General features: G+C 37.6%; 1 protein-coding gene across 2 annotated transcripts; it reads left to right on the top strand.

Moving 5' to 3' along the window:
• Positions 1-17,043: 17,043 nt before the first annotated feature.
• On the top strand, positions 17,044-50,292 carry SYP31 (syntaxin of plants 31). 2 transcript variants are annotated; one of them, XR_016171570.1, is made up of 7 exons: positions 17,044-17,470; positions 18,420-18,670; positions 18,769-18,920; positions 23,214-23,252; positions 32,883-33,080; positions 41,480-41,833; positions 50,275-50,292. XR_016171570.1 is itself a non-coding variant. In XM_089144333.1 (6 exons), the coding sequence occupies exons 1-6, from the start codon at positions 17,239-17,241 to the stop codon at positions 41,637-41,639; spliced, it is 1,032 nt and encodes a 343-aa protein (XP_089000459.1). In that variant the 5' UTR covers positions 17,044-17,238; the 3' UTR covers positions 41,640-42,151. The 2 variants fall into 2 exon arrangements, 1 of the variants encoding a protein (XP_089000459.1); XM_089144333.1 differs by lacking the exon at positions 50,275-50,292 and having other exon boundaries at positions 41,480-42,151.
• The last annotated feature ends 21,797 nt before the right edge of the window (positions 50,293-72,089 follow it).

The raw sequence follows: 72,089 nt of genomic DNA, 5'->3' as shown, positions 1-72,089 counted from the left end.
TTCAATAACTGATATACATTATATAATCCCATAACAATAGCAGAAGTTGCACCTCAGTAATCTTCAAATGTGCAAGGAGTACAAAAGAACTTAGACATATATATTGGTTATAAACAGGGTAGCTTGTCCTCTGCACTTGATAATTCTGTTGTTGTTCCAATATAATTTGTTTTGGATGCTTAACAAATCTTAATCATTATGAGTAGAAGTGTTTAGCCCACATAATTCAATCAAAAAGTTGTAACTCATTATTATAAGCTAGCTAGCTTGAAATTAATCATTAGGGGGGAAAAAACAAAGAGAGTAGAGACTAGACAATATCAAAAGATGCTTCATATTTATTTCCTCTCCCAAACCCTGAACCCCAAATCACCCCACCCCACCCCAAAAAAGGAAATCCTCACTTCTTTGATAGCTAGATGATTTAGAAGCAGATAGTGACAGCCAAAAACAAAGAGCTTTCACTTTTGAACAACGCTTAATGAGCTATATAACAAACTCAAGCAAACAACGACTCTCAAACCATATGAAGGTATCCAACTCACTACATTACCCTTTAGACCACAAGTATACAGTTTAGCATCATGCAAGAATCTAATCCTAGTGAAGTTACTCAGACCTCCCACCAGAACATTATCTACTCATAACGCAACCAAGAAGGCAAGAAGCTACCAAATAATTACCCTTATATAATCCACAGATGAAATTCATACTAACATAAGGAATCACATGCCAACTTTAAATAGATACCAGGGTGGGGGGGGGGGACCTCAAAACAAAATGATCAAGTATCATTCTATAAAGTTTTAGTATTCCATATGAAGGTAGCATTACTTGCCCAACCAAATGCAAGATGAGTGGACCAACCTCCTATTCTCGGTCTTTAGATTCTAAGACACAGTTGACCACGACATCACCTTCCATTCTCTAGTAACTTCTTTGACCATTTCCTTCTTTTCATAATTACTAGAATCTACCTGGACATAAAATTGAGTTTCTAAGGTCCTGATGTCCATCTGTGGTGCAAGATCACAAGCCCATTCACCACAATTATTCTGTTATTCCTACTAAGAGTGTTGTTGTCCTCACCCAAGAGTAATGACCTAAATCCCTACGAAAAACCACTTTAATGAGAACCATAATACCACCTTTTGATCATGTTAATATTACACCTTGAATTAAAGAAAAAAAATGATGAACACTCTAAATGGTTAGGGAAGCAACCATAGAATGACTACTAAGGTATCACTAACCTCAAGTTATTTATGAAACTAAACTTACAATGGCCAAGTATTGGCTGAAAACTCCTCCTATGTGATATCCTAAAGACCATCAATTGAGCTCTCTTCCCTCTCCCCCTTCAGAAAAATCTTAGGGAGTAGCAGATATATACTAAGTTGACTACCGCTCTCATCCTTGATTAGCCAATTTCAAATTATACATGTAGCTCAATCTTGACGGTGTTTCAGAGTAGGTATTAACAAGCAGTTGAGCTGCATATACTATTTTAATAGGCCCCCAATCTAGACTTTCTGTTATCATCAAAATGTAACGATTGATAAGATGCAAAGATATCATAAATCAATTTGACAAGTTATAGAACAAAACAAGATAAAGCAAATAATAGAAAACGCAGAGTAGATGATCAACACTGAAGGAAACAACAAGCATGGTGCGGATAACCCAAACCTTACGCCGATTGACACCTTGCTCAGCCTTCTTGTATAGAAGAAAACCAGAGTTCTTTGTTCTTAGGAGCGCCTCTCGGTTTTGGAAAGAGGAAAACCAGAGTCTCTTCGACTTCCCGCTAAGAACACAAATGAAAATCGTTTAACTAACGTTCAATCTAGATTTTGCTTTGGAGCAATTAAACAGAGAAGAGGATTTTTAATATTTGGTTTGGTTTGAACGGAGTTGATTCAGGTTAAAGCAATTAAACTGAGTCAGTACCACTTAAAAAGATTTTTGTTGCACATGCTGATAATCCACGGTGAGAATTTAATCAAAAATCCAACTTTTAATTCTGACCTTTTGCTATTTGGAGTAGTGCCAACGTGGCACTGCTGCCAAGCAAAATCCCTACTGTCCTTACTAATATGGTTCACAACATTATCATCCACCCATTGCCTTATGTAGCCACATATATGTCTATAAAAATAGTCAATTCTTCATCTATTTTATTTTCAGACTTCTCACTAATAAACACAAACAAATAAAAATCCTTCACAAAAAAGGTCTTCCCTCTTCCCTTTCCAAATGTGATAATTATAACCATTCAAAGTCATCATTCTACCTATGTTTGTCTCAATTGTTCAACTCAAGCAAACACTATGACAACCAACCAGGAAACTCTGATACCACTATGATGGAGAATGAATGGATAACTTAACCACAATGTTGACAGTAACAGCATAAACAAATCAATTCTTCCCCTTCTTGAGTGAACCTATTAGGAAACAAACAAATAAAGATTATCTAGACAATTTATCAAATAGATTGTAAATAATATATTTTCCTCACAACTTGGTTGCTAATTGTATCACAACCATGTTCACAAACACATCTATAAATATGTCCACAAAATAATACATAACACAAGAATTTTAACTTGTAAAATCTCTCTGTTGGGATTTATTAATTATTATTATAATTATATGTCCAAGGGCAAAATTGAAAATTCACTTTTGGGCGTTTACAAAATATAGGGTTATATATTTTCGTAACCACCGAATCACTTAGGAGAGATCACATTATTTGTACGTAAGATTTCCTGAAAGGCGGCTCCCTCTATCTCTCTCCCTCTCTCCAAGAAACGTAGGAAAGAGAAATTATTCAAGGATCTTCTTCTCCTTGCTTTGGATCTCAATCTTGTACCATCCACCTACAAAGCATTTGGGTTGTGGAATACATTCATTTTCCTCGTGATTGTGGAATCAAACCGGTGAAGCTTTCGTGGAGGAACAAAGACGTGGAATCCAAATTAACTTTCGCTGCGGTAATTCTTTATTGGGAAAGTGAATCCAGGTAAGGATCTTTCTCCCTTCAATTATCAAATTGAGATATATAGAGGTTTTACCAACATTGGTATCAGAGCCACGATTCCCACGATTCTTTGTTCCTCTCAATTGTTTGTGCTTTATTGAATGGATCCAATGGAATGATCAATGGTTTATAGAAACCCGCGGTGAATCCAAGATTTAATGGAGATCCATGGAGAATTTAGAGGGTTTTAAGAAACCTTAATTTTTTGTTCAGATCAAAGTGGGAGGATCCTTTTTTTCTTTCTTTCCCTTATGTAAAAATTGCATGAATTGATGATCCATGATGAATGCTTTTGTTTAATGTTTATTGGATTTCTTTTATGCATATTTCTGGATGAATTTTTTGGAGAAAATTTGTTTTTTTTCCGTTCTGTGGAACTGAAATTCGTTTAAAAGGAAAAGAAATCCGTCTGGGCAGACAGAATCTCAGACAGCGAACCGTCTCAGAATCCGTCCGAGAGTCAGTTCAGTTTAGAATGTGTTTCTAATTTACTGGACACTAGAAGCCCGACACTCTGAGTGATGTTTGGGCATTGAAGGCCTAATGGGGCCTAGTGGGAGTTAGTGAGGTAGAAGCGTTCGGTGTTAACCACCTCATAACATAAACATGATTGGGTGTGTTATTTTATTAAAACTATTTTGATTATAGGTCTTTTAATCATGTTTCTAGTACATAATATAACTAGTATATAAGTCTATGTGGGTTTGCATGAGAATTTGATTAAATGTTTATTAGCATCTTTTTTGGTTTAAATGCTTATCCCGTAGGTTGACTATACTAGTGTGAATTGTTGTTGCTTATTGTGTTTTATGCTAGAATAATTGAACTCATCCTTGTATATATTGTCTCTAGTTTAATGGCGGCTACCAAGAGCATAGATGCTAACCTCGCGAAAGGAGATAAATTGAATGAGAGGAATTTATGACTTCTGGCACCACTAAAAGGTGCAGTGTCTCCAGGAAGAATAGGACATGCTGAAAACCATAAACCAGACCATGTCCCCACCTGAGGAATGTACCAATGCACAGCATCGCAGGAACCTTGAGCTTTACAATGCTTGGAAGAGGAAAGACTGGGTAGCTAGATTACTATCCTAAGCTTCATGAGGGATGACTTGATGCTTCGTTTTGAGAAGCATAGGATTGTAAAGTCTTTGTGGGAGGCTGTGAAATTCCAATATTGAGTGACTTCCACCACAAGAGGCCGTCAGCTTGGACTCACTTTTGATGGTTACAAGATGCACTAGGGTCACACCATGAGGCAGCATATAACCATCATGTCCAACATGATTAGTGAATTGAGTGCATGTGGGCACCAAAAGATTGATGAAGAGCACGTCTCTGCAGTCATCAGTTCATTGCCTAAGACTTGGGAGCATATGAAGATCTTCTTGACTCATGCTGATGATGTCAAGACTTTTGATCGAGCTGCCAAGCACCTTGAGCTGGAGGAGGATCGAATGTTGGCTGATGCTCCTGACACTGAAGTACTTGCCGTTGAAGCTAGCACTAGTAGGGGTGCAGGCTTTAAGCACAAGAAGGAAAAAGCTCAACCTCAGCGTTCCGGGCAAAGTAATAGAGGTGGGAACAGAAACAAGAGTGGCCCCAAGTGTTCAAGGGGGACCAATGCTAGCAAGAAGAAATCACCTTTGATTTGCTTCAACTACCGAAAGCCTCATCATTTTGCTCGTGATTGCATTGAGCAGGAGGTATGTACTATGTATTATACCTCATCTTGTTATGTAACAAGTTCTACTATGCTTGTTGAACTAAATCCTTTATGGATTGTTAATTCAGGTGCAACAAAACACATAACAAGGGAACGCTTGAGCTTTGTGGAATACCGTTGTGTTCCAAGAGGAAGCAGGAGAATAACGATGGAGAACAACTCAGTGTGGAGGTTCATGGCGTTGGCATGTGCAAATTAGTTTTGCGAGGTGGCCGGATGCTGTTACTCCATGACATGTTGTATGCTCAAGATATTAGGAGAAATCTTGTTTCAGTTAGTTTTTTATAAGACATGGTTTTAGAGTTGTATTTGAGAACAATTCTTTGGTTTTGTATCTAGATGATACAATTTACGGTTATAGTTTTATTGTATTGGATACAATTGATAATTTATCTAATTCTAGTAATGCATTTGTTTGCCAAAATACTGTGTGTATTGATTATAATATGTGGCATGCTAGACTAGGACATATTGGCTTAGATAGGATGAACAGGTTGGCAAGAGAATGTCTCTTGAGCCAAGGTTCACTATATGATTTTCCAACTTGTGAGTCATGTCTAGCAGGAAAAACAACTAGAAAACCCTTTAAAAAGGCTTTGAGAGCCTCTCATCCTCTAGAACTTATTCATTTACATGTATGTGGACTCATGAATGTGCATACTAGAAAAGGATAGGCTTATTCCATCATATTCATATATGACTATACACGGTATGGTCATATTTATCTAATTTCTCATAAGTCAGAAACTCTAGAATGTTTTAAGAAATTCATGAGCTTAGTTAAGAATCAGTTAGATAAAAGGAGTAATACTCTTAGAACAGATAGAGGTAGAGAGTATCTCTACGATAGGTTCAAAAGGTTGTGTGATGAAAATGGGATATCTAGGCAACTTACTATTCCAGGGACTCCACAACAAAATGAGATTGCTGAGAGGAAGAATAGAACCTTGCTAGACATGGTGAGATTCATGATGGCACAAGCAAACCTACCCATCTCTTATTGGGGAGATGTTTTGTTGACTGCAGCCTATATCCTCAACAGAGTTCCAACCAAATAGGTTCCTTCCACACCATATGAGTTTTGGACCAGAAGGAAGCCAGATTTAAGTTACATGCACACATGGGGATGTGCAGCATATAATCACTCTACGTCTCACCAATATGGGAAGCTTGGACCTAGAGGAAGAAAGTGTATCTTTGTAAGATATTCCGAACTCTCAAAGGGCCATGTCTTCATTGGGCTAGATGAGAGTAAGAGGAGAACGGAACTTGAGTCTAGGGATGCAACATTCTTGGAAAATGATTTTCCATCTCTTTCAGGAGTTGACAAAGAATCATCGGAATTCTTTGAGATACAAGATAGTGATCTTGTCACTCCAGGGATTCAGATTCTGGATAATGAACTTGGGGTTTATCCAAAAGATCCTTGTGGGATTGGGAGTGTAGATGTGACAGCCACCTCAAAGGGTGAGCAATCTAACATGCATTTGCGCCGTAGTGGGCGGGGGCTAGTTCCTTGTCGACGTTTTGACATAGAGGATGAAGCCTACATGGTAACTCTTGAAGAGACTAACTGTGAGATGACTTTAGTCGATAAGCATGAACTAAAGAGCGTGCAGGAAGCTCTTGTCGGGACAAGCTCAAAGGAATGGTTGAAAGCGATAGAAGAAGAGTTGGAGTCAATGAAAGTTAATCATGTATGGGACTTGGTTGACTTACCACCGGGCCGAAAGGCAATTGGGAACAAGTGGGTTCTCAAGATTAAGAGAAAGGCGGATGGATCTAATGAGATATTCAAGGCTCGTTTAGTGGCTAAGGGCTACACCCAACGAGAGGGCGTTGATTATAAAGAAAAATTTCCCCTGTGGTTAAGTTTGCCTCCATCCGTCTCATATTAGCCATTGTTGCTCAGTTGGACTTCGAGCTTTATCAAATGAATATAAAGACTCTTTTTTCTCAATGAAGAACTTGAGGAAGAGATCTATATGGATCAACCTCAAGGCTTTGAAGCTAATGGACTTAAGCGCAAAGTGTGCAAGCTCAAGAAGTCCATATATGGCTTAAAGCAAGCATCTTTTTTTTTTTTGTACAAAGGGGCTTTATTAAGCCGGGGGATGTGATATTAATATGCCTCAGCGAGAGTCACCCACGACCTCTTCACTAAGAGGTGTTGGTCTCAACCACTAGAATAGCTCTGCGTTAGCACTTAAAGCAAGCATCTAGACAATGGAATATGCGCTTCCACCAAGCTATGATGGAAAATGGTTTTTCCATGCTCGAGGAAGGCCACTGTGTTTACACCAAGAGATCTGATGGTAATTTTGTCATTCTGACACTGTACGTAGATGACATACTCATGGCTAGCAATAACAAGAAGCTATTAGAACCATTAAGAAATGATTGCCCTCCGTATTTGATATGAAGGACATGGGTGAAGCAAGCTATGTGCTTGGTATCAAGATTGTCAGAAATAGGCAAAAGAGATTACTGGGTTTATCTCAAGAGACTTATATTGACAATGTCTTGAATAGATACTAGATGCACAACTGCAAACCAATTGAGATACTCTAGTGGAGAAGGGTTTGCATTTGAGCCTTGATATGGGTCCTAAGACTCCAGAGGAGAAAATCAAGATGGAAAGAGTTCCATATTCCAATGCAGTGGGTAGCCTTATGTACGCTATGATGTGTATTAGGCCGGATATTTATTATGCAATGGGTTTGGTTAGTTGGTACCAATCAAACCCAGGCATAGAGCACTGGAAAGTAGTCAAGAGGATATTGAGGTATCTCAGAGGAACGAGTAACCAAATCAACCTCTAGATATGCTTTCTTGCTGAATGGCGGGTCCATTTCATGGTGTAGCAGGAAGCAAACTTGTATATCACTCTCGACCATAGAAGCAGAGTATGTAGCATGCTCAGCTGCGGTTCAAGAGGCTGTTTGGTTGAGGAGATTCCTACGACATATTGGATTTGTGTTGACATCCAAAGAGCCTGCCCTTGTCTTTTGTGATAGTACAGCAGTTCTTAGTTATGTCAAGAACCCCAAGTATCATGGGAAGACCAAACATATACAGATAAGATATCATTTTGTTAGAGACATTATATCAAGGAAGGAAGTTGTACTTAAACACATATCTATTAGTCTGATGGTAGCTGATTCCCTAACCAAACCTATAGCCAAGGATGTTTTTATTTCTCATGTAAAATCCTTGGGCTTGCGTAGATTGTGACTTATTTTTAGTACTGAAACATTTTTATTATTGAGTAATATAAGTTCATTCCAGCATATGTTTTTCACTTTCTGTGTGGTTGTGTTCTTCTAGCATAAAACGAGATAAGTCAATAGACAAGAAAATGGCTCACTCACATGAGCATTCGCCCCTGGCGCTTTGGAACCGAGCAGAGATGACACAGATTGTGAATGACTTTGTGTAGGTCAATTCATAATCATGGTGTCGCCTTGATTTGGAATCAAGATGAGTTTCTCTATTGTGAAGAGAATTGCATGAATGTTCCAACTATTCATGTTGCCTATAGAAGCCAGGTAACGACAATAAAGAAACTCAGGTTAGGCGCAAAAGGTTGCGACTAGACTAAGACCTGTATGGTGTTAAGAGGGACATAAGTTCTAGTATATATATAATGCTCCACCATAGCACGTATATCATACTATGTGTGCTTAGCAATCATTGGAAATGAGAGGATGGATCCCTGCTCCTTTCATTGTGTGAGTCCTGGACCTTAGGGTCCATTAGTGTTCTTAGTGACTTTCGACAAAATCATTAAACTAAGGGTTGATGTGGCTACTTTGGGATGTTACCTATGGTCATGATTGATTCGACCTGAAGGGGCATTACTGGGAAAGGAGTCAATCCAAAGTGTAGTGATGGTCTAGGGCAAAAGGAAAGGTTTGATTCAATTGCACCCTAAAAGTGTTTGTTGGCGCCAACTGTATGTGTTACAGTAGTGAACATTTTAAGGACAAGAATGTGATCTCTCAGAGGGATCGAGATACCTTTAGTCTGGTGAGTTTGAATAAACCTAGGACCATGGTACAAAATTTGGTTGAAACGTGCGAAATTTTGATCGAAATTTTACATTTTGAAAAATGCGAAACGAAACTCATGAGGACCAAAAAAAAGTCCTCAGTTTCGATCGAAACTGTCGAAATTTCGTCGAAACTTGTCGAAACCTCGAAACCTGTCAAAACTTGGTTAAACCCCGTTGGACCGGCTGGTTCATGAGAAAAAAAATTCCCAAATTTCGTGAGAAACTTGGGAAATTTCGTGGAAACTTGGGTCTTTTTCCTATAAATTTTGTAGCTTTCCTAAATTTTCAATTTTTTTGTTTATTTCATGTTTCCCCAAATATCACGACAAATACCCCCTCCATCGGGACTTCCCTATCCAAAGTGCGTATTCTCTCAAGCTGGTTATCTTAAGCATGTTGAAGACCAGACTCATAAAGTTACAGTTGTCGATTACCTTGACAACCATAAGCATAAATGTCATGGGATGTCTATGTTCGTTGGTTAGAGAAGAGGATGTTACAGGCATAGTACTACTCAGCTCACAGGATGAATCCACTCTTGGCACTAAGTTGTATTTTCCTTTTATTGTCAACTATTTTTAAGTTAGAAATTATATATTGAATGTTATGTGCTTAAGTAGTTAAGTTTATAATGTACTTTTCAGACAACTCTACATTGATGTTATGTACATTGAATGACATATCTACACTGATTTTTTTAGCAAAATACAACCAATGTGTTCTTTATAGTTTAATTAGCTTAAATACAGAATCCCACCCCAAAATACTCTCTAAAACCTGTCAAAACTTGTACGGAAAAGTCCTCGGTTTCCTCGAATTTCCCAAATTTCCACCTAAGTTTCCCATTTTCACCCGGTTGAAACTTGAGTTTCTCTCGAATTTTTTACCATGCCTAGGACACTGTGGTATACTAATGCTTATTTGATGTGTTTCTTTGAGTGATGTTCCATTCTGCCTTCTTGGGAAGGTTTATAGTTTGAGGCTCACGCGTGCAAGTATATCACTGGTCATATAACCCATTTGCCAGTATGACTTGTGGATGTTGGTGTCTATAACACAAGTGATCTATGTATCTGGGATACATAGCAGAGAGATCAAAATATGTATATCTGGGATATACATGTGTGTCTAGGACACACAGTGATAGAGAGATTGAATGTGTATATCTGGGATATACATGTATGTCTAGGATACGCTGTGACATAGAGATTAACACTGCCCTTGTGCAAGAGGGAAATGTTAGGATTTATTAATTATTAATATAATTATATGCCCAAGGGAAAATTTGAAAATTCACTTTTAGGCGGTTACAAAATATAGGGTTATATATTTTGGTAACCACTGCATTACTTAAGAGAGATCACATTATTCGTATGTGAGATTTCCTGAAAGAGACGGCTCCCTCTCTCTCCCTCTCTCCAAGAAACACAGGAAGGAGAAATTGTTCAAGGATCTTCTTCTCCTTGCTTTGGATCTCAATTTTATGCCATCCATCCACAAAGCATTTGGGTTATGGAATACATTCCCTTTCCTTGTGATTGTGGAATCAAACTGGTGAAGCTTTCGTGGAGGAACGAGGACATGAAATTCAAATTAACTTATGCTGCGATAATTCTATACTAAGAAAGCGAATCCAGGTAAGCATCTTTCTCCCTTCAATTATCGAATTGAGATATATAGAGGTTTTACCAACACTCTCCAATGTGAAGAGGAAAAATCACGGGGACAGTAGTCCACAAAAAAAAAATCTACTAATCACCAAAATTGAGAATACAAAGATCTTCTCAAATTAAAACTAGAGGAAAACATTAATAATCATCAATATTCATTAAGAACAACAGTTCTTGGCATATACCATTATATGAACTCCAATAATAATTGAAATCAAGAAGTTTCATATAGATTTTACTAGAAATAAAGACACAAAGGCGTACAAATTGCATTGATTTTGCAAGCTATAATTCACAATCCCACCGTTGGATTTGAAGAACGACAAGTCAAGAACTTCCAGTTCAAATTTCAGGTCCATCAGATACTAGATGATCACCCGATGATGAGTTTTATCGAAACTGGACAAGACATACTTAAAAATGAGATTAGAGCATTTTCCTCTCTATTTTTGGGATTTCTTCATTTTCTATTCATTCTTTAGCAAAAAGAGCATTTAATTTCTTTTTTCAAACTTAAAAAAAAAAAAAAAAAAAAAAAAAAAAAGGATTAATAAATTGCCACTTCATGAAGCATATGAGCTAACTCAACGAATGAACCATCAGCAGCTGCCTGCTGCTACCGATGGCTGAGATTAAGCCACGTCATCAAGATTTAACTGAACAGTTGAGATTTAAACATGAGGGATTGATGTGTAAATATTAGTTTTTTGTTTCACACTTTAAGGATTGAATTTTATTAATTTACATTGTTTCATCAAGCACCTCAGAACCCTAGTAAAACCTCACCATCCTACCCTTAACCATCTTTCTTCCTCCCATGTCGTCTTCTTTCCTTTGCCACCCTTGAAGAAGCAGCAGCCGAGTGTCACCACCGGAAGCAGCAAATTCGAATTGAACCCCCTCTCAATTCCCTCCGTCACTCCCAACCCCAGCAACATCAACCCATAAACCCTAACCCTAATCCTAATGCTCCATGTCACATCCACCCAGCCGATACCCTACTTGGCATACCCGAGTGTGTAATCCACAGCCCCGAAGATCAAGTATCGAGGTAATCAACCTCCCACATAGACAATAACATAATCATGAACATAAATAATCAATGTACAAAGTATAAATGAGAGATCCAAATAAGGAAGGAATAAAATCATATATCATTAGAGTACGAAAGGTAATCAAAAATGTCAAAATCATAAAGTAAAGTGAGGCGGAAATCTCACTCTACCACCAGCGGAAAAGTAGTTCCAAAAAAGAAAGGAAAAGAGATCAAAACTAATCCCAATAACAAGTATAATGAGTAACTAAATCGTTCTCAATCTTATAGAGAACATCTCTATAAGTATAAATCTCGAAAATGGCACAAGGGCGCTTCCACTCTATCGACGTACTAAGCATCATACGCAGCATAACCACCCGCGGAATCTTAAATGTAATTGTCGTAACCGCAATCACCTTCTTGGAGATATGTCTCTTCTCCCTGTGCTTCTTCATACGAGCAGTCATAATACTCAGAACCTGTAGAGGAATCTAACAATACATAGCACAAAAGGAGTGAGTTTCAAAAGAAACCCAGTAAGACAGTTAATCCATAATAACATAAATAGCAGGATTTCAAAGCAAAGTAAGATGCAATGTGATATGAAACATATAATGCATTATGATTTTAACTCTATGTATGCTGGTCTCTATTGGCAGACATGTTTTAAGTCATAGCACCGTACTTCTTTAGGAAGGTCTCATCACACAACGCCGTTTGGTAGTGGGTCCGGCATCCCTCTGGACATTCCATGGCTGGGGTTTAGGTCACCGCTCTCTCACATCACCATTGGTCTAAGTACTAGCGCATGTCAAGGTTAAAGCCTAGCCAAATGTAGGTCCTCTACTTAGTTACATCAACTCAGATCCAGATACGTCCATTCCTCGCCCCTGGCGATCCTTTTCGATATCCTTCACACTAGAGTCCTCATAGTCCTTGACTACGGACTCATCAACCCTATTGGTTATCCACATATGGTAATCGGGAAGCTCTCATGTCCCCTCACGAGTTGGTTACCAGTCTTGAGCGCCCATGAGCCCAAGTCTATCCATATGCAACCCTACCAATGAATGGCCCCCACAATGTGATTCCTGTCCTCTCACGGGTTGGTTACCGGTCTTGAGTGCCCATGAATCCCCATTGCTACCACGGGTCGTTCGGTCTCAATACCCCTCCGATTAGAGTCTGATATAACGGGCCATCCTAGCCAAACACTTTTAGACAGCCCTAGGTATGACAACCAACAGTTTAGGAAGGTGTCCAAAGGGCATCTCCGGAAACATCCCATAATATTCCCGTAGGTGTCCAAGGACAAAAGTGACAAAAGGACACTTCCCCTTTCCAAACTATACCTAATCATTCACAACCATGAATCAATCATATCACAAATATAGTAACTCCCCATATGGAAAGTAATCAAACCCATGATTCAACTCACATATAATTGGCAGTTAAAGTCATACATGAACTAATTAACATAAACAAGTAATGCTATTGTAATTAGAATAGTTGCATCAATAGTAAATCAATATAAGAATCTAGTTATGGAAATAAATCAAAGAGATTAAAATATAGAAACTAAATCATGCAATCTACGTAATTAAGGAAATAACTCTCCTTACCTTATATAACTCGCAAAGAATCTTGGGGATCAAGGAAGATCTTGTCTAAACTTGGAAAGAAAAGTATATATATCATATTAGGAAAGAAACCTAGAAGGTAAGAGATCAAATCATCGAAAACAGACCAAATATGAGATTATTATCCTCATTGGTCGATTGATTGGTCTACTGACTCAGTCGACCAATCAGTCGACCAACAAAGTCAGTGACTGACCAAATCATAGATTTCTGAATCAAAATCCGAATTTTGTGATTCAAAAAGACACCAAACAAGAGGGAATATGCAAGGATAGTGTATTGGTCTATAGAGGACTTCAAAACCCTAATAATATCAAGTCTTCATGTCATAAAATAGAAAACAAAAACTTGCCATAATTAGATCAATCATGGTTCTTGGAGAAATTATGGCAAATTCATGGACGAGAAACTATAGAATGATGGATTACTATTCTGATAAAGAAATCATGAAAAGCATGCATAGATCTTCTAGAAAAATAGATCTAAGATTGAAGAACATTGAATCTAAAAAAGTGATGAGCACATTTATGTGTGAAATCTTAGGGCATAAAACATGCATTTTATACACTTAGAGTGGAGTTACCTTGGGTTTTATGTTGTTTTTGCAGATTTTAGGACTTTTCAAGATTTAAGCAAATATTTGGAGTTTTGGGCTTGAATCATGCTATTTTACACGTCAAGAAGTTCATCCAAATTCTTAAATGCGAAAATGGGTCCGATCTGAAGCATGATGGGCTAGAGATGTATGATTATGGGCCAACTCCAAAATATTGAAGAGATAAAGAATGCAAATCTGATCTACGGCTGAGATTTTAAATCAAATCTACAGAGATATTATTGAGAGAGTCCAAATGGAAAAGAGTCCTTGCATACCTCAATATCTTATTTCCTATCTTGGATTTAATTAAAAAAAAGAAAAAGAGGAAAAAGAATTATATTCAGAAAGAAAAAGAGGAAAAATCCCGTTTTTGAATGCCTCTGTCCAATTTCGATCAAACCCTTCATCGAACGGTCATCCGATGTCCGATCGTGCTGATTTTTGGAGGAGAGCTTCACGACTACTTAAACCTCAAATCCAACAGTGGAATTATGCATCTGATCTCTCTAAGTCGGCGCGATTACTACGTCAAAACCCTAATTGGCTGAGTCAGATAGAAACCCTGAGTTTTATTCAAATTCAGCCGTGCTTCATATCTCATGTAAACTCTATAAAAGGAGATCATATTCCATCAAAGGAGAAGATGTTCTAGAGCTTGGTAGAAGCATTCTTTCTTCTCTCTTTAGTTTATTAAGGTTTTCTCTAGTTTTCTTTGCTTGCATTAGTGATTAAATTTATAGATTCAATGTTTAGGTTTAATCTTTTTATGTAATGCAATTCAAGTTCAAGCTTCAAGTTCAAGTTTCAATTTTTTTTTGATTCGTTTTTCTCTGGGTCTAGCAATTGTAGATTTAGATCATTCTAGATCTAGATCTGGTTGTTAGGATTGGTTGAGATTCGAATCGTTTGTTCAATTCGCAAGTAATTAACCTTCTTTATTAATCTTCTCTCCTCCCTCCATTCCCGCTTCTATCTACCCCTCCATATTCTTAATTTAGGATTTACTTTCAACATTATTTATTGTTCTCCCTTCCCCTGGATCCTTGATCAGAGATGCCTACAGTCGTGCCTCTCTTTGGTTAAGCCTTCCTTTTCCTTTTGTTGCTTTGTTTGTTACTTTGTTATTTACTTTATGTTATTTACTTTTTGCCTATTCATTCATCATCTAGGACCACATAACCGGAGCAAGCCTACAGTCGTGCCTCTGCTTCTGGTGACGGGTGGTGTTGCATCTGCATTTTAGCTATTTCCTTTTCTTTTTATTGCTTTGTTTATTGCTTTGTTATTTACTTTCTGTTATTTACTTTCTGCCTATTCATTCATTATCTCGGACCACATAATCGGAGCAAGCCTACAGTCGTGCCTCTGCTTCTGGTGATGGGTGGTGTTGCATCTGCATTTTAGCTATTTCCTTTTCCTTTTATTGCTTTGTTTATTTCTTTGTTTATTGCTTTGTTTATTGCTTTGTTATTGTTCGCATTTTTTTCCTATCTTTTATTTATGCATTGATTGTGTTTAATTTATTTTTCATTTCAATTCGATTGCATTAGACATATAGATTAGGATCGTTTAGTTTAGTTAATTAGTTAAAAAAAATTGAATCATTCCACTCTCGCATTACTATTAAGAAGTTCAATTCTAAGTGGCATATCTCCCTGAGATCGACCTGTTAGCTACACGATACCGTGAGCTTGCGGTTACTTTTAAAATCTACAAACAAAAAGGAAAGAAGATGAATACATGGTTTCCTTCAAAAGCGAGTGATGATCTTGATTAAGATCATCCATCAAGCTTTAAGTCCTCAGGAAAAGAGAGGAGATGAGTAGAGTGATGGTTGCAACAGAGATGCAACATCAACTCTACTGTTCTCAAACAAAAAAGGAAAGAAACTATGGAGAATCAAAGATAGAGAAGAAAGGAGGATGATCACATACCTTTTGATGTAAATGCAAGAGATTTGACGAAGATCCGACAAGAAAATCACCAAGAATGCAGATGAGATGATTTGAGGAGAGCTCTGATTCGTTCCAGGGAGTTTGGAGGCACAAAAGACGAACTAGACTAAAAGTTGGGCTTAAATAGAGAAGCCAAGACCTAATTCAGCAAAACATATCCCATTGGTCGATTGATTGGTCGACTGGCCCAGTCAACCAAGCAAGACAACAAGTCCAAAATAGGGAATTGAAGGCTCAAATCAAATCCAAACTTGAAGGGATTTTGCATACACACCAAGTGGCTTACCTAGTATGTAGAAATGCCTTCGAACCAAGTCAGAGAGTACTCCAAGTCCATCAACTAAATCCATCTTCATCAGGGTGCAGTTTCCTTAAATGGAACACTGTCATCAATACTCATGGATTCTAAGCCAAACACCAAGTCTTCCACTGAGATGACCCATAGTTGACTTCTTGCCTTACTTCGGGTTGTCGGACCTACAAACAACAGGGTTTCTGGGTCAAGGTTAGGGCTGGGTTTCACACTCCCAAACTCCCAGAATCCGTCTCTGGTTCTCACCGGCAATCGCCTCAACCTCCACAACTGAATCCTTACCCTCATTCGCCAGAACGATCTTGATGAAGCTGCACTCTTCACTCGGTATTCAATTTACTCCAATTGCAGACCCACCGGCGATTCATCATCTTCAAGAAAGAAGAAATAAGGTAATACAAAGCATGGTGGCAACCCTCCGAGACCACTTCTGTACGACGCACAATATACACATTATTCCCAAATAATAAGGATCGCTCTTCAAATGGAAGCAATCCACCCAATTTCTCAGCAAAAGCAAGACACGTAAACTCAAATTACCTTCTGAAACAACCACGCCCAGATGCATATATAAGAGAAAAACCCATATTTTCCCAAACCCAGTTCGATTTGTTGTTAGCGAAGCTGAAACACAACAGATACACACTGATAAATTAGGAATCTATCAGTGTTCTTGTCACTGGAGTGCCTTGGTGTTGTGCTCCCAAAGAGCGTCCGTCTGAGATCTGAGAACTGAGAAGATAAAATGTGAGAGAGAGAGGGTTTTTGGGTATCGGCTGAAGGAGAGGGACTTAGTAATGTAAATTAATAAAATTCAATCCTTAAAGTGTGAAACAAAAAACTAATATTTACAAATCAATCCCTCATGTTTAAATCTCAACCGTCCAGTTAAATCTTGATGACGTGGCTTAATCTCAGTCGGCAGCTGCTGCCGCAAATAAAAATCCCCTCTCCATAGAGAGAATCCCAAAAGTCCCAACCCAACAGCCCCCGCTAACCGCACCTGTTTATACCCCACTACTGGCCCACTCAACCGTGAAAAAACAGCAAGACAGTAACTAGTATTCAACCCCCAGGTTTCTGCTTCGATTCTTTCTGCTTCGATTCTTTCAGACAACAACCGAAGCATATACTCTTCCATTCCATAGTTGCCATTCCAATTTAAGACTTGCATTTTACTCCAGCTTTTGTTTGTAGTTTTAATGGCTTCCGCCGGAGTTTCGTCGTATCGAGATCGGTCGTCGGAATTTCGTTTGTTATCCGAAAGATTGAAGAAAATCGAAGGGCCAGCAGCTGTGAACGGAACGAAGAATGAACTTGAGACATCAAATGCATCGCCGGCAGGCTCTTCTCGATCCGAATTCAAAAAGAACGCATCGAGGATTGGTCTGGGGATCCATGAGACCTCTCTCAAGATCTCGAGACTTGCCAAATGTATGTCTCCCTGATTTTATCTTCCAGCGTCCTTGCTAGGTGTTTGATCTGGTTTATAGTTATTTGATATTGCTTTGATGGAGTTTCTCAATTCTAGTTGAGATTTTGCGTCCCTTAAATATGAACTACATACTATAGAACCTTTAATAGTTGTTCAATGGAAATTACTACTGAGTGGGTGAATTGAGGATTCAAAGAGGCCTTGTGTGATTGCAGGGAGGAAATTATGTAGATTTTCTGCTGTTCTCTGAAAATTCAAATAACTGCTAAGAAATTCAAAGTTAAACATCAATAATATCCCACGCTTGGTCTAGATTCTATTGAGGCCTGTATACCATAGTGTCTTTAACAATGATAAGTCTCTTCTGCCATATGGCACTCAGAAATTTCTCCCTCTCCCAGATTTTAAAAAAAATGAAAACTGCTCAAACTCCCATAATAATGCGAGGTAATGGTAAATAAGTTGATTGACGTACGTTTTATATTTGAGAATTTTCTAATTCCATCCTTGCTTGAGTTTGTGTCTGGCTTTATGTGTATTTAATTCTTTGGTCTTTTTTTTTTTTTGGGGGGGGGGGGGGGGGGGGTGTTGTCATAATTTTATTGGGGCATTGAACATCCGTTACCAATTTGACTTTCTCAGTTGGAGCAGTTTAGGATAAGTCCTATATCTCACTTGTCGGAATTATATTCTTGTTCTGTCAAATTTTTTGAGAAGGCTGAAGGACTGTCATTTTACTAAGGAGAATCAGAAATTTAGTATCTTTCAGATAACCTTGATTGTTCAAATGATAGTATCCTTCCTGTGCACATTTTGGGAAGTAGAATTCATGAAGCAAATAGACTCCTCATGCCTATGAAACTAAAACATCACAGATTATTATGCTGCTTGAATGTGCTTTCTTCGCTCAGCTTTTGCATATCTTGACCTTTTCATCATTTTTTTCAGTGGCCAAAAAGTCATCTATGTTCGATGATCCTCTTGTGGAAATACAGGAACTTACTGCTTTGATAAAAGATGATATTACAGCACTCAACATGGCAGTTTCAGATTTACAAACTCTTCAGGACTTGGAAATAGCTGATGGAAACTATTCCAAGGATAGAGTTGTCCATGGAACTACTGTTTGTGATGACCTCAAGAACAAGCTTATGGCAACTACAAAACAATTTCAGGATGTATTAACTGCACGAACAGAGGTTAGTCATGCCTGGAATGATGTAATGTTTTTTCTGTGCTTGTTGTTTGTTCTTCTGTTCTATAACAATTAGTTTTGTTAATGGTTTTGTTCTTGCAGAATGTCAAGGCTCATGAAAACAGGAAACAGATTTTCTCCACCAACGCATCTAGAGAAAACCCTTTTCTGCAAAAAGGTCATACACAGGCTGTGACTGAACCACCTCCGTGGGCTAATAAATCTAATCCATCTCCGGTCTTGCCACCTTCAGCGTAAGTCTCTTGTAGATATTAATCAAGTACGTGTTAGCACTATTGCATGAGCCATCTATGTCTTATTGTGCTTTCCAGACATGTTTTCTTACAATGCCAGGACAATTGAGAGTGATGGTCAGATACTTACAATTTTTTTTGCATTTGATGGGGAGATGTATTTGTCTGTTGTAACTGAGTATGTGCTTACTAGTTTACTGAAATTAAATGCTGCCTTCAGTGACTTTGTTCATTTCACCTATACCTTGATTGTTACCAATCTCTGCTTTTGATGGAAAATAACTTCAATCGTTCCAATTCTTGCCAGTAAGATGACTTGTGTTGTTCATTGACGGATATAGTGGTAGTCCAGGTCTATTTAGGTCTGACCTTTAACTTGAACACATGATGTGGAGTGCTGAATGTTCCCTTGGCATTGTAGCTGCCGAGCTTGGCATTTGAGGTGCAAACTTATTGTTAACACTCCTTAAGATTATAAATAATTTATAGCCTTAAATTTTTTTTCTTTTTCTTTAACAAACTTTTTTGTTTTTCAATTTGTCATGAACCATCATTATTATTTGGAAAGTGCTTCGATGTAACCTGGGTTGTGCTCCTATAATTGAGCCAAAATTCAGACCCAAAGAAGCCAATCCAAAGCTTGCTGAATCCCCTTAAGGGTATTTTGCTCATTTTTCTTGGCCCCTTTAGGGCTCAATATGGGCCTAGAAAGAAACCCTCGATCCAAGGGTCATGGACTTATTTTTAGCTTTTTGTTTGAGTCAGTAGTTTGAGATCTATAGTCCATTTTAAGTTGTGTTGAGTTAATTAGTAGTGGATAAGATAAGATTCCTTATCCAAGAGAGTTCTTATTTTTTAGGAGGTTCTTTTAAGTAATGTCTTTATTTAAAGAGTCCTTGTAATGAGGTGATGGTATCCTAAACTATAAAAGAGACCCACCTAGAGTCCAATTCATTAGTTAATTAAAGTCCAAGTTAAAGAGTTAGGTCTGTAGTCGGATCCTTATCAGTTAAGGAATCCCAAGTTGAGTCCAAGTGTCATGTAATTTGGCTATAAATAGCCTCTTTATTTCTTAATACAGTAGGTTGGATTATTTGAGTAAATCAGAGGCATGGGCTGCAGGGAAGGAAACCCTTGCAGCTTGTGCTTGAGAATAATTCTCAGAAATCCCACAAGTTCCAGCTATCATCCACTTCACTGCACATGCAACTCACAGCAGCCCAAGTCAGTTGAAGATCCCTCCCACCCTATCGCATCTTCCCCCTCTCACTTCCCTTTCAGTTCCAGCAAGCTCCCGGCCCTTCTCTCACCCTCTCCACCACCCGCAAGACACCCCTGCCTCCTCCCCTGTTCTGCACATTGTAGAAACCTCACTCCCATACTCCCGAAGCCATAGAAACCCCCTCCCCCTGCTGTTTCAGCCCAGGGCCCCGAAGTGCCCAACGAATTGTGGATCGCTTAATGCTTAACACACCGCATCGAGTATTGCTTCCCGCGTTCACCACTCACATGCCGAAATTCCATAGTCGCAAGAAAGAATCCGCCCTCCTCGATATGGCATGCAGCTTGCTGGCATCACCGAGCTTTCTCAATATAAAAATCCTTGATTTTGTTGGAGGCATGGTAAGTCCTCCTGGCCCCTGGTACCCCATCTCGGTCAATGGCTCCTAAGAGTTCTAACACCCTATTACCGGGGCCTTTTAAGCAGTAACCTCCCCACCTTCCTACGACCCAACTAGTCTCTTTCCCCTGCCCGTCCTACCTTGTGAGCCATCTAATTCCCCTTTTCCCATTTGGTCCCCTGTTTTCTGGCAAATTTCTGCTACTTTTTATAACCCTTTTGAGTTGTGAAAACCTAAATTCTGCTACCTTTCAGACCCAGTTGTGCTGGTTCTTATTGAAGAGGATCCTGGAGGATCTAACTGAGACCTTGGGTTACATTAGGCTTACATACTGTTCCTACCGTGGAGGGAGAAATAGATGAAATCTAAGATGGTTTCACTATTGAAACCTTCTATATAAAAGGATTCATAGTTTGGCAGCTGGCCCGTGTTAAATATTAGATATTTAAATTTTGGTGGTATCTCTTCCTCTTCTCTCCTATTGCTAATTGATGATTATAGTCATCTTAACTGGATGTTGCGACCAGTTTATAGTGAGTTATGTTGAAATTAAGAAATACATCCCAATTTTTTTTTTATTACTTTGTTCATTCTTTGAACTTGAAAAGAAATTACTATGATTGAAACTTATTATGTGCAAGAAGCATAGGTACAGTTTCCAAGGTTTAAAGTATAGTCATCAAAGCAGCAAGGCGACCATTGACCAAGGCATTTGGGAGCCTTCCTAAGTGCCGTGGCAACTAGGCGGCCGCAAGGCATTGGCTTTTTAAACAAATTTATTATACATTTTTTTTTTAATGCGACCATTTTATGTGGCACAAATAGCATACTAAAACTTATATAATTCTACTAATAAAATAACCAAATATTAAAGAGTCATGATAATGCAAGATTATGAGAAAAACTATAAAATAAAAAAGCAAACATAAGTTTATCTCATCGTAATACAAATGCAACATAGCATAATAACATATGATTACAAATGCAACCTAGCATAATAACATATGATTATGATTTATATTAATATAGAATGGAAGTACTAATTATACTTATCTTTGTGATGTCAAACCACTGAAACCAGTAATGATTTTGATAGTGTATATGGAATGGACTGGCTTTTTTCCTTCTGTTCATCTGATTTCTATTAAGTCCTAATCCTAATTGATTTTTCTCTTTTACAATGGGTTTATTTATTTATTTTATAGTTTTCTACCCTTTAATCTTTCAACAATCCCATGCTTCTTGTTATGTGGTAACAAAGTATACAACTAATTATATGGAATAAATATTGATAATTTATGGGAAAAAATGAAATCTAAGTTCAAAATGACAAAAAAGAGACCACTCAGCCCATATGGCATCAATACGGTATACAAGGCGTTGCCTGGAGAACAAAGCATGGATTGTTTTTTTGGCATGTGGAAGAGGCAGACCATCACCTTGGTGTCCATACAACTCTTTGATAACTATGGTTTAAAATTATTGGTATAAGTATCGTATGGGAAGAGTGAATTTAAGAGGCATATTGTATTGTGTCGGAGAGATGAATGATATACTAAATTTCATATGGACATGGTCAAGGAATGTATGGAATTGCTCAGATATGTGCAAACTATGGTTTGAAGCATAAAACGCCATTAACTGTAAAACATATCATTGCGAAAAAAGAGAACAAAGAACAATGAGACAAGTGGGTGCTATTGATCATATATAAAGGATCTGGTTTCTTACACCTAATATTCCAAACTTCTTTAGGTTTCATATCAACATTGTATCATATCAGTACCTCAAAGATTTAATATGCATTGGTTGAAATTGGCAAACGGCTGGATGTAGAAGGTTACTTAGAACCTTGACAGTTGTGTTGAACTCGCTTTTTTTTTGACATTATTCAGCTATGATGTTACAATGTTTACCCCATGTAAGGGAAGCCAGGAGCCCATGTAGACTATATGTGAGGGTTCTAGAGACATTGCTAACTCCATTTCTCATTGTCCAGCATTTTAGCAGCCATTAAATTGATCAGCATTTCCTTCAATTTCTTTGTACGCACTATGTTGTCGTTAGTTCATTACCCTTGTACTTACAGTTGCAATGCCACAATTACAGAAATTTGTTAAATATCTGAAGCACCCTTAGTGGCCATGAAACTGACATGAGTGTGATTTCAAAGTGTGTGTTTGCACTCATCCATTAAAGATGTGGTTCAGTTGACATAAATGGCAATGCTTGTTTCACCTAAAATAAATAAATAATGGCAATGGAAGGAATGGTCCAATGGATGCAACCAGAAATGAGCATGATCCCCCTCCCCCCCCCCACACACACACCTTGCTTGTCAAGTTTTTAGTATTCAAGTTTTTAACATGAGTGATGCTATTTAAAAGAAAGGACAAAGTACTGATAGATGGACCATTGCCTCAAATTTTTGCATCAACTTAGCTATTTAAACAATAAGTTTGGCTTTGGTTGCATCTCACAATGCTTTTTGCAATTTGTTTATCTGCAATTCATCACATTTCTAAATCCTATACAGTTAATGTCCTACTTTTAGTTCCTCAGATGTTCCTTGCACTTCTACTATTTAAATCTTATTTTTTACTTTATTATCCTAAACCAGCAATCTGATTTTTCTTTCTCATTTTATCCTTCATATTCTTGTTTCTATCAGCGCGCCATCTGGTGGACTTCAAAATGGAAACCAGCTGCGGTATGTTCAACATGTCCTTTGACAATTTGAGTTGGATGAGTTACTTTCTTGAATTTTATTTGCTTTTTTCTCTTCCAGTTGGTAAGTTCTGCTTATTTCATCCGACACTTCATGTTTCCTGTGATATAATGATCTTTGTAGTTTTGCACTTGAAAGGGGATGCAACAACTAACTCCCTCTTTTCCAAAATATAGTTAGAATAAAAACTGTTTTCTTTAGGAATAACATTTTAGTTTTTTAGCTTCTCATTCTGTTTGATTTATTTTTGTAGTTTACCCTTGAGATGCAACCTGTTGGTTGTGGTTTCTAAACGTAGAAACAACCTCCCTTGCATAACAGGGAGTACATGATGTAACCTGGCTCTAGGGTTAGGCATAATTAGGTAAATTCCCTAGACTTAGGGTTGGCCCAGGAAAGTCCAGCAAATGGGAATGGCTGAACCAAAGGGTTTTGGGGTAGTTTTAAGGCTCAAATGATGGCTGGACTTGGGGTTTAGGTCTGAAATTTGTTAATCTAGAGTTTTGAAAATTCTGTAGAATATTCTAATGAAGAAGATGAGGTGCAGAAATTTTCCAGATTAGTGTAACTAGGGCTCATTTAGCAATTACCTATAGGAATGGGTTCTAGGGCTTAGGGCGACTTTAGGGAGGGTTGAATGGGGTCTAAAGGGTCTGGGAATTAAGGTAAAATGGGGTAGGGGATATGCTGTGATGCAGGGAAGAAGAAGGTGGGGAAGGCTATGGTGCTTGGGATTTGGGCTGAAACTTCAGGGGAGGATGGGAAGGGTGTTTGCGATGAACAAGGGAGGTGGGGAGGGGTTAGGGGACTTCTGTACTTGTAAGTGAGAGAGTTTGCTGGAACTTGCAGTTGAAAGTTTGGAGAAGAAGATGGAGAACTCAAATTGAAGAAACAAGGGCACAATACCCAGCTGTAGGTCACCCAATGGCTCCCATGACTTCTCACAAGTCGATTTCTCAATCAATTTTTATTCATTAATCAACACTGTCTGCTACCTCAAATGACTAGGCTATTTATAGCATTTAAAACCAAATTGACTTCAATTAGGACTCCCTAACTAATAGGGATTTTAAACTTGACACTTAAGTTAACAAGTACTTACTAAAATATGACAACTACTAATTTCAGAATGAAACCAGCTTTAAGATAAAGTCCCTTAAGAAAAGGAACCCTGTCCAAACCAACTTACAACCCAACAACTAACAAACCAGCAACTAACTTACTAAAAAAAAAAAAAAAAAAAAAAAAAAAAAGAAGAAGAAGAAGAAGAAGAAGAAGAAGAGAATTAAGCCTCAGTTTTAGCTGGACTTGAACCAACTAAGACTCGAACCAGCAGGTGGAAAATGACCAATTTGTCCCTGGTCAGGTTCGGCCCCCTGGTTTGGCTCCTACTTTCGCATGGGCTTGGGCCCTCTTTTGACTCTTTTGGGGCTGTTTGGGGGCTGGTTACATCAGTACAGCTGCATACATTTCCCATACAGACCCTGCAGAAGCTGAAACATCGGGCATTGGGTTGCTCTTTTTTTAAACCCTTAAGCTGCAACTTGGATTCCCTGTATACCTTCACTGAAAATGTGGGGGAGAAAAATTGGTAAGCAATGAAAATTAATGCAGTAAATAGTTGAAGTGGACAAATATTTTGGAACATCTGAAGTGGATTGATATACTGGAACAAAGAGTCTATGTTAAAATACCATGTGCTGCACATAGAGCAGTAGGATGCTGTAAGAGTGAAACACGAAAATGTTTTGTGGGTTCATTTCTTATATTTTGTAAATGGTGATGGATTTGCTAGAGTTCGGATCCTCCATCCACATGGAGAGAAAATTTTCCAATTCACATGGTTTGATTTATGACATTTGTCCAATCTAAAAACTGAATCCTCTTTTTCAAATAACTAATCCAAAGTAGAACACCAACACTATTAACAACCGTTTTCTCTTTTATTTCAAATTAATTTTCTCATGCTAACTTAAGAAAACAAAAATTGTATTCCACTTATGTAGGGATCTGAAAACATATTTTTTACATCATTCACAAACCATATTACAAACCTTGTGTGGGGGCAGGGCCGGGGGGGGGGGGGGTGGGGCTAAAATAACATTGTTTTTAGACGGTTAAACCACATTTGATATATCAGTAATCGTACAAAATTTCACATTGGATAAGTAGAACCAGATTCACAAGAAAACACTGAAGGGAGAGAGGGAGGGAGAGAGAGAGGGAGAGAAAAAAGATAGGAGCAGAAAGCGAGTGGGCATGCCTACATTAGTGAGATACAATTCCATTTTCTTTGAGAAAATTAAAAAAAGAAAATTATTTTAATTTGAAATAAAAGAGAAATTGTCAACGGTGCTTTGGTTCTATTTTAGATTAATTATCTACAAAAAAGGAGTCTGTTTTTAGATTGGACAGATATTATACCATGACATAAATGGGTTGGAAAATTTTCTCTCCATGTGGGTAGAGGATTCAGACTCATTTGCTAGACAAGTGTTTTTTCCCCCCACCGATTCTTCTACTGATAAAAGTGTAACTTTCGTTGATCAGCAGTAAGAAGAGGACCAGAAAAACATGGGTTATAGTCCCACAAGCATCCAAATATCACAAATTATACGTAAAAGATGGAGGTCTTACATCCCAAACAGAATTTTTTTTTATGAGAAAAGCCATAAGAAGCAAGGGAGTCTGCCATAAAACTGCCTTCATGACAAGTATGCTGAAAATCCACCTGTTTAAAATGGCTGCACAGAAAGAAGCAGTTAGCTTTATTCCTTAATTTCTACAAAGAATCAAGTGAAATTGCCTGTCGAGGAGGTTAACTACAAGAATTTAATCACTTTCCGCAGAGTGATATCGATAGCCATGAGTAACAGCATTTGCAAGAGCTTGTCTAATAGCCAATGCTTCTGCCGCATAAGGATGTGCATGCACTACATACTCTGAAACAAACTTATAAATTGTCCATAATGGTTTCTGAATATTCCACTTATACCAGCTAGCCCAAGATTGGCCAAACCATTGACGTTGTCTTTCACAAAACCGACACAAGGAGGGGACCAAGCAATATATTTTGTAGTCCCCCATGAAGTTGTGCTACAAGAAGTTTAAATTAAATCTGATGCAAAAACCTCAGAGATTTATGTAAAATGAATAGCTGATGTAACCAGGATTGGCAACCATAGGGCCCTGCATATTTTAGGCTCAAATTCAACCCATAATCATGCGTCACCAAGAGGAGGCTGAATTACCCTAGGGTTATTTTGGTCATTTTCCACCTCCTTTGGGTTCCAAAGTGCTCCAAAAGAATCTAGAATAATTTTAGGAGCAAGGATCTATGCTTTGTTTTTCGATTGAACAAGTGGGTAGAGTCCCAAACGGAATCCAATCTTCAAGTAGTATTCCTTTTGGAAGTTGGTTGTTTATTTTGCAGGTTGTATGTGGTTTAGGAACTGTTACTTAGAGCAATTTTCTAGTAGAAAGTTTAGTTGTAAAGGGAATTCAATCCATTTTGAATTCCCTAAGTTGAGTCCAAGTATGTTTCCTTATTAGAGTCAAGTTAGAGAGTCCCAGTAGCGTTCCTTCAATGTAATGAGGCTATAAAAAAGGCCCCACTCCTTGTAATGGATTCAGATTTTGATGAATGAAAAAACATAATTGGAGGAAGACTGAGCGGAGTCATGGGTTCCCTAGGAGGGAGGCCTACGGCCGATGATACTTACTGTTTTCTGCAATTTCAAGTTCTCTTCATCTTCTTCTACTTGCGGCGGCCATTGAAGACCTTCAATTTTCTGCAATTGTCCAACAGCCCCTTCTCCTACAAGTAAGCTCATCTCCAACCTATCTCTCAATCCCATTCCCCTTTCCCTAACCCTGTGGTAGCATCTCCTACCTCCCTATATCCTTTTTTATATTTCTAGAGTTTTTCTGGAATATTCAAACTTCTTATGCCTAAAATTCAAAGTCAGACCTATGGCAATCCAACCGTTAGATCTGTCCCAAACTTTAGGAACATCATTTCCCTAACATTAGTGATCTTCCCTCCCAATTTCAGCCTAATTGGACCAACCCAGACCCTAGTCTAACTCTAATCCTAGTTTCAATAAAACTCTCATATCCTCACCTCCCTGTATCCTTTTTTATTTTTCTAGAGTTTTTTCTGGAATATTCAAACTTCTTATGCCTAAAATTCAAAGTCAGATCTATGGCAATCCAACCATTAGATCTGTCCCAAACTTTAGGAACATCATTTCCCTAACGTTAGTGACCATCCCTCCCAATTTCAGCCTAATTGGACCAACCCAGGCCCTAGTCTAACCCTAATCCTAGTTTCAATAAAACTCTTGTAACTCCCAAACCCTATACCCTTTTAGGATTACCTTCCCCTACATCTTCGCTTCCTCCCCTCCAAACCCTAACCCTAACCAAGAGTCCTAAGCCAAGGCCTTATAATTCTGAAATTAGAGAACAACAAAATGGTACTAAATCTCTCAAATTTCTGCCTTTAATGCAGCCTGGCCGAACCCTTTCTTCCCCTCCAAAACCATTTTCCTATTAACCGTAGACCCAAGGTTTGGAAGTCAAACAAGCTCATCCACAGGTTATATTTTGTTAATTACAGATGCTGTACATTGAGAATTGACTAAGAGCAGACCTGAAACAGTGAGATTTAACCCTAATTGTACTGCTGGTTCATTAGAGAAGGATCCTGAAGATTGGTCCAGACTCTGAGTCACATCAATAGCTGTTCTTTGATTTCTAAATATGTTGTTAGTATAACCAATCCAAATATGCAAAATAATTCTAGACATCAAAACCAACCTCAGATTTCTAACAGAAGCTTGCCTGGGAGAAAGAATGTTAGAGAAAATCCAATCTGTAATTTTTTCTGTTCCAACTGATTAATAAAATCCAGCTTTTTCCACGTTTCTTGAGCCTATGGATAATTCTGAAAGTTGTGATTCAATTTTTGGGAGGAATACCATGATATGGGCATTGACTTACAATGTTGCACATTGACTCAGAATGTTGAAATCTATATATTCAGAAAACTAGGTGGTGGTACCCGTCATGATGTACACCAAATTCTAGGTTTAGCTTGTAGGGATGTTGCCCTAGATTAGGCTCATTCTAGGATCCTCTTTAATAGAATAAGCAGTCAATTAGGGTTTAGGATACCCTACAGTTAAAGGGAATGGGTTCATTTGTGATGTGTCTTGTGAATGTTAGGTTAATGTTTTATGATCAAATATAATATGCTCAAAGATGATGTAGGATCTCAAGTATACATAACTCATCCCATGGGAGATATGGGATAACTTCTTTGAGATGGGAAAAACAGGTCTATAGGTGTTAGAATGGCTTGAAACTTGGAGAGGATATAATATAGGGATATGATTCCCCAAGTTTGGTTGGGGGGGGGTTGGATGGTTAAATTGAAAGATATTAAGGTTCTTGTATTTAGGGTCTTGGGAAGTCCGAAATTAAAGAAAATGATTATACCTTGAAATTGGACGGTCATCATGGGTCAAATTGGGATCTAAAGTTACTAGGGTTGGGGGGATAAGGCTCCTAATGTTTGGGACAGATCTAACGGTTAGATTGGTGTAGATCTGACCTTGATATTTGGCTCTCAAGAAAAGTCTGAAAATTCAAGAAAATAAATAGAAAGGGTGCGTTCGATGAGGGAAGGCTAGGAATGGGGTTAGGGATGTTGTCTTCTTACTTGGAGATTGAATAAAGCTGCTAGAGTTGAAGAACAATGGCTGCACTTGAAGAAATGATCTAATAATTCGGCCATGGCCCTTGTTTGTGAAATTTAAAAGTAACCGCAAGCGCACGATATCGTGTAGCTAACGGGTCGATCTCAAGGAGATATGCCACTTAGAATTCAACTTCTTAATAGTAATGCGAGAGTGGAATGATTCAATTTTTGTAAACTAATTAACTAAAGTAAACGATCCTAATCCATACATCTAATGCAATCGAATTGAAACGAAAAATAAAGCTAACACAATCAATGCATAAATAAAAGACAGGAAAAAAATGCGAACAATAAAAATAAAAGAAAAACGGAAGTGATCCAAGTGTCAGCTCTGGATCGAAGGGGAGTATAATAATAATGACTTTGACCGTGGACCCTTTGCCGTAGCTTATAGTCCACCGATCGGGGGAAAGGATATTTAGAGAAAAAGGAATTGTAGACAAGAAATAATCAAAGCAATAAAAGGAAAGGGAAACCTTAACCAAAGAGAGGCACGACTGTAGGCAACTCTGATTAAGGACCCAGGGGAAGGGAGAACAATAAACAGTGCAGAAAGTAAATAACAGAAAGTAAATTGCAGAAAGTAAAATGACAAAAAGTAAATTGCAGAAAGTAAAATGGAAACCTTAACCAAAGAGAGGCACAACTGTAGGCATCTCTAATCAAGGATCCAGGGGAAGGGAGAACAATAAATAATGTTGAAAGTAAATCCTAACTTAAGAATATGGAGGGGTAGATAGAAGCGGGAATGGAGGGAGGAGAGAAGATTAATAAAGAAGGTTACTTACTTGCGAATTGAACAAACGATTCGAATCTCAACCAACCCTAACAACCAGATCTAGATCTAGAATGATCTAAATTTGCAATTGCTAGACCCAGAGAAAAACGAATCTAAAAAATTGAAACTTGAACTTGAATTGCATTACATAAAAAAATTAAACCTAAACATTGAATCTAGAAATTTAAGTCTCACAAATGCAAGCAAAGAAAACTAGAGAAAGCCTAAATAAACTGAAGAGAGAAGAAAGAATGCTTCTACTAAGCTCTAGAACACCTTCTCCTTTGATGGAGTATGCTCTCCTTTTATAGAGTTTACATGAGATATGAAGCACGGCTGAATTTGAATTAAACTCAGGGTTTCTATCTGAATCAGCCAATTAGGGTTTTGACGTACTAATCGCGCCGACTTAGAGAGATTAGATGCATAATTCCACCGTTGGATTTGAGGTTTAAGTATTCATGAAGCTCTCCTCCAAAAATCAGCACGATCGGACATCGGATGACCGTTCGATGAAGGGTTTGATCGAAACTGGACAGAGGCATTCAAAAACGGGATTTTTCCTCTTTTTCTTTCTTTAATTAAATCCAAGATAGGAAATAAGATATTGAGGTATGCAAGGACTCTTTTCCATTTGGACTCTCTCAATAATATCTCTGTAGATTTGATTTAAAATCTCAGCCGTAGATCAAATTTGCCTTCTTTATCTCTTCAATATTTCGGAGTTGGCCCATAATCACACATCTCTAGCTCATCATGCTCCAGATCAGGCCCATTTTCGCATTTGAGAATTTGAATGGACTTTTTGACGTGTAAAATAGCATGATTCAAGCCCAAAACTCCAAATATTTGCTTAAATCTTGAAAAGTCCTAAAATCTGCAAAAACAACATAAAACCCAAGGTAACTCCACTCTAAGTGTATAAAATGCATGCTTTATGCCCTAAGATTTCACACATAAATGTGCTCATCAGCCCTCCTAAGATGACCACGACTTGAATTTTTTCCAAACTCAGATTTGTATTCCACTCGACTTGAAAATTACATACCTGTAGGGCTTTATTTATAGCCTCAAATAAGAAATAGAAAAGGAATCTAAGTTGGTTAACTAAATAGAACTCTAATTGGCTTATCAAAAATTAACTGAACTACTACTCAACTACCTTGGACTAAGACTTTGACTCAAACAAGAAAACTCTATAACTAACTCTAGATGACTCCAATTCAAATTCTAAGAGTAGATACGGAATCCTAAAATAAGGAAATAAAAGTGGACTCAAATTGTGAGATCCGAACCTAATTCGGAATCTCGCTTAAACAAGGGCTCATCGAATATGTTGTAAAATAATAATCAGAAAATAAAACGAAATTTGATTTTGGGTTCAAATGACACACTGGATTCAATGGGACCTGTACCCAAGGCACCCGGATTTTGTCAAATTACCAAAATGCCCCTGATTTGAATTAGGGGTCCTAGGGTTTGGGAAAGCAGCCCTAGGCCTTGTGGAACCTCTAGAAATGAGTTATGTCGCTTCCAAGTAATAGTTTCTAAGTAAGCTTGGACTTTAGGAGCAGTTGGAAGGTGCCATACCTTTCCCCAAATACAATTAGTTGGTGGCCATGAATCTTTGATGGATAGCCTGTAGGAAGAGGCAACTGAAAATTGTCCATTAGCACAGGCTGTATCAGACCATATGCCCAAGGTGTTCAAGAAAGGGATTTAGATATGAAGATTCTATAGCTAATGCCCTTGTACGTAGAAGCGTTTTAGACCAGATTGAAAGAATTAGAAGAACTAGGGGTAGACTTAAGATAACCTTCAGGGAATTGCTGAGAAAGGATATGCATACTTAGGCCTTGTATCTAGTGTGGCCTCAAACTGAGTTGATTAAAAGGCAAGAATCCATGTAGTTGACCCCATTTAGTTGGGACAAGGCTTCTTGTGGTTGTTGTTATTGTTGGTATTGTAGATTCTATAGCTAGATGAGAAGGTATTTGGTCTGTTCCTTTATTGCTCCTGTCCTCATTTAAAAAAAAAATATTGGTTTGTCTAGAGTTGAATGTTGCAGCACGTTTGTGTAGCCAACTTGTTCAGATGGTTTAGTTGACTTGAGTTATTGAAGTCAAACATTAACCATCTCATGGAACTTAAAAGAAAAGGAATGGGGAAAGAAATTGATTTGTAAACTTTCTCATTGACTTAAGGTTCTAGTATTTCTAGATTTCCAAGCCTTGGATTGCCCAACTTCAATTTGATCCCAACTCTTGAAATTGATCTCTTTCTTGACTACTTTTTTCACAACCCTTCAAAAGTTTTCTGTCATTAGGTCCTTAATTTAGAGTTCTACCTCTGTCTTGTCTTCTATGTATATACCTCTCCTTGTTTGATTAAATATGCCAGACAGATCGAAGCTTCGAAATGTTGTAATGATTTTCCAGAGGAGTTTAACCTAAAGGCCTAAAAAGTGTTCAGTGTAGAATGTCTTTATTTTCTAAGTGTCAATCACAGACGTACATTTTATGTTTTTTATGCATTATAAGATTGTGTTCTAGCGACAAGAAAAAGAATTTAATTCCTTGCATGCTCAAAAGTTGCATTGCTGAATAGAACACAGGTGAAGTGAAGCTTTGAGATCTTTTGAATTGATTGCCTACTCCAGTGACTAAAATGCTTGTCATTTCTTTTGTTCTGTTATTGTTACACTGTCAAAAATCATTTTTTTATTCTCTGCCAAATACTCATTCTAGTTAACATGACACTGTTTGCTTGAAAGAGTAAGACCTTATTGTGTTCTCTTCACATTGTCCTACTGCAAAATACTCCCTAATCAACAGTCACGTCCTCAGCCAACTTCAATTTATGTGTATAGCCTCTGAATATGTACCTTATTATTTCTGTTATGGTCTATTGATGTTTAAACATGGATGAGTACATGGTGCTTTCTGATTTGTGTTTTTGGGTTTTTAATGTGATATGATTTCAATTTATGGGTTGTTACTGATTTATTTTTATATGTATTACATAACAGTAATAATATCATGCTAACATAATCACAACTTTGTTAATTTAGTCGAAGGTTGGCTACAGACACTGCTCCAACCCAGCATATGGATGTATCCATGTTACAAGAAGTTATTCCTCGGCGAGAGAACTATACACAAAGTCGTGCAGTTGCTCTACAAAATGTGGAGTCAACAATTTCAGAGCTAAGTGGAATTTTTACACATTTGGCTACGATGGTAGCACACCAAGGGGAACTGGCAATAAGGTTATTCTCTCACTGGTTGTGTACAATTTTAGATATAAAGGAGAAAGGTTGCATGTTTGACACTAGAAGCTCCCCCCACCTCTTCTTCTTCTTCTTTTTTTTTTGTTGCCATCCTTTTTTTCATGTTTGAAGCAAGCAACAGAATGGACCTCATCATGGAAATTTTTTATCCTACTATTTCTTGAAGACAGCCTTCGCGTATTTTTCAAAACATGGTACTGATCAATACTACCACAGTTGTAGCCATAGGTCAAGGCGTCGAAATAGCCTGTCGGCAAAAATTGTTGGGGTAAGTCTGTGTAGGAATACTGCACCCCTGCACTCTGCTTGTGTGGAAGCCTACCATACTTTTGGTAATGATCAATGTTGTTAGAATGCAGCGTATAGCCAACCAGACCCAACCTAGCCATTACTAGGAACTTCAAAGGCAAAAATATCACCCATATTTTTGAGTATTATCTAAAACATGCCATTTTCTTATTGTTATTATGACTTTGTCTCAAGAGATCTATTTTATATCAAAGTATAACATTGACAATTTAAAAAAAATAATGTGAATTCTAAGTAATCAGGATCTGAAACCAGTGCCTGCAAATAGAAGAAGAAAGAAAAGTAGAAGAGTGAGAGATGATTAGAGTGAGAGGGAGTAATTGCTGAACTATGCTAACACAATTAGGAGTACTATTAGAGAGTTGACTCTTAAAGATTAACCCTACTTAGGAGTACTATTCTAGTTAAAACCATGAAGGAAACGATGCTAACACAATTAAACTAGCAAACTGAAGCAGACATATAATGACAGGGACAATCGTTGATCCAAATCAAAAGATCCACATCTGTAGGAAGACTAAACCCAAACAGGGCTAATGAAGTTGCTGCCCAGCTGTTTAACTAGACCTAAACATGCTAATGAAGTTGCTGCTTAGCAGTTTAAGTAATACACTAATGGTCAGCTTCAGCCTTATAATTTAGTATTTAAGCCAGGGGCAATTATTATTATTATTATTTCTAAATGTTTTAAGTCATTGATTGTCCTGAAGCAGCCTCCACTGCTAGACTACAGTTCCTTTGTTTTTGGACTTGTTTCTTATGTTTCAAAGTTTGTTTAAGTCCCCCTTATTTTAGAAAATGACTTCCAGTTTCAGTTTGCATGAGGACTTCCAAGTCCTCTTGTGTACTCAATTGGCCTATGGCCTTATTAATGTCTCCCCTCTTCCTTCCCCCCTCAATAAGGGAAGAATATGGTTATAGCTTATCTGATTAATTTTGCATTGCAAGCTTAAGAACTTGAGATTCTTCATTTGTTGAGATCAAGATTCCTTGCTGCCCCTGATGGTTCAAAGTCCTGGAGACTGGTGCTTAGGTTGAAACCGTAACTCCTATTACTGACTACGGAATCAGTCCTTATGAGTTTGGTCTTCATCCTTCACTAATTAGGCAAGGAGAAAGGAGATCAGATCCCCATCCCCCATCTTTTCCCTTTAATATCCTTTTAATCCCAGCCAAGAACTCCCCATTTGAACCAAGCAAGACCCCCATCAGATTTGGAGATCTGGCCATCCAAAACCTTCCATATTTCATACATTTTATCCCCTGATGCCCCCTTAGCTTCAATCCAAGCGCCTTCCGTATCCGAAACCTTGAACCCTAGAGTCCATCCTTTATTGAAAAATTTGAGTTTCTTGATCTAAGAATCAAGAAATCTCATGTCTCCGTAACCAGCCATCCAATTCTATACAAACTTGGAAATGATAGCTGATACAGGTCTGAAGACCTGCATCTGCAAGAATCACAGCCAAAAGAGAGCCTATGAAGTTGTTGCGCAGCAGCATGCCCTAGTAGTGTAGTATAAGTGAGCTCATACTTAGTTTTTCAGTCAGTTTTAGTGGACCAACTTGCTTGTGCATTTTGTTTTTAATTGTCCAATTCAAGCTAAGGTTAGAAGAGTCTTTTTGCACTTATTAGTACTAGTAAAAATTGAACGTGCAAATGCATGTGGGACCATACATTTAGGATAAAAGGAGAAAAGGCTCGGAAAAGATTTTTCGTCATATTATTATTGTTATTATTAAATTTTTTTTTTGGCTAAACTGATTATAGCATCCCTCATAGCATCTCCATCACTAGACACATGAAAAGAGTCTGTTTGAGACCACACCAATATTTCCATCCCACACCCCCTAACCAATTCAGCCATCCTAATCCTTTTATGCCATTGGAGTCCATTTTGAATAAGATCTTGGATATTGGATCCTCCGTCACTTGAGCCTACATCAATCCCTCTACCTATTGTGACTAACTACCCCACGTAACTACATAAGTATGGCATGGTGCTGTAGACAATAATATCCCTGTGTTAGAGGTATAAAATTCATACTCCCCCTCAAGATGGGGAATGTGTGCTCCAATTTGGAAAAGCAAGAATAGATATTAAAAGTAACACCAGTCTTTAACATATATAGAATCTAAAGGCATAGATGCCAGTGAGCACTGATGGAACTTTCTGGTAGCAAATCAACTCAAGCACACTGATCACTAACAAGTAACAACACTAGTATACAAAAGATATTTGTTTTGAATAAATAAAAATTCCGTACAGCAGCAGAGAAATTAATCAGCAAAGAGCACAAACCACATTCCACAATATTATAGCAGCAACAGTAACATTGTAAGCTTTTATCAAGGAAGGCAGCAGTAAACTTCATGAAGAAGACATTTGAAATGCAAATATTCTATGCACTTGTAAGCCCAAATAGAGGTCAAAGATGAAATTGGAGCATAGGTAGCTGTGAAACTGGTAAAAGTGCAGTAGAGATCACAGTACACCAAGTAGCTGAGGTTGCTGGGACCAGACAACATATGGTTGCTGTTGTTAGAAGGGCAGAACTAGAAAATAAAAAGAAGTGCTAACTCGAGATCCTTTGTTAATTTGGTTTCCTAAATCTGTTATTTAGTTTCCTACTTCAATTTGTACTCTTGTTGTTAATTTGGTTTCCTAAATCCGTTATTTAGTTTCCTACTTCAGTTTGGACTCTTGCTTTGATCTATAAATAAAGGTTTAAGCCATTGGAGGCTCACAACCTAATGTGAGGCCTCCAAAGCTGTTTCTGCATTCTTCTTTTTCTTCTCTCGCCTTTCATTCTCTTCTTCTCTCTGTTTCTCCTTGTTATTTTCAGCTGTTAACACAAGAGTATAAGATTGCTGTAAACCAACATGAGGTTGATGTGAACCACAGTACAACAACACAAGCCCTCTCCCAACTGAATGGGGTTAGCTACATGGATCCTTGCCTTCCAATTAGTTCTATTTGAGGCTATATTGGATGCAAGGCCTAAGCCTGCCATGGATATATTTTCTCACCACTTCTTCTAATGTTATTTTTAGGCATGCCACTGGTTCTTTTAGTTCCTTTTAATTTGTATCACATCACTCCTTAGTACAGGTGGCATTTAAAGGCCTCCATTGAACATGGCTGTTCCACCTCAAACAATCTGCTCGTAACTTATTAATTATTGGATATATACTCTGATACTAGCTCTAATGTGATCATTCCTTTCTATCCTTTCTAGTTTTTCCATTCATCCACCTCAACATTCTCATTTCGCTTCACCTAAGTTTATCTATATGATGCTTCTTACTAACCGAACATTCCGGACCATACATCATTGCTAGTCGTACAATTTGCCCTATAAAATTTCCTTTGCGTTTTAGAGGAGTACGTCGATCACACAAAACCCTAGAGACACCTCTCCACTTCATCTTTCCTATTTTAATTCTAGGAAACATCATCCTCTATCACCTTTTTTATTTATTGATTAATTGAGCCAAGGTACTTAAAAGAATCATTTTGCAGAATCTCTCTCTCATCATGGTTTACAACCCCATCAGCTTGTTGAGCATGACCAAAGTTGCATACTAGATATTCCATCTTCATTCTACTTAGTTTAAAGCCATTTGATTCCAAAGTTGATCTTTATAGTGAAACTTAGCAGGTGGTATTACTCCCTGTTTATATCTCACCTACCAAGACAAATAGGGATTAATGCCAAGTTAGAGCTGTAAAGACGAATTTTGGAATCATATTAAACTGAGTAAAATGAAGATAGAACACCCTTTATAAAAAAGTTGCATCTTGCTGAATACATTAACAACTATTACATAGATAATATATTGTTGAGGACATGAAAATATGAGATGAAAATAATATTAATTTTTAGCTGATGATTTGAGCAGTTAATAACAATCATTTTTAATCACCTACTCATGTGTAGCATGAAGCATGAAGCATGGACAAATAGTTGGAGAATGCAGTAGTTGATAATCCATCATTATGTAGCAGCAATAGCCAGCATCAGATAGGATGAGCTTCACATAAATTTAATAATGAAAAGGAGCTGCTAAGATCTATGAGTAAATAATATCCAATAATAGCAATAACAACCATTGCTGCATGCAAGCACCAATCTTCAAAACTTCTCCACTTCAAAATTGGTGTAATCTAGTCTTATAGGACTTAACATATCAATAAATTTTGCAAATATACAAACCCGTGACAATTCTGTATATTTCAGCCAAACTCATAGGCCCTTTTAAACAAGACTCAGAATACGTCAATGATGTGAGAGTGGCAACTTTATAAATAGTTCAAGTTCAATAAGAGTAGCAGTATTTCCATAGTTTATTTGAGTTCAGTTTGAAGTATGGTACAAAAATTGCCGAAATTTCAGTGAAACTAGGCAATATTTTGGTGTTTCGGTTAGTGGTGACACAAATCCAGGTCGAAAACGAAAAGTCTCAGATTTTGGTGAAATTTCGGCAAAATATCAGTAATTCCGCTGAGGAAATTTCGCTAAAATCTAAAAAATTCAGGTGAAATTTTGAAAATTCTAGGGGGTAGTTCCATATAGGGTTTTTGGCTATGGATATGGTGGAGCATATGGTGGTTTATGTAGTAGTATTTTTGCATATGAGTATGGAGATGGTTCAGGTGCATCATTTGTGACTCTATCCTTGGATATCCATTAGGACTAGCACGACTAGTTATGCCAGTGATAGACTATATGGATAACTTTATCCGTACCATGTTATGGCAATGCTTATGTCTAGTATTCAGAGTACTCCATGACCAAGGGGATGGATCTAACCCAATACATACTTGTATATTGAATTCTACTTGTTGTATGTCTTGTTGCATTTTAATAAAAATCTTAGTGTTGTCTTGCATAGTATCCATATTTACATTGATTTAAATTCATATTTCAAAGCACCACTTTAGGTTAGGTTTTAGGGAAAAATATTACTTCCAGTTTGTTTATTGGCTTCAAATTAGGCTAGACACCAACACAGTACGGAATCTCGCCCGAGTTCGTCGGTTCGTTACCTGGCGAACTGGCAAAATCTCGGCATACCTAGGCTGCAATGATATATCGACATACTCACATACGTCACATACCTGCAAAGTAATGTTTAGAAAATTAATAAAGTAATATGAAATATTGCAATTCTACAAAATGTCAGTCAGTCAGTACTCATGTTTATGTTTAATATTTTTCACTTTTTTTTTTACAATTCCATGGTTCTCCATGAACCATGTGTGTGGCTCAAATGCACAACCTAAAATGTCAAAATAACTAAAAAATCGTCTTCATCAGTTCATCTCCTTCACGGGGAAGTTCGGTCATCGGTGGCATCACAATCGATTGAATCTCCAACTTTACGAAATCATGGTGGGGCTGAAGCATCGTACATGTGGACCGGCATAAGACAAGTGGGCTCAAGCTCTGCACAGCCATAAGTTCAAACACAAAGATGAGTAACCATATAAGTTGAACACAAGCCTGCATTTTTAATGGAGAGCTGGTGATATTCGCCAGTATTTCGCCGAATCGCCAGAAAATCGATGATTTCCGGTGATATATTGTAAATTTGGAAGTGGATGTTTTGATTCAGCAGCCACCGAAACTCTCAAAATTCGGCGATGTTCGCCGAATTTCGGCGAACTTGCGTACCATGGACACCAAAAACTAGCCCAAAATGACCTCAACTACCCCCTGGAAACTGGGGTCGAAATTTCCACCGAAACATTCCCAAATTTCAGCGACATTTTGTCGAAATTTCTGGGTTTTGGTGAAGTTTTGGCAAAATTTCATACCTTGGTTAGGAGTAAGCCAAATCCAAATGGTAAACTTGGAAAGGAAAGTACATTGACGCAAGGGAGGTAACAAGTATAGGGACATGCATTTGTAGTAAAAATAATCAGCAAGATAAATGTTTTGGTTATCTTTAACTTGGGACATGCATGCAGTAGAAGACCGAAAGAGGATTGTTCTGCAACCACGGGGGAGTCTTCTTTAGGTGACAGTCAAGTTTGCCTCCTACTTGAGATAGCAGATCAGAAGTGGAAATGGGTAAGAGTTGCACTAATGACATCTCCTACGAGACATCAATGATGGAATTAGGGTTCATTTAACAACTTCCAATCATCGTTCAGAATCAAGTCAATCAATGATCAGCTCTTACTGGTTGCCTATTCAGTGGAAGTGCAGTAATGCGCCACAGATGACCAAGGCTAGTGCAGTAGTAGAGCATCAACCAATGAAACAGCAAAGAAGAAACTGTGGCCACAGAAACCACTTGGTCAGCAGTAGTTTCATGAAATAAAACACTAAAGAGTCAATGCAACAATCAATACAGTTATGCCCTCTACTCAGGGAAGACAAGAAGATTATTTCAATTTAGAGCACGGCTAGCTGCAATTGATACATCAGTCCATTAAAACGACAAATTCAGAGGATATCTCCCAGCAACCATGCAGCAAATAAATCTTCGGTTGGCAATAAACACCATCAATAGCTTATTAGTTTTTTGACCAGCAAAGTAGCAGGTATGATTCATCAGACTGATACGTGGATGGACATGGGATAGGTAAAATAGGGAAGGGAAAATAAAATAGGTATACTGTACTGATGAAGCAAGGCATCCTGGTATAATTTGGAGGTCACCAATCCTTTTTCTCAATTGAGAAATTGTAGGGTGATAGTTGCTGTATTTCTCATTCAAATGTGACTACTAAATGGGGTTGCATTGCAACCGTTACAGCAACTTATCTTTTGCCACTCAAATACATTATCTTACTCACATGCAATAACTGAACACACATACCGTAGCTCCTACCCACCTACAAAACAACTCATAACCCCTAAGCAAGCCTGCTATTGATGAACCTATGCATGCTATGTCATGATTATAGCATAAACTTATATCAATATTTACTGAAACCCAGTTCTACTTCTACCATATATTAGGGTTTCACAAATGGAAATGTAAAAAACATTGGTTGCTCCATGCCACAAATCAGAAAACCCAATGTCTCAAAACAATTATCAAGGAGAAAGCAGGTTCCAGCGGTAATACCCTGTAGTAAGTCAGAATCTGAAAGCAGTACCTGTAAATAGAAGCGAGGGAGAAATTTTTAAATGATGGATTCTCTGATTATTTCTTTCATGGACTGCAAGTTACTTAGAATATGATTCTAGTTACAACCAAATAACTACGCTAACGTAACTAAACTAGGAAACTGGAAACATATCATGATAGGGACAACCTCCTTATTGTGAGTCGTGGCTAAAACTACCAACGAAGTTTTGCAGGGTATTGTGGACAACAATTCCCTGGGGGTGTAGTTACACAACTCGATACAAATCATTTGATCCATAACACAATATCAAATCAGCAAAGGAAAAGCAAAAAATGAAATTTAGAATTAATTATTTTAAATGATGATATTAAAAGATATGTAATTAATGCTCAAAATGCAGTCTTAACATTACAACATAACAATGATATAAAGTGTCTATATGGTGCATACAAATCAAAAACCAATAACACCAAAGAAAAAATGACTATCTTATATAAGTTGCATATGTACATGTCTTTCCAGGGCAGTCAATTTTGTCCAAGTTGGTCCCTAGGATACATGTGGTTGCCTTGGTAGGCCTCTTCTATACCCCCATGGAGTGCCTTGTAACCTAAGGGTCATTATGCTGCATGGTACCTAAGGTTGAAAATTTCTGATTAAGATTGGAGTCTTATTGTTGACAAGAAATTCTATTTGCATGGCAGCGGATTCCATAAAAATAGATCGGAATGCGAATGTGGAACCAATGACTATAAATTATTGTCTTTTTCTGATACTTGGCTGTAAGAGAAACCCAAAAAATTGAAATTCCTATCAAAACATATCACATCTTTTTTTCTGTTCCCCACGATACTATCGCAATTTGTTGATGTTATAAAAGAGATATCCTCTCTTCTCCATCTTCTGTCTCTATTTCTCTAGTTGATGCTCTCCAAATGTAAGTTTGCTTTTGTAATAACTATGCCTTATTAAATATATTCAGGATCGATGATAACATGGAAGAGTCATTGGTGAATGTAGAAGGTGCTCACAGTGCCCTTCTGAAGCATTTGAATCGGATATCTTCTAACAGGTCGCTTATGATAAAAATTTTTGCTGTCCTGATATTTTTCCTGATAGTATTCATCTTCTTCATGGCATAATATATATAGTTCAAGAGATGTGTGATCACCATGCCCCACGTGTTCTGGGTTCTTTTCTGTTCATGCATAAAGCTGGTCAGGAATCACGTGGTCAGCTAATAGAGTGGCCACTTCATGGAGAATACCAGGGATGACTGTTTTATAAGCTACTGCAGCATATTATTGCATATATGATGTTGCATCCCCCAGTAGAGGTTTGTTAGTTGCCTCTTTTCTGCAACTTCTCTCTTTTTCTGAACTGTAAATATGTAGTTGCCTCTGTCGCTATTTGTTGCCAAAATATTTTTGTGGGTGTTCTGGGAATTGAACTGTGCTCATTACCTGTAAATAGAATTTCCATTTCAAATATATTCCAACCTACAATGTTGAATGCCTTATTTAGGAACACTTGGGATGGCATGCTCACTCATGGGTGACTTGCTAAATACAGTAGGTAATGCATACATGAATATTTTCCCTCCCTCAGATTAAATGTGATGTGATTTTGTATGAATGATCAATGCTTATATATATATATATATATATATATATATATATATATATATGTAGAAATGGGTTCTTCTCAATGCTAATTAGTGTGAAAGTTCCATTATATTTTCAGTTCCCAAGCTAGTTTGACAGCAAATGTTTCTAGCTGACCATGGGCTAGAAATACTGATTTTCACTTCCTCCATAAACCCTTGTGACAACTGACAACCCGTCCTTGTTACCTTCAGCAGTCAAAGGTTTGACCAGTAGTAGGAAACCCTAACCCTATAAGAATGAAATGTCTGAGATACAGTTTTTGGTAAATTTTGTTTGGGAGAGGTTCCATCCTACGCCTTTGTGCAGTTTCAGGTTAGGGAAGAAGAGTATTCAGGACATCCTAAAGGGGATGTGCAACAGTCCATGCAGGGCATGCAATTCGCTTGGACATGGGCTGTGGGGATCTTTTCCGAGTCTGGATCCTCTAGTCACATGGAGAAGCAACTTTTCAACCCACATAGTTAAATTCATGATGTGAAGAGAATTTTGTTTTTAGATTGGACATATGCCGTGAATCTAACCATGTGGATTAGAAAATTTCCTCTTCACGTGAGCGAAGGATCCGGATTCATCTCTTGCCCATTTTATTTCCTACCATTAATGGAATTATCACCTTGCAATGCCAAGTTTGTTTTAAACTTTTAACCTTAGCTTATAAAAGGTAGCTCTGGTCCTGGGACCTGAGACGGGTGAGTGACCAGTTGGTCCTCACCTTGGTCGATTTGCATAAAGCAGCATACACAGTGTTAGTGATACGGCTTGGGCCTTTGTTTGAATTTTTATTGATGGCTGGTATCGATGACAAGCAATCTGAACTTTCCACTATTTTTCTTAAAGAAATTTGGCTGGCTTACCTTATTGTTAAACTATATTTTAAGCTGTATGTCTTGTTAATTCACCTTCTGATGCATGGTTAGCTTTCATCTGTTTTTTGATGGGTTGATTTAGGCCCATAGTTAAAGAACAAGAAGTGAAATTTTTTGCATCTATATTTAAACTGATTCGAATTAGGAAAGGCCCATGGGCTATAAGCTATGTAACATCTAGGAGGTACGGGACTGCTTAGGTATTTGATCAAAAACTTTAGAGTTGACGGAACGTATTAATTCAACTCATGTAATCTATTTTTAACACCGCCACCCAAAAAAAAAAAAAAAAAAGGAAATGTCATGTAATCTTTTTTTTTTTTTTGTTAACAAAAAGTCATGTAATCTATTTCATATTAAAGTATTTAGTTTCATATTCTATGCATTAGATTGAGGCTTTTATCCTTCGTAGCAAGAGGAGCATGTAGCACAATATCGTTCTGATTTACCATTGGACACATAGGCAAACATATATCGGTGTACGTGGTGGTTACACGTCTAATGTGGTAGGGCCATGGGGTTTGGAACCGATCCTTGGAGCGGCAATGAGCATCCAATGAATTATACGATTTAGTCACATGTGATATTCTAATTTAAGTGAATCTAATGAATGTCCTTAGATTAGAATAATATGTGTTATGGATTCCCTCAAATAGATGAACCATTTACGAATTTTTACTTTATAGCCAATGAGGAGTCAATCACATCATCCACATGATTAGAGTTGAAAAGATAAGCCAACGCAGAGCTATTTTAGTGGTGAAACTACCTCATCTTAGTGAAGAGGTCGTGGGTTCGACTCTTGCTGAGACATATTAATATCTTCATCCTCCGGCTTAATAAAGCCCCTTTATACCGAAAAAAGGAAAAAAGAAAAAAACCACCACAAGAAGCCTTATTCCAAATGGTATTGGTATGTTGATTTTTGCATTCTTGTTTTTTTAGTGGATTTTTGCATTTCAATCAACTCTATTTGAGAGCTTATTAGAGATAAGGCCTAGTCATGCACCGTCCTTTCTCATTTCATCTTCTAATGTTATCTTAGGTACTTCTAGTTCTCCTAGTTCTATTAATTCAGATTAAATCACTTTTTAGTTTATGTGGCATTTAAAGGACTCCATTGGACGTGGTTATGTCGCTTCAATTGATTTTTTTTTATTGCTTATCATTTATCAGAGCTATTCCCAGATTAGCCTAGTATGATCATTCCTTACTTTATCTTTCCTAATTTTTCCATTCATTCTTCTTAGCATCTTTCTATATGATGCTTCTTAACAAGTCAATATTCTACACCGTATCCCCTGTTTTGTAGTAATGCAATCTTCTAGAGTTTTTCTTTGAGCTTCAAAGGAATATGTTGTTCACATAATACCCAAGCACACTCTTCCATTTCATCTGTCTACTTTAGTTCTTAGGAAACATCATTTTCCATATCACATTTTTTTTTTTTATTTATGATTGAGCCAAGGTATCTTAAATAATTACTTGTAGAATTTCATCCTCATCATGTTTCATCATCTCATCATCTGTCTGATCACGAACAAAGTTACAAATTGGATAGTCCATCTTCTTTGTTCTTATTTAAAGCTCTTGATCCCAAATTTGCTCTCCAAATTCTAACTTGGTACTAGTTCTTACTTGTGTCTCATCTACTAAAATAATGTCATTGGCAAAAAAACAAAAAACATACACATTAGAACCTCATCTTGAATATCTTTGGTTAGATCATTAATATTTTTTTCTCCCTTTATTTTTGATAAATTAGATCATCCATTAGGAGTGCAAGTAAATATAGGCTTAAAGATTATCCTCGATGTAGCCGAACTGCAAATAGAAAGTCACCACCTTGCTGACCAGAACTGCAAATAGAAATTCACCACCTTGCCGACCATTGTTTTTCTACACTTATTAGTGATTATCATGCGTATGATTAACTATGTTCACACATTCACTTGCAATGTTGTTTTTATCTAGTATTTGCCAAATGAATTCAAGGCCACCAATAAGGTTGTTAAATGGTCGGCTTGGTTCGGTTTTGCTCATTTCCCTGATTTTTTTTACACACCTCTTTTTTTGGTACGAAGATAGAAACCTGACCAAAACAATATTATGTTAACATGAAATCATTAATTATTGAACCGGTTGATTTTTGTTCATTGCTGGTTTATAAATTATAAGACGGTCCATCATCGATTCAATGACAAATTTTCATTTAAAGAAAAAAGTATAAAAGATCAATTGATCACATTTTTTTCTTCAGTTGCATCCCAAAATGTAGATTCAATTGATCCAACGATTTCATTTCAATGGCTTCCATACCAAAATTGAACAACCAGTTTTGATTTGGTATGATCTTTTTGAGATTTTATGGCTTAAAATACACTCTACTGCATTTCACTAGTAGGGAGTCTTTAGTAGTAACAAAGTCTTTAAACTTTTTAAATATTTAATAATGTTATTTTTTTTTTCTTTTTTCTCAACAACTATCAATCTTATATTAAATTTTTTCTGTAATAAACCTACAAAAAAAAAAGAGTCATTGTTTACACATATAAAAAGAGGTGGGATAAACCACCAAAACCTAAAAAGAATAAACAGTTCCATGAGCAATAGTATTTGCAGCAGAGTTTGAAGATCTGTTAATAAATTTGAATTATGTTTTTGGTAGTTTTAAACCCTAAACCCTAAACATTCAATTATGTTCATATTGCCAATCAACTGTTTCGGCCCTTCAGGGGCAGTCCCCAACACTCAATTGGGCAAGTAAAAGCTTGGTGGCAGAGATCTGTGCTTTCCTTTATTTTCTTTTGGTTTTGTGTATATTCTTATAACTAAAAATGCCCATGCTGATTGTATTGTCTAGTAAATGGCAGTAGGATGTTTAACATTTCAAGATTTTGGTGGTGGCTTTAGCCACCCCCTTTCTTGATGATTTTAGTTGTCCAACCTCCTAAATTACTCTATAGAGTTTAATATAATGCTTTGTTTGTCCCCAAAGAAAAATATTTTATCTAGTGCAACAAATTTTAGCTGAGAAAATAAATACCTCACAAAATAAATGCCAAAATGTTGCTTAGTGTTACATTGTATTTGATCTCTTTCCCATTTCCCAAAACCCATTAAATTTCTTAGATTCTAAAAATATTTTCATACTATTTGAGCTAGTGACAAGATATCAGATTGTCAGTAAGGATCTGTGAGAGAGGCGAATTGCTTTAACTGTGCAATACAGAGCTGTTTATGGTCGAGATCCAAAGTTGTAGTTGATGTAAAATTTCGACCACTCGTTTCTTTTCATTGTGCGTAAGTGAACTTTTATTTGGTAAAATTTATTTGCAAAATGAGTGTTCAAGATTTTATCTTGACCATAAACAGCTCTAGTGTTGCGCATTAATTGTACAACATTTAAGCTAAGACCTAGGGAGACAATCTTCTAGAACCCATTAAATGTGCTCAGATTCTGAAAATGTTTTCATTTTCTCGAGCAAGTGATCAGATTTGAGATTGTGCGCAAGGAAAGAGAGAGTATTTCCATTTTCTAAAATCCCATTAAATGCGTGTGAGAGCGAGTATTTCCATTTTCTAAAATCCATTAAATGTGCTCAGATTCTGTATTTTCATTATGTTGATCAAGTGACTAAGATATTAGATTGTGGGTAAGGATACTAGAGGGAAGAGATTCAAATAAATGTGCTCAGATTCTGAACCACAAATATCGAAGGATGAGAGAGAGAGAGGAGAACCACAAATAACTCTAAAATCTTAAGCCACAGAATAAGAACTATCTAAACCATACTTTCTAAGAAGTACTCATAAGTTGAGGTCCTAAGTAGAGATCCCCAATTCCAATACCAAAACCTGTTCAAAGTTTAACAGAAAACCTACTCGATTTCAAAGTTCAGGTCCTCATTTTCATGATAAGCAGTGGAAGGTTCCATGTTGAAAAGATTGATGGAACCAAAGGCCTTAAACGTATCATAGCTTCTCAGAGATATTGCTATATTGCTGCAATCCATCATCCATTGAACAGAGATCTTTGCTGAAACCCTTTAAGCAGACAAGTGAGAAACACACCGCATTGACATTGGAAGTAGAAAAATGAAAGGCCAAGCATGCATGGTGAAAGGAGCTGTTTATAATGGGCATTTCCTGTAGGGTCTCTATCTGGGCCAACAACTCTGGGTCTTTTGGGATTTCATACACTATATTTCCTTAAACAACTTTGGGTATTCAATGGGTTTATGATGAAGCCTAGATATCACAGTTTCTGATAAGATCTGAAAGAATGGATGGGAGTGAGAACAACATATGTTGTTTATCTGTTGGCATGCACTTTTCTCATCACGAAGTTTGATGTAGTGTCACTTCGAGATAATTTTTGTTGCCAAGAGCCAGCAAAAGAAATCTAGTAATGAATATAATTTTCTTCAAAGGTTTGATTGGAATTGATTGGGTTGTGTTAAATCAAAGGTTATGCTGGAAAACAGTTGGAAGCACCCAACATTTAAGAAAATTAGTCTGGTAAATGTCATGAAATCTATGGATTGGGACCTTCTCCTTGAAAAGGGGAATCATTTGGGCTGTATTGCGTTGGGTTGGGTTGGTTAATAAGGTAATGTGATCACAGATTGAAAATCAAAGTAGGTTGAGGACAGCTCAACCCAAGGTTAGATTTTTTTTTTTTTTTTTTACAAGAATTGGGGTTTTGCTGGCTGGCAGAACCATTGAAATTCTTAAATATTGCTGAAATTTCGGTGACATTTGTAGGAATTTCGGATCAATTTATTTTCAGACCAATAATTATATTAGACGATACAAATATTATCTTATGTTTTGATTTCTAATTATAATTTTATAGATTTAGTCACCCTTATTTCATAAAATTTCATCTTTGTTTTTAATTAAAATTTCAATTACATCTTTATTTCTAATTATAATTTCAATTAATCTTATCGTTTTATAATTATACATTTCAAATTTTTAATCAACCTTACCTTACTTTATGTGTTTCGGTCAATCAAAGTTACCCTTTGTCTTAATTTCATATATAAATGACAAAAAATTGTTTTACAAAAAAAAAAGGACAAAAAATCGACGATTTCTCACATATGTATGGTATATATATCATGGGGGTATATTTCGTGTGACCTCCTTTTGAAACGGCGAAATATAGCCAATTTGCCAAAAATTCCTTCCTTGGCTCAACCCAAAAAATCAGGTGGGCTTGAGGCATTTTCGCAAGGGAAGGTTGGTTAACATTTGGACATCTTCGTTTGTGTTCTTAAAAAGGCAAGCATATCCCACCTTTGTGCCTCTCTCACATGATAAACTATGAAGGGCACTCATATGGATTCATATTTCTTTTATGGTGAAGAGAAGACATTCAAGAGATGACATCTTGTTCACTCACACTTTGAGAGAAGGAAACTGTGTAGCAGATAGATTAGCGTCTTATGCAGCTGCTAAACAAACACCTTTATTAGCTTTTCCCCTCCCCCCCTTCTAATCTATTGGTACTTTGTATTTTGATGCTGCTAGATGTACATTCTCCAGGGTTTTTTCTTGTAAATAAATTCATATTATTACCAAGAAAAAAAAAAAAAAAAAAGAATTTCAATCAGAGGAGTTAGCAGGGAAGGTGTGTGAATTGCATAATTAAGTCAACCAAAGGGAGAGATGCCATCGGTCCTGGAGCTCCTAATATGTCATGAAGAGGTGAGAGGGGAGCAAAGACCTCTACCCAGACTGGTAAAGGATCCATACTCGTTTTCATTGTGGTCACTTATTGATTCTGATAAGTTCTGACTGAATCCGGTTGATTCAAACCCAATTCAATTCTGGTTCAGTTCCAGTTCTGTATTCTGAAAAGTTTGTATGATTTTATAAGAAGGATAAAAAACAGCAGCTTTAGATGATTATCAGAACTGAAAACCCCAACTAAGTCTACAACTAGAATACCAAATTGGGTATCTCTAGAATAGGATTTTTGTGTCGCAGTAGGGCTCTAACCATGTGGGAGAGTGCAGAAGATACCCCATATAAATTAGTGCTTTTTACAAACATAATGAACTATCATCATAGTCTCCATGGCCAGCAAAAACAATTCAAGAATGTCTTGGCTTTAATCAATAATCCTGCCAATCTTATTATTACTTGGATTAACAACATTAAAACCCTATAAACCTAGCAACATTTTAAAATAACCGCCTGATTAGCTAGTTCCCATCATTTCACATTTTCTTAACATAATTAACTAATAATGCTTCTAGTAAATATGATGAAAGCATAGACCATCGCATCAATCTAAGGTGGCAAGTCCCACCAGCAATAGAAAAGAAATGGATCTTATCACCTAGCTAATTATATTCTCACAGAAGTAGTCTCCCTACATGACTAGCATAGGATACCAGCACCATAACACTCTAGTACCATCTGTCCATCTAGCAAATAAGTAATGAAATAAGCTCTCATTGGCTTCAGAAAGATGAGAGATCAGATGACAATTCAAAAAGTATATGAGAATGCATAGAATGTTACTTGGGAGATGAAGTCATGAATACTGTGAAGGATGTGAAATCAAGGAAAATTCCATGTCAAGTTGGATGTGTTACGCGATGAGCATATATGTTTTAACCTTCTTTACTTGGAATGATACATTTCAAAGCGGCGACCATATATCAAGGTGAACAATATCATTCTATTCTAGAGGTTAGGATAATGGAACTTCATAAGTATTAGAGCTATGTATGAATTGATCGAGGTCACCCCAGAGTAATCCTAACCTTAGCCCTAACCATAATTTGAACATGATCTGTCCCCAGGGCTAGAATTTTGAGTCTAAACCCTATTCGGGCTAAGGTAAGCCATGTTAGGGTTATCGGTATAACTTGGGTACCTCAACACAAATTAATTCGGTATGACTCAAACACCTCAACAAGCCAAGATGTGGTCAAGCCATCAAGGCTAGGCTTACACCTGTTAAGTTTGACTGTTGAATGCGAAGTGTAAACGTAGATGACTTACGAAAATCCCCCATAATATTTGAGGATATGTGATATGAAATGTACATTTATGCTTTAACCTCTGTTAGTAAATGCATATTAAAGCTGGAAATTATTGAGTATTTGCTGATTCAGGTTCAATTAATGGAAACCTTAAGAAGTGAAAGATCCACATGATTTTGGAGACAACCAAAAGACCACTCACAGTCTAACTCAGCTTGGTCCATTTGTATGTGGCTGTAGGGTTCCTTTACAAGCGTGCATATGGTGCTCCCCCTGTGGCTTGAACCACCAGCACCAGCTTCTTCTATCAGCAGCAGCAGCAGCAACAGTAACAGTAGCAGTAGCTAGCTCCTAAGGTATTCTTGTTCTATGGTTTCGAATGCTTTGACATGCATGCGCCCCAAGCACATCAATTACAGGCCTTCTGTTACCATAAAGCCTAGCATCTTACACATCTCCCAACTCTAACGCTACTGTTGCTTGTTTTATTTAAATTATGGGTTTACAGAATTTCTCACTTGTTTATCTTTCCTATATGTTTGAACCCTACTCCACCGCCTAGTCTTTTCCTCTCTCCATTGCCCAAAGGGCTCTGTCAAACTGCAAACGGCAAAACGATTAGAAATCACAGAAAGTTTGCTTTTCCCATGCACGTTACTGTTGTAAACTTTCATTTTATAATCCTGAACAGATCACCTGGATTTTTTTCTTTTGGATGAAAAGGTCACTTGGAAGTTGGGGTTCTGTCTTAGGAGCTATGATCTAATTATTACTCACAACAGTTAGTTCATCAGCACACGGTTGTTTGCCATGTTTTGAATTTTTTTATACTGCCTTCATCATGATTGATTCCACTTTTTATTTTATTAGTTCACTGTGATTGGATCATTACATCTAAGATTAGGCCGGTTAGTTTCTCTTATGATCAGGGTTTGAAGAAGATTATTTAAGAAGCGGTTGAGAAAAATACATGTGATGATCTCTTATATTCTTACCAAAAAGAAAAAGATGATATCATATTGAGGTCAGATTTTGAATATAAAGAGTTAAAATCTGAGGGTGTTAAGGATAATAATAATTTTCGCAATCTGAGGGCAAAATAGGAAAACCATAGGAAACCTTAGCCAAATCTAGGGTTGCCCTGGCGCCATTGCTACTCCATGCGTGTAAGACTTCAAGAACCAGACTCAAACTCAAGCACTTAAAAGACTTCAACAAATTACATCTTATCTACAAGTGGATTAGACTTTGAGTTGTATTCAAACACACAGAAACATAATTTATTACCAAACACAAATAAATAACTTCTGTAACTCAAACTCTAGAGTAAGAGTTCAAGATTAAAGTTGATCAATGATTTTTGTAACTATGAATATGTAATTTGTACTACAATTAATCTCAAGGAAGCAAATCACATTCCTATATCCATAGGTTGCAAAGATCAACCGAACCACGTACGTCTCTGTGTCAAACTCTCTCATCCTTTCTCTCTCCAACATTTCTCTCTCTCTCTCTCTGAAAAACGTCTCTCTCTCTTACCCTTTTCTATTGAAAATTATAGACTTTAGCATGATGTCAGAGCCCCAGGTCTCAATCATCCTTTTTCCTCTCTTAATGGCTTCTTTTCAACGAGGCTGAATAAAACAAACTATCTATTATGGAGATCTCAGATTGTGCCTCTTTTGAAGACATATGACTTATTTGTTGTTGTGGATGGTTCTTCTCCTTGCTCACTTGCTACCATCTTCGTTCATCCCTAATAAAGATGATGCTAAAATTTTTCAGATCTAATCCAGATTATTATAATTGGAATCATCAAGATCAATTATTAATGTGTTGGATTATTGCTTCCTTCACTGAACTGATTTATGCGCAAGTTGTCAGTTGTACCACCTCTAAAGAAGTTTGGTCGAAACTTGAGAAGAATACTCTATTTGCTCTTCTTCTCATATTATGCAACTTTGCCTTCAACTTCTAAATATTCGATGAAGTAATAGTACAATCCATGATACCTTCTTCAAATTAAGAATATTTATGATCAATTGGTTGCTATTGGGAAAGCCTGTGAATGATGACGAACTCATGGTAGTAAAAATCGGTTTGCCATTCCGGAAGTTGGCGACACAAAAACAACCTCGAAACAATTTTTACCAAATATCGGCGAAAAAGTGCCGATTTTTTGGCACTTATCATTTTTTTTATTGAAATCTCACCTTTTTTTGTGTGATTTTTCTCCGATTATAAAAGGAAGTGCATCCTTCGAGGTTTGACTCACCCACCCCTCTCTCCTTCTTTCTCTGTCATCTCGTCTCGGGTTGGCTGCCACAAATTTTGAAAAAAGCAAAGGAAAGAATGTGTGGTGTTGAGGATTTAAACGTGACTCAATGTAATTAATGTACACTTCACTCAAGGCTCAACCTTGTTATTCACGTTACTTGTATTCTCCTTACTCTCTCACCGTGTCTTATCTACAAGCATTAAAATTCATCTTTTAACTTGTCTTGTCGTTATTCTCTCACATTGTCTTGTCTTCATTAATTTTCACATTGTCTTGATGAAAGACAACTACAGAGGAATTGAAACAAGGGAACAATATCATCTCCTCTGAAAGTTGAAGACATTCTTTTACAAAGATCTAATGAAACGGCATAACAAACTCCAGAAAATCCAACTTTGTTTCTCGTTGCTCCTCTTCCCCTTATGGTTTTGGATTTTGGTGTTCCTACTTTGTGAAGAAAAGGGGGAAAGAAATATAGATAGAAATGAACTCATAACAAAGACCGCTGACGAACCTATTTTTCAATCGACGAACTCACCGCAAAAATCATCGTCTCACCTATTTCTCACGAACTGCCGAACAACTTTTACAGTTGGAGATGGACAGATCAAATTTTTGTGGACCAATCCAACGGTTGGAAGCAAAGTAGGTTGGGGGGGGGGGTGAGGAACTACAAACTATCAGCAAATTCTCGGCGAGATTTTGCCGTTTCGCTGGCTTCGACAACCAGCGAACTGGAGAAGTTCGCCAGACTTCGCACCTTGGATGAACTATGTCGCCATATTTTAAATGGTTTGGGAGTTGAATACTCTCCCTTTGTGATTGTTGTTACCACTCGTACTTCTTTAATTTCATACCATGAATTACGAGGTATGTTGTTAACTCATGAGATAAGGTTACGTGATGAATTTTCTACTGTTGAAGCTTCTTCTTCAATGGCAAACATAGCCAGCACCCAATTCTCCACGATTGGGCCTCTAAGATAGCCTTTCAAGGGGGGGTTTTTCATAGAGGAGCATATTTGGTTGTGGTCACTCTTCTCCGCACCGTTGTTCTCATGCATATCAACCCTTTTATCAGAATGGTAACTGTATTATTTGTCAAATATGTGATTGTCCTGGACACAAGGCCAAAGATTGTTATAAACATTTCAAACCATGCCATTCAAGGTACCACTCATACACCTCCTTCTGTGAATATTCCTAAAATTTTGAGTGCTTCTCTTCTAGATGAAAATTGGTACCCTGATTCTAGCACTACTCATCATATCACCAATTCTTTGGAGAATCTACACATTACTCAAACCTACCATGGTTTTGATCGGGTTCAAAATGGCAAAGGTGTTGGTCTTCCCATAAATAATACTAGTAACATCAATATTGGTACTACATCTTCTCCAATTCATTTAAATTTTGTTCTTCAAGTGTCCCCTATTTGCAAGAACTTATTATCAATCTCATAATTTTCATGGGATAATAATGCTATTTTAAATTTTATCCTAATATATGTTAGGTGAAGAATCATACGACAAGGAAGTGTCTCCTTCAGAACAACGTTAAGGATGGGTTGTACTAGATTCGATTGGGCTTCAAACCCAAAGAACTAGTTGGCGAGAAAACCTCTTTTGAGAATTGGCACTCCAGATTAGGGCATCCTACCTCTAAAGTAGTTAGAAATTTGTTTTCTACTTTTCGTTTACCAGCCAGTTCAAAAGATTTTGTATATTTGTATGATGCTTGTTCAAAAGGGAAGAGTCATGAACTCCCCTTTCATTCCTCTAAATAAGTTTCTGATGGCCCCTTGGACCTAATTTTTTCGGATGTTTGGGGACCCTCTCCTATGGAGTCTATTGAAAATTTTCGCTATTATGTGAATTTTGTAGATGATTTCAGCAAATTTATTTGGTTTTATCCTATAATTATTAAATTTGAAGTTGTTAGTATTTTTGAGAGATTTAAGTTGCCTGTTGAGAATCTCTTTTCTTACTATATTAAGCGGTTTTATAGTGATAGGGGAGGCGAATACTGAACAATTTCTTTTTTTCTTCAAGAACATGGTATTGACCATAGACTTTCTTGCCGTCATACTCATGAACAAAATGGGGTCGTTAATTCCGACATTGGCATATTGTATAAATTGGATTAATTTTATTAGCCCTAGCCCATGCCTCTTGCCCTACGAAGTTTTGGATGCATGCTTTTGACACTTTTTATTTTTTTAAAAATCAATCGGTTATGTACCCAAGTGTTGTGCAATACTTCTCGATCCTCACTTCAAGTTATTTAGAGTCCAGCCTGACTATTACTCTTTGAGGACTTTTGGTTGTGCATGCTATCCATGTTTGAAGCCTTATAACAAGAATAAGCTGGAACTTCAATCTACTTTACATGTTTTCTTGGAATATAGTTCCTGCCATAAAGGTTATAAGTTTTACAATCCCGCCAATGGTAAAATTATGGTTTCTTGCCATGTTGTTTTTGATGACCAGTGATTTCCTTTCATTGTCAGTTAGGTAACCCCTTCCCTACCCCCACCACTTCCCTCTCTCTAGGGCCTCCTCCAAAATTGTGCAACTCCACTCCTACTCCACCACTTCCCTCCCTTAGGGACTCCACCTAGGATGGCTTCTATTGGAGATTCCTATTCCCCTACCCCTCTCACTAGGTCCCACTCCACCTCTAACTCCCTTAGGACTCCATCTTTAAACACCACGAGTTCTAGAATCTCCCCCTCTCCCTTGGCCAAACTCACTCCACCATCTCCTACCCTGACTGAAACCTTTCCACCTCAATTCCCCCACCTTGACTGAACCCTCTCCACCTGCCCCTACCCAGATGAATGTCACTCTCCTATTGACCTTAATATTGACCTTCCCTATGACCCTCATGAAAACCTACCTCCCTCTACTTCTCATCTTATGGTTAATACTCATCCCATGATCACAATATCAAAAGTAAACCCTAGAGCTCTCCTCTTCCTAGCTTGAGCATCCCCACCAAGAGCCTACCTCTTTTACTATTGCCAACAAATACCCTCACTAGCAGAAAGCTATGGATGAGGAACTTACTACCTTATTGAATAATGGGATTTGATCTTTAGTTCAACCATCTTCCTCTCACAATATTATTGGTTGCAAATGAATTTTTTGGGTCAAGCGTAAGGCACATGGCTCCATTGATAGGTACAAAGCCTGCCTGGTGGCTAAGGGGTTCAATCAACAAAAGGGCTTGGACTACCATGAAACCTTTAGTCCTGTGGTGAAACTCACCATCATTCGGTTGGTCTTAGCTCTAGTAGTCTCTCGTTATTGGCCTATCAGACAACTAGACATTCAAAATGCTTTTCTCCATGGTTTTTTTGAAGAAATGGCATAAAACAACCTCTTGGCTTCGTTGATTCCCTTCACTCTGATTATGTATGCCGAATTTGGCGTTTCTTTATGGTTTGGAGCAGGCCCTGCGAGCTTGGTTTTATAGGCTTAGCTCTTACCTTCTTGAGTATGGTTGTGGGGTCCAAAACTGACACCTCATTGTTTATCTTTCGTGGTCATCATGACATTTTTTTTATGTTGATCTATGTTGATCTATGTTGATGATAGTATCCTAACTAGCATTTCTAACAGTCTCTTGGCTTAGTTTCTAAAGGATATTGGTTCTTCCATTATTTTTTTGGGCATGTCTGTTACTTGATGTTCTATTGGTCTCCATTTGTCATGAAGTCAATATATTTAGGATCTTCTCAAGTGGCAAATATGATTGATTGCAAACCACTCTCTACACCAGTTTCCACTAAGTTTACCGGGGAATTAAATGGTTGATCCTACGATGTATCGTAGTATAGTTGGTGCCATTCAATATGCAACCATGACTAGGCTCGACATTCAATTTGTAGTAAATACAATTTTTCAGTTTATGCACTCTCCTGCAGTTGATCATTGATCTATAATTAAACGCATTCTCCGCTATTTAAAAGGAACCTCCTCACAAGGACTTCTTATCCATCGTGGCTCTTCGCTTAGTTTATTTGCCTTTGCAGATGCTAATTGGGCAGTTTCCCTAATGATCACAAGTCTGCTGGCGACTATGCTGTATTTTTGGGATGTAACTTTATCTCTTGGAGTTCCAAGAAGCAAAACATTGTGGCTTGCTCAAGCATTGAGGCCGAATATCATGCTCTCGCCAATGTCGATGCTACTCTGGGACGATGTTTGGCCATGCCACTCTCCTCAGAGATGCATGCCATAATTACTTGGTTACAATCTCTGTTGCATGAATTATCGGTATATCTACCTTCCGCTCCAATTCTCTGGGGTGATAATGTGGGGCCATCTGTGATAAAGTGGGGCCACCTATCTCACCTCCAATTCTGTCTTCCATGCACGAACCAAACATGTTGAGATAGAATTCAATTCTATTCATGAAAAGGTTGCCAAGGGGGACCTCCAGGTTTGATTTCTCTCCACCAAAGAGCAACTTACTGACATCTTCATGAAGCCTCTCTCACATCAGCAATACAACATTTTGATGTCCAGCCTCAAGGTCTCCTCTCTGCCCTTGAGTTTGAGGGTGTGTGTTAAGGATAGTAATGGTTTTTTGTAATTTGAAGGCAAAACTAGAAGACCACAGGCAACCCTAGCCTCCACTACTCCATGTGTGCAAGGCTTCAAGAAATAGACTCAAACTCAACTACTTCCATGTGCAAGGCTTCAAGAACCAGACTCAAACTCAACTACTTCCATGTGTGGACTCAAACTCAACTACTTCCATGTGTGCAAGGCTTCAAGAACCAGTCTCAAACTTAACTACTTAGAAGACTCCAACATATTACATCTTATCTACAAGTGGATAAGACTCAGAGTTGTACTCAAACACATAGGAGAGAGTTCATACCAAACACAAATAGATAACTTGTGTAATTAAGCTCTAGAGTAAGAATCTATTAATGTTAAACAAGGATTTTTGTAACTATAAATATGTAACCAGCACTACAGTCAATCTCAAGGAAGCAAATCACATTCCCGTGTACATAAGTTGCAAAGATGAACCAAACCACATACATCTCTATGTCAAACTCTCTACCCTTTCTCTCTCCAATGTCTCTCTCTCTCTCTCTCTCTCTCTCTCTCTCTCTCTCTCTCTCTCTCTCTCTCTCTCTCTCTCTCTCTCTCTCTCTCTCTCTCTCTCTCTCTTACCCTTTTCTATTGAAAATTATGGAATTTAGTAGAGAGAAGATTATCAGACAAAATAGTTTTTGATATGGGCCTTCTAGGCATCATTGTGCTTAGTGAACATTATTTGTCACTTACATAGATGGGCTAAAATCTTCTCTTAGTGTTGAATTTTAGCCGAAGTAAGCAAATAAAGTTGCTTAAATTTTCATTCAAAGTTGTAGTGAAAGTACCAAAATTCCATTGTACCAATAAGAAGTTTGCCTCGTCATCTAGTAGATGAGCTAATTTGTCAACTCCCATATGATAGACTATCAAGTATTACATTGAGGTAGTTTACTTCGAATGTAACTCTTCAAATGATCATCTCGAAGCTTGCTGTTGTTGAGTTCATGTAGGACTCTTGTGGATTTGCAAACATTCTACAAATATAATTCCAAAATATTCAAGTTTGCTACCTCATTTTAGTTAGTTCGAGAGCCAACTTGCCTTAGTGTGATATAGAAGTACCACAACACCTTGAGATTGTTCCAGGGTCTAGTTAGGATAAGTTTTTAGAACCCTGATCATGACCCTGAATATCCTAAGCTGATCTTATTTCTAACCCCGATAGGCTGGGCCGGACCGGATTAAGCACTTAACCTTGACCCTAGCCAAAAAGCAACAGAGTGATCCATAATGCCACATTGTCGCCTTACATTTATCAAAAAAATCTTGTAACATGATATGGTCATGCCAGACTAGGTCAATCACTCAATTCTGACCAATCTTAATTCTATTTCATGGCAAGAATATTCTGGTCTTGATCTACCTTCAGGGCCAAAATTTTTAACATAAAATTATTATGACTTGTGACAGGTCAAGATTAGTTCCAACCATCAAAGACAAAGTATTTTCAGTGTGGCATTTCTCTTGGTGTGAACATGGAAGTGAAGGAAGCATGGATATCTCACGATTGATGCAGTTATGCCTGAACTATCTTCATTATGAGGAAAGCTCATTAGTGTTAGGGGATCTGAACTCAAACGGTCAAATTAAACGGCTTCGAGAAAACCAAAGCTGGTTTATGTATGTGTGAATTCTGAGAAGTGAACTTCGAGGAAGTGAAACAAACGCTGGCGCCTCCGTGGTTGACGTTGGTGCTACCTCCTTTTGGCGTCGTTCCTTTAACACCAACTGACCTGTAATGCAGTGGCCACTGAGTACTGACTACCTTTTTGAATTTTTTTTTCTTTCTTTTTCATCTGTTCTCAATTTTTGACTGAATTTTGCTTTTCTCTTTTTTTGATACTTGGGGTTGGCTTCCTTGTATATACAATGTATGATAACTAAGACATGGCCCATAGAATCGCATGCTAGGACTGATGCTTTAGTAGGGTCACCTGAATGATAACTAAGAAGCCCCACATATAACTATATTCTATGAAAACATCTAGTAGATAATCTTTGCTTAACATCTATTAATAAGAATGATTAAAAGTATGGTTAGCGGTAATGAATGGAAATCTGGGGAGTGGTGAAAATAATGTCCTTGGCCTTGGGTTTCTTACCAAGCCCTACCCATTAAAGAGATTTTGAAGCGAATAAGAAAAAGAAAAAAAGAGTGGGAGAAGCTATGTGAAGAGGAAGGCTTCTATTTTACTTTATTTCCATCTCAAGTCTCTTCTCCTATTTGGTGATCCCAACAATATATCATCTAATAATTACTTGTTACAAGGCTTTGGCCACCTTTGAAAGGCTTGGAAACTGAAAACCCTACTTTGCAACCCTTTTACCATTTAAAGACAGAAGAGCCTCACCCAGTCACCCTGCATAGTGCAACTGATAATTCTTCTTATCATCATGGATCATTAAAGTGAGTTATTGATTAATACAAAGCCAAAGGCCTTCATTATCTCTATCGTCATGGTGGCGTATGCAATTATGCTTTAGGACTGATCAGTAAGGAGAGTGGTTGGGTGTTCCAAAGAAGAAGATAACCTTATCTTTGTTGGCATCAATATGGGCCTCATGCTGGCACTTCTCACGTTTTCTTTGTTAGTAAGCATGGTGGATTTAGCTTAACCAAGACTTCCTTTTTCCAAAATAGATTTTTTAATGATTTCATTATTCTTGGTCAAAATCTATTTTTCACATTGGAAGAGCCATCCTTATGCTAGTGATTGGACAACAACCAGATAGGGAGACCAATATTATGAGACTGATATAAAAACAAATTCTGATGGACACCAATGGAAACTAGAAATCTGGTTGTTTCAGTCTTTAGTAGTTGTAGCATTTCAAGTTATGCCTGTGAAATCCAGCCCAAACCCTAACCCGGAAATCCATTTCTTTGTAGGTCCGAAGACCCCAAGTGAAGTTTGAAGGCAATTGTTTGCCATCTCAGTGGAAGATATGGTGTTCAAATCAGAACTAATGGAGATTGATGTTGCAGTTCCCTATTTGGAAACCTTATCTGATTTGGAGAAAAAATTGCATCTTGATGTCGAAGAGCTTGGTTGATGGACTTGAAGCCTAGGTGAACATGTTTTGGAAGGTCTTTCAATGCTAGGTAAGTCACTTGTTGAGTTGAAAGGAGCCCCATTGAAAATTTTGAGGTTTGTAGCATGAAATCTCTGTTTTTGGGCTTGCTGTCAGTGCTGGTCGATCACCTAGGTAATTAGATTGAGTGACCAAGTGGGCGACCAACAGTGACAGGGGCTTAGGGGTAAATCTTTGATTTTTAGGTTTTTGTTGCTCTATTTATTAGAACTTCGTGGTAAACAACCCCCTATTGTTGCTAAGCCTCCAGAGAACGTGAAAAGCCTCTCTCAAGCATTCACATTGGAGTTTTGGAAGATCCTCATCGAATCCTCAAGTTTTTTGGCAAATCTTTTTTTTTTAAGGTTGGTATTCACTCCTACCCACACTTCATCTACTATCCTATTGGATTTTTCTATTATGTATGATTAAGAGGATGATCTTATGTCATTCCCATGACTGATCTTCCAATCCTTGCTGTTCTAGAGTGGATCTCCATACACTATAATTTTGTAAATCTCCATATGATGATTTCGAAGGGAAATCAAGTGTGATCTTCATGATGATTTCGAAGGGAAATCAAGTGTGATCTTCATGATGATTTCGAAGGGAAATCAAGTGTGATCTTCGTGATGATTTCGAAGGGAAATCAAGTGCGATCTTTATGATGATTTCGAAGGGAAATCAAGTGTGATCTTCATGATTGAATATCCCTTATAGGTTTTTGATTTCTAAAGCATATTAGAATCATTCCCATGATTATTTCTATCTAAGATCTACTGTTCTTTTCATTCTAGAGTGAATTCTCAATCTCTCTAGCATTTTCGTAGAATTCATGGATTGATTTGGGTAAAACCTAGTTTTTGATTAATTTAGAATTCTACTTTAATGATCATTGTTGATGCCAAATCTATGCAAGATAGTCTTAGTCTACTATTCTAAAGTTTTCCTTAAAATTTCGAAGTGTTTCGAATCTCGAAATTTGAGTTTCGGATCAAAATTTAGGGTTTTTGTTCGTATAGAACACTGCTGGTTGATCACCTGGTCGGTCACATCACAGACCACTTGACCGACCAACAGAGTCAGTGACAACAAGTCTTGGCCTATTTTGATCCGTTTCACTTCCAATCTTCGAGGGTTTGTTCCTAATGCTTAACTTATGTTTGTTTAGGGTTTATTTGCTAACTTTAGACCTGTCCTCATTCTTTTCTCCGGAATTCTTCGAAGTTAAATAAGGTAAGGATGTTTGTTCCCTAATAACCTTAAATACATGTTTTCTTGTATTTGATTCGGATTGCAAGATGATACTACTGTTCTTATGATTTTCTTATAGTTATATTGCTGCTGTAATTACTGTAACTATAGTAGGAATTGCTCATGTGATTCAATTGTTATTTTGATCATGTATGATTGGTTATTTCCCTATGTATTGATTCATCAGTTGTGCTTATGAATAATTGATTTGGAATGTGATTGCTTAAGTGTAATTGGGGAATGTACTTTTGACATTTCTGTTTGTGGACACCAGTGGAGGTGGTATGGGACACTTTCCTATGGTGCTCCTTTACTCTTTCCCCGATTATTGGTTGATATACCTAGGGCTTGTCTAGTAGTGTTTGGATAGGATTACCCTATTATATCAGACCCGATTCTGGAGGGAATTGAGACTGAGTGACCCGTGGTAGCAATGGGGATTTGTGGGAGCTCAAGACCGGTAACCAACTCGTGAGAGGACATGAATCACATTGTGGGGGCCATTCATTGGTAGGGTTGCAATGGTAGACTTGGGCTCAAGGGCGCTCAAGACTGGTAACCACCCGTGAAAGGACATGAGAGCTTCTCGTTTACTATTTGTGGATGACCAATAGCGTTAATGAATCAGTAGTCCGAGTTGGTTGTAGCCATAGGATACGATGACTCTAGTGGAAAGGATACCAGAAAGGATCGCGAGAGGCGATGAATGGAAGTATCTAACCTTGACTTGATATAACTTAGTAGAAGACTTGCATTGGGCTATGTTTAACCTTGACATGCGCCAATACTCATACCAATGGTGATGTGAAAGAGTGGTGACCTAAACCCCAGCCATGGAATGTCCAAGAGGGATGGAGGACCCAAGTACCACCTGAGAACCCAAGATACCGAGATGGTTGAGGGAGAGTGATTTGAGACCTACCTAGAGGAGTATAATGCTATGACTTAAAGCATGTCTGCCACTAGAGATCAACATACATAGAGTTAGACACATACTTGCATGATTGTTTCGTATCATATTGCATCCTTTATTTTCTGCTATCATGTATGTGTTATTGTGGAATAAACTGCCTTGTTGAATTCTTTTGAACTCACTCCTTTTTGCAACAACTTTGTTAGATCTATCTACAGGTACTGAAAACTGTGAAGGACAATTATATGAGATTACCTCGGCTAACTCATATTACTCCCAAGGTGCTAGTGGTTATGACTACGACGGTGAAGACTACCAAGGTGATTGTGGAGCGTATCAGGATTAGTCATACTCTGGAGTTAGTGTAGCAGCATTAGGATATTGAGACTTATACTCATAGAAAAATTTTATTTAAGTTTGAAGAGATATTGGTTTAGAATTCGTTTACTTCATTTCTTTCCATTTTTGGAATCGGTTGTAATCTCCTTTTTAGTTTGAGTTACTTTTCCGCTCTGCTATTGTAGAGTGATTTTTCGCTACACTCTACACTTGATTTATTCTATTGGTATCATTTTTCCACACTCTGGTTATATTGTAAACTCTCTTTGAATCTTCTCTTGATTATTCTTTTATAATACTTAAACATTGATTTACTCCTATTCTTGATTGTATTATTATAAATGTCGGAGGTTGATTTCCATGAACTGATCTTTGGGGTTGTAGATCACACACTCGGGTATGCCAGATAGGGTACCGGCTGGGTGGATGCGACAATTCTAGAAGCTAAAGAGGAGTTGTTGTGGGTATGTAACTGAAAGATGGAAGATAAGATCTGATCCTAGTGGTCTTTGCTGGTCCAAGTTGAGTTCTCTTGGCAGTTCCATAACTAATGGTCCATTAAAGACTAGTATTACTACTATGGTTTATGTTTAAGCAAATGGTTGCTTAAACATTACAACCTAAGTATCTAATTTGAAATACTCAGACTGCTACTTCGAGCTAATATTAATGGACAATACTAGGTTTTATGGCTAGTGGAATCTCATATAAGGTCCACTACACAGTTAGAATGTAACCAAACCAATGATGGCTTTTCTTGTAGTGAGTTGTGTGTGTATGACTCAAATATCTCAACAGGTACTACAACTATTAGAACAGGAATTGGGTTTGTGGGTAAATCAAAAAAAAAAAAAAAAAAAAACAAAATATTCTTATTGATATACTACATATTAATGATCTGTAAGTCTAAAGAAGAAGGGTTCAGACGAGAACAGGAGGTCATTCTACTCAATAATTTAACTCTCAAGACAAGGACCATTGGCACCCAAGATGTAGGAGTTGAGTGCATATCGTCCTATAGAAGGTTTCACATTGTTACAAGGAAACCAACTTTCTTGCTGATTACCTAGCAAGGTTGGTAGCAAAATTGAGACTTCAAAGGTTGATCATCATTGGCCTCAATTGATGGCTGGAAAGCTGAATTGGGATGCTTCAGGAAGACCTACATTTCAGTTTTAAATAGGTCTCTGTTTTTTATTGCATGATTTACTGGTGGTGCTTTGTTACACCCTAGAAATTTGTTTTTACACAATTTTGAGAGTGGAAATAGTGAGGTTGGGTGTATAGGGTGCAACTGTTGTTGTAGATTTGAGTGTTTTGATTCCCTTGTTCGACACGGTTTTGTAATCATTGGTACTCTTTTTCACTTTTAATATAAATGACCTTTTAGCGGAAAAAATACATATCTTGATATGGCATCCAAATTGACACAACAGTCATTCTATCAGGTGAGGTGGGATGGGCCTAAAATTTGATGTACAAAGGGCCTAAAACACTCTGTCATGGGATTTTTTTATTTATTGTATCAGAAAAGCTTGGCTTCTCTTTGCGATGGAGAGGTTGGACCAAATCTATTCTTGAGATGATTAAGGTGTCGATGTTGTTGAATGGTGACCCTGTGAGCTTCTTATGGGTGGAAAGGGGTTTGCATCTCCTATGCTATTCATCTTAGCAGAGGAGGTGTTATGTTGGAACCTCATGGAGATGGTGGTGAAGGAGCAGCTGAAGGCACTGCCAAGCCTAAGGGGGGGGGGGGTTCCTTCTTTCTTATTATTTGTTGACGACAGTTTTAATTTTTTCTATACAACTCTAAAGTATGCTAAAAACTTGAAGTGTTTTCTTGGAAAGTATCAAAATTTGCAGGTTAGTATATTAGCCTTGAGAAGAATAAACTCTTCTCTGGTCGTGTAGCGCCAAATAAAAAGCGTAGAAAAAAAGTACTACAAATTGAGGTTGCTGCCTATTATGCCTACAAGGTACTTGGGTGTCGAGCTCTTTACAAATAGGGCAACGAAGGAGAGCTTCTTGCTTGTCATGGATCGCATCAGGGCTCATTCGCAAGGATGGAAGGGGCAGTTGCTATCTCATGCTGCTAGAGTAGAATTGGTGAAGTCGGTGATATCAAGTATGTCGATTCATAGTTCCTCAGTGTATTGGTGGCCCTCTTTGGTTGTTTCTTAGGTGGGCAGCAATGGATGCATAATTTTATTTGATCTGGGAGGATGGATCAAATTGGTGACGGTGAAATGGGTGCACTTGCATTGACCATTGACCAAGGGAGGAAGGAGAGTTGGGAATTAGAAGGTTGAGAGATGTAAAACTTGCTTGTCTTTCTAGATTTTCATGGAAAATCAAACATGATTTATATATGATGGATGCTTTCTTGAGGGCTAGATTTGTTAATAAATATGATTTGTTAAAGAGAGGTGAAACAAACCTCGTAATTTTAACCTGAGATCCGTATTGCAAGTCCGATAACCCGAAGGTCTAGCCAGAATAAGTTGTGGAGTATCTGGATTGAAGTGCATGATCCATATCTTGAGTCCTTGGATTTGGATTCTGCTGATGAAGAACCTGCCTTGTTGGGAAAATGGATCACCAGTCGGAGTCGGGAGGTATCTGAAGATGTTCGGAATCAAGGTAAGAACTCCCCCACATGTTGTATGGGTTAGGTTTGAGTTGAGGATCAACCCCTTGAGCAAAGCACCCAAAAGTACTTGGGGGCGGTTGCTTAAGGCGGTTGATTGGACAATCAACTGCCTCAAGTGACCGCTAGGTCTACTTGCATGCTTTTTGTTCTAATTTTCCCCCAGTCCCATATATATAGCAAACCCTGACCTTTTTATTCATTATTCTATTCAGGATTGTTGCTATGGACGATTAGGAGGCAAAGAACACGTGTTGGAAGGTGAGAGAAGCGTGGTTTGCAAAGAAGATCCAATCCTTCATCTGTTCTGCAAATATGGTGGAGTTAAGTGTCACCCACACCCTCTATTTCTTTTCCTCGTCTCTTTTAAATGGTGTGGATCCATCCCTTTTGGATGGGTGGTGGTTGAATTGTATTGGTTCTATTCCCCATCAGTGAATTTGATTAAATCTTGTCCAAAACAAATCCTTGCATTTGAATTAAGATAGATCTAATTGAAGGAGATAATTTGCATAGTGAATCTTTAGAATTTTAGGTTGCTGTTTCATGCTTGTGTTGTAGGTTCCTTAAGGACAAAATTCGGATTTAAATCTTCCCAAAATTGAATTAAAATTGGGAGATCAAAAGTCGAAATTTCGAACTTAGAGGTGTCTATAACAGGGGTGGTCACTTATGGCGGTCACTTGACCCAACCGCCCCAAGTGACCGGCTGGCCCATAGTAGTTCTATGAATTGGTTTTTGCTTTGATTTGACTCATGTCTTCTATGTATTTTTGCAATTATATATTTAGGTTATCTATGAGTTTACTGGAAGTATTGTGGGTGAAGTCTATTTGCATTCTAGTAAGCTTTTACATAATTACAGGTAACACATTCTTGTATATATGCAATGTTATGTTCTATGATGAATTTTTTAATTCTTATATATATCATTGCTTTTATAACTTGTTGTAGTTATACAATTCAATGATTGATAGTTGAATGTATGCTGCAAATGATGTTTATATGTACTTTACTACTTTGTGATAAAGAATGAATGATTATATTATAATGGTTGATGATGTCACGTAGTTGTGATGGAAGGGTATCCATTTGGGTATCCATTGCTTGGGATATCAGAGGGCTATGGTATGTGACACATGCTTATTGATACCCTCAGCACTATCATGACTGCTGGATGATATACCTAGGGAGTCTAGATTGCATGACTAAGTGATGCGTCCAAAATCTGCTCAGCCCTTAGATCTCATGTGGATGACCTGCAAAAACGAATGTCAGATGTGGCCCGACCGCTAGGGTCGGGAGTCCACCTCCGAAGGCTAAGTCAGTTGATGAATTGATCATAAACGGCTCTGCTTGAGCACATAGCTAAAGAATGAATATTGAGAATACGATTTGGATTGTATGTGTGTATATATCTACCTTGTGGGCAGGTGATGTCTTATATAGTGTGTACCTTCGAATCTCCTTCGTTGGATGTATTTGAGCCTTCTTCGGATAGCTGTCAGATCTTAACAAATAGATCCGTTAATGGTAGATCCGTTCGATGTTGGGCTAATAGATAACTCCTTTTATCATATGAACGTTATATGGTAGTTATCCATATAATAACGATTGGTATCTTCCGTAAATGTTGTTAACCGTCTCCTTGACGATTAGTCCACTCCGATTATAGCGCATTCGGGCGTGCCTATTGATTGAGTCAGTTTAGTTCCTCAGCAAGATACCTTTTGAACCCGGCCCGCTCAGAAGCGAGTCGATTCCTTTAGTCCCGACCGGGGTCAAGGGTCAAACCAAGGACGAACCCTGTTCGATTATATTTTCTCCGTATCACTAAGTACCTATACATGCTACTACCTTTTCAGCAGGGGAATTGAAGCCGAATGACTCGTGATAATAGTGACATGACTCTATTTCATTCCACAGTGGTAGACAGTCAGTGCGTAGATTCGGTGGTCCACTGTTGATCATGCATTGGTAGGGTTGCATATGTTAGGGTTTTGGCTCATGGACATCAAGGAGCGACCGGGAGTAGTGAGGGGTCATGGGAGCATCCAACCCAACAATATGTGGATGACCATAGGGTTAGGGAATGGAGTCCAATAGCGGTAGCCAATCCGTGAAGGTTCTCATTCCTAGGTAGGGAAGGATACTGAACCGAGTTGGTTAGTGTAGTCATAGGAGAAATATTTGGACTACATGTAGTATGTTGCTATATGACCTTGCATTGGATTAGAAACCTCGACATGCACCAGTACTCATGCCAATGGTCGTGGTAAGAGAGTGTTGACTTAAACCCCAGCCATGGATGATTGACAAGGATTGAACCCCTTTGCCTTGGATCCCAATAGAGGTAACCAGTCCGTGAGGGATCAGAGTGACTAGACCTACTCAGAGGAGGGTTGGTGTTATATCTTAAAGAATGTCAACCGTCTAGAGACTTGCATAGTTAGACTTTAACTGCATTCATATAATTGCGTATCATTCTTTACATATATGCTTACTTGGGTGTATTGTCGATATGTATGTAAGATGTGATTTCCCTACTGAGTTCATCATAACTCATTCCTTTCTTTGTATGTTAAACTATATTGTATAGATGGTTCTATTGAATCTGGAAAAGTTCCGTGTGACTGGAGCAACTCCTATGAAGAGATTGTGGTACTGTCAATGGGAGATAGAGATGTGGGCCACGAAGCCTCCTGTAGATGCTTGGAGTGTGCTTACAACACCCATTAACAATAGAAGGAGGCAGATCACTCAGCATTTTGAGAAGTCTTTGGAGAAGAACTGAAGAACCTCCTATCTTATTAAATTAGAAGAGCAATTCTTGGCCCAGGAGCGAGCTTCTGAAAAGAAACTGATTTAGTTTATTATTTGCTTCTGTTGAACTCGATAAATTTTAGAACTTGATTAATTTGATTCATTCTTGGAGTATTCGGACTCTTGTAATCCTTTTTTATTAAGATTTTTTTACATTAGCCCCCTCCATTTCCATTGGAAACTTAGTGCACCCCCCTCAAAATTGAAATCTTACAGAGCCCCCCCCCCTCCACATTTGACACTATTAGGTTTCTGTTAGTTTTAACTTTAATTTTACAATTTTACCCTCATTTAAATAAATTTATTTAAAATCCTAAATAGTTTTTATACGCCTCCTTCATTTCAATTGAAAACACTCAACACCTCCCCAAAATCAAAATCTTACAAAGCCCCCTCCACACTTCACACTCTCTGTTTTCATTTAACCGTGAATATGATTTTAATTTTTTACCCATACTTAATAAATTCATATAAATTCATAAATAATAACTTTTATATTCATTTTAAAATCCTAAACAATATTTTTGATGTGGCCATATTACCCTAGATTATATGACTGAAATTTTCCTCAAATAAAAAAAAGGTCTTGCATGATCATTTTACCACTCTATGGTCAATGTGGTCATATTAACAAATTAATTTTACTTTAATTAGTTAATTGCGTACCTTCACTAATGGTGTGAAGTGTGAAGGTGTCTTGTAAGATTTTGAGTTTGGAGGGGTGCGCCATGTTTCCAATGAAAATGAAGGGGGCTCATGTAAAAAGTTTCTTACAAATATTATTTAGAATTTCAAATAAATTTATCAAGTGAGGGTAAAATTGAAAAAACAAATTTGAAACAAAAGAAAACTTGATGGTGTTAAATGTGGAGAGGGACTTTGTAAGGTTTCAATTTTGAGGGGGGTGCGCTGAGTTTTCAATTGAAATGGACGGGGCTCATGTAAAAACCTTTTTTTATTAATTAATTGAACTTACTCTTGCTCTTGATTGCTATTACTTGCATCTATTGTTATTGATGATAAAATCATGGATCCTGTGACGGATCACACCCACAGGTTGTAGGGCGGAATTGAGACCGACGGGTGGAGTGTGATAAAAGGTCTTTGATCCCCTATTCTTCCTAATTTTAAGAAGGTTTAGGAAAGGATCAATGAACAGAACAATGGACAATAGGTAGTGGACAATAGGGAATGTAAAGCAATAAATTTTTGGACCAATCGGTGGTTGGGCCCTTCCTCTATTGTGGAGTGTACTCAGTTGGAGGCTGCTATTTTCCAGAAATTTTCTCTTAAAAGTTGCTGGTTTCATACATGATGATTTTAGGAATGTTCCTCTTGTTTGGTCAAATACATTGAGGTTTGTTACAAAGGCTGCTTAATCTATCGAATTGAGTGGTATGAACTCTCTTGATCATTGCCATTGGAAGTTGGAAACAAATGGGATGTTCTCTATGAAATCGGTGTGTGGTTGCCTTAGAAGAAAATTTGGGTGATTGGTTGGCATAAGGTAGTATGGGGTGTACATTTGCACCCTCGACAGAGTCTATTTGGGTGGAAGTTGATGTTGGGAAGCTCCCTACTGATTCTCATATGGAACGTTGTGGAATGTCCCTTCTATCTAGATGTGTACTATATGGAAGGATAGCAAAGAGTATTGATCATATTTTTCTTCAATGCGGTTTTGTTGAAGTGCTCTAGAGGAAATTTTGTGCCCTCTTTGAGATTCACCGGTATCCTAAGCTTTTAATGACTAATGTTTGGGCTTGGTGAGATGAAAAGCTAGAGTTTCATACCAAACCAGTGTATGTATGAAAGAATTTATTCTAGTCCCTTACTTTACTTGGCTGTAGCGTAATAGTAGAAGACATGGGAATGTTGAAAGAGGAGTGGAATGGGTCTTTAAGACAATTCTTGTGGAGTTGTAAATGGAGATGTACACAATGAATGGGGGATTGGGGAAGTTTGATTTAAATGTGGTGAAACATACTGCTATTCTTGTTAGTGTTGCCTGGCAAAGCTCCTCAAGAGGTGGTGTGGCAATGCCCATCAGTGGGTTGTTGTAAACTCAACATTGATAGTGTCACACCCCACCCAGCTGGATCCGGTCATACCCGAATGCCCGTGGGGGTGATGCACTGCAAGATCTAGGTTCAGTGACAAATCCATATAAAACATGATATAGCATAATTAAATGGACAAGAATAAATCAAGTTCAAGAAATAAATTATCAAAACCAAAATAATGGTTACAATTATCCATTACTTCAAATCAAAAGGTACAACATCAGAATTTTGAAAAGAAAAGAGGATAGTTTTATTTATTCGCAGCGGAAAAATAAACTAAACTAGTTCTCTATAATGGAATCCAACCCAAAAGAACAGTATTGACACTGGCATGAAGCTCTATGTGTGTCCACTTCTTCTTCGGTCACTCATTCAAAAAGATATGTCGGCAACGAATCCTCCATTTGGAAGAAGTCCTCATAGCTTGCAGTATAATCTAATAGAAAGAAGAAAAAAAAAAGACATATAAAAAGAATGAGTTCAACAGAACTCAATGAAGTCAACTCAACATCATATTAGGCATTCATTCACAAGATTTCATAGCACACATATAACATGAATATCGATAATGTAATTAATGACAATGATATGATATATGAATGATTATGCTCCTAACTCTATCATGAAGTCTCTATGGTAGACATGCATTAAGTCACACACCAGTCTTCTTTGGGCGGTCTCATCACTCTTCCCTTACGACTCAAGCACGTCTGTTGGGTTCTCCGTGGTTGTTGTGTAAAGTCCTGTCAAGCCATGGTTGGGGATTAGGTCACCACTCTCTCACATCACCATTGGTATAAGATCTGGCGCGTGTCAAAGATAATCCTAGGCCCAATGCAAGTCATATGGTCTCGTACTACATATGGTCTGTATATCTCCCCTCATGCCTAGTGCCCTTTTGGTTCAATACCTTCCCACCTATGAATGAAATCCTCAACGGAAGGCATCTGTTGGACCCCATTCCTTAACCCAGTGGTCATCCACATATAATGGGCAGGATGATCTCCATGTCCTCTCACGGATAATTTCACCGGTCTTGAGCGCCCATGAACCATTATCTATTATATGCAACCCTACCTCTCTATAATGATAGTGGGCCTGCTTGACACACAGGACCCAGCCACTAACATCACGGGTTAACCGGCTTCAATACCCCTCCGAAAGGGTAAGTAGTACTTATGAGGTCACCTAACCCAACATTTCTAGACATGCCCTAGGTATGTCAATCAGTAATCAGGGAAGTGCCAAGGGCACCATAGGAATGCGTCCCATACCGCCTCTTCTAGTATCCTATGGTAGAAAATCCAAAAAGGCATTCCCCATTTACAATCACAATCTAAGCAATCACATAATGTCTCTAGGGCAATGGATGAACCCACAACCCTAGTTTGCAACATAAAATAAAAGGAGAAGTTTAATTCAATATCATCCATATATTTTTATATTAATAATTTAGGATTCAACAAGAAAAACTCAATCCATTCTCATATCAATATTCAAAGATATTGAAAAATAAAAGACATAATCACAAGATAATACTAAAGCAAGTCAATATATAAATAATGAAAATTAACTAACATCATTATACATGTAATATAAAGTTAAGTATATTCCTCACCTTTTACTTTGTTTTTCCTCCAAAGTTTAATAATTCATTCCCATAAGTTGGTGACTAAAGATATATAAACCTATTTATGCAAAAGAAATAATTATCAAAAATTAGAGTCAATTTGGGTTTCAAAGGATATTCCAAAATCTTCCCATGAAAACAGAATCCTTATCATTAGTTTACAAAAGGGTAGTTCTCAACCTTACTAGTGAATGATTTTTAATTCTCCACCAATTCGAAGCCTATACCGAAACAAAACTTTGGGGGAAGCTAATTGGCAGCAAAAGGATCCTACGGGTACCTTCAATTTGATCAAATTTGACACAGCTCAAAAAACCCCAAATTTGGCTCTCATAAATCACCCGTGGGTGACTCATGGAGTCAAAATGCATCAATCAGAGCAAGGGATCTTACCAATAAAAAATAAAAGCATCCACATAAT

This window comes from Hakea prostrata, chromosome 2 (genome assembly GCF_041222555.1).
Source record: "Hakea prostrata isolate BN-2017 chromosome 2, UWA_Hpros_2, whole genome shotgun sequence".
Taxonomy (NCBI): domain Eukaryota; kingdom Viridiplantae; phylum Streptophyta; class Magnoliopsida; order Proteales; family Proteaceae; genus Hakea; species Hakea prostrata.
The sequence above is the reverse complement of the archived record's forward strand: the minus strand, read 5'-3'. Positions and strand labels throughout refer to the sequence as shown.

Excerpts from the sequence above, each read along its gene's own strand:
- SYP31 (XM_089144333.1), top strand. The coding sequence starts at position 17,239 with ATGGCTTCCGCCGGAGTTTCGTCGTATCGAGATCGGTCGTCGGAATTT. Across the intron at positions 18,921-23,213 it reads CCGGTCTTGCCACCTTCAGC|CGCGCCATCTGGTGGACTTC; the intron begins GTAAGTCTCTTG and ends TGTTTCTATCAG. Across the intron at positions 33,081-41,479 it reads CAAGGGGAACTGGCAATAAG|GATCGATGATAACATGGAAG; the intron begins GTTATTCTCTCA and ends AAATATATTCAG.